The following is a 72,089-nucleotide window of genomic DNA, read 5'->3' as shown; positions in this document are numbered from 1 at the left end:
GACTGCAGGGCCAGGTTTGATATAGTCCAGGGAGGTGATTAATGAAATGAGCAACCTGCAGGTGGTGATCAGTGAGAGTGGTGGCAGGTGGTCAGACTGGTGAGAGGTGTGGCCATGGGAGGTGACAGGAGGCAGGGGGAGGAGGACACAATGGGAAAACAATGACAAACAGACAGGGGAATGACAGCACACATGAGGAGAGGTGATTGGGGACAAAATAGAGGGAGACACACCAGGGTCAGACAGGGATCCTGACAAAACCCTGATCTCAGTGTTGTGGTGTCAGCCTCGGATTACATGAAGAAACAAAAGACAGAGATAAAATCCACAGAAGTGCTGGAGAAAGTTTGCCAAGATGCTCGGAACAACATTCCGACCAAATGCCTTGAAAAACTGTGATGGTATACCGCAGAGAACTGGTGCTGTGTTTGTCAAATGTACAGTCTTTTTGAATGCATCCGCATTTTAATGTTTAACAAACTTTTGCTCAATGCTGTTAATTTCTCTTTGAAATCAATTAAATCAAATCATATAGCAAAACATACACATTTAAGGACAAGTAAGAAATTCATGAACTCTCATGAGTAGAAACTCCATTTAACTGTTCAAATGGTTTCTCCAAAGGCTGTGAGGACTGGACTGTGGTATTTATGTCTATCGTGTATTTCATTTGAGTGTGTATAAAAAAACAGTCAGTCCCACTCCTGTTTGCTCATACACACCTGATATACATCAGTATCACTGACTTGGTAGCTGATTACTTGATTGGATCCAGCTGCAACTGTCCATCAGGCTACACTGACAGAATGCACCAACATACAGTAACCATGAAGCATTTGCAATCAACAAGCATTCAAATGCAGATAAAATGATGCTGTGTAACTGAAGACAAAAAAAATAACTTGAAATTCCTATATTTTAGACTTTTATGGTGTTTTATTTGCAGTTTAGATAGCCATAAAAATATATTCAATGGTTGTTGTTGTTTTTCATATTAAGATTGTTTCATTGATCTCCGTCCAAAAATGAAGAAAGAGACAATTTAGTCACAAAGCAGTGCACAAATGTGGAAAAAATGTGACAGAGATGAATGATAGTTTATTTTGAACATTTAGTATTAAGCACAGTAGCTCAACCCAACCCAACTATGCATGTGGTTTTAAGTACCAAAACAATCACTTTATTCTTACATCTACTCTCTCCAACTTACCTCTGGAGCTCAACCAAGAACATGCAACCGCATGTTGTATGTGTGTGTCAATTTTTGGGAGTGTATTTAGGTGGGGCCAACTTGTTTGGTAATCTGGTGAACACAACAGTGTCGTCCAGGGTTTTGGCAGCATTGAGGTCAACATGATCAGTTTGTAGAACATACAGAAGACCGGTAGGTGGGATTTTGGATACATCTGCAAATGTGTGCTCTTTCCTGTAAGCCATGAAAATAGCCCTCAGTTGGTTGTGCAGCACTTAGACCTGGTTTAAATTGGCATAAAAGCAAGTGTAATTTTTACCTAAAAAAATAACACCAAGCATATCTTTACTGACACACCCTTTGTTGCACCGCTCCACCCATGTCAGCACAGCTGGGTTCATGTAGAACCAAGAAAATCAATGCAACCATGGAAATAAGTCCCTTGCGCTGTTCCAAATTGCAAATACACTTGGATCCCTACTTACCCCATTTCTGTACTGGTACGAAAATAGGGCCATTTGTCTTTAAGGCACATTGATATCATTGAGTCTCTCTTCTGATTGGCTCACTCATCTCTGAATGACCCAAGCGAAACACAGGTTCTCCTCAGTCTTGCCAGCTCTGCGACAGAATGACGACTTGGTATGTTCTAATGCACAAAGGAAGGGACACTGGGTCATGTTGATGAACATGACATATATCATGAACATGAGCTTTTGACATCACAAACTTATGTCATTCTAAATGGTGCCATTGCTGAATAAGGGCTGCTTGCCTCTCTCCATGGACTGAGCGTTTTGACACTTTCACAGTATGTATTTAGCACCTCAAACCTTATAATCTAAACTAAATGGAAATCAGAATTTTATAAAAGACCAAAGATAAGGACTTAAAGGGCTAAGTAGCAAGGATTAACAAAATACAGTTTTCTGAATGAAAGAATACAATATCCTTACACTGCTCCCCAGTCAACGAAAATATCTTGTGAATCGCCTGTCATTTTTATTTAAACTGACGAAATCAGCTTTAAGTAGAAACACAAACCTAGATTGTCCATGTGTCTCTGCGTTGTTTTAAAGTAACACTACCACGCTGGTGTCAAAGTCCTGGAGGTGATATCAGGGCCAAACTAAGGCTGCTGTCAGTGGGCAAAACTGGGGGCACATTAGATATTTGCAAGAAAAATGAACCCCATGACAAGTAAAAATTCAGGTCAGTACTGGAACTGTGTCACGGGATTTCAGGACATGACCCAATAGCAACCACAAGACAGGAATCAGGTACAGAATAGACTTCATTTTGGACACCGGATTAGTTCGGGCAGGCTCGTCCAAGCTGGGTGCGTGTCCCAACGCTCCATACCGGGTTGCGTGGGTTCAGAGTGAACCGCAAGCCGGAGGACCAGTCAACGTGTCTGTCAGCAGTGTGGCCCCGTGGACCGACACCGGAAGGAAGGCAGGATCAACTGTGTGGTTCCCTCGGTCCGACACAGGATGGCAGGAAGGATCAATGGTGTGGTTTCACGTGGACCGACACTAGACAGCAGGCAAGATCGACTGTGTGGTTCACTTGGTCTGACACAGGATAGCAGGCTTACGTCAACTGGGTGATCTCCGTGGAACAACACAGGACGGCTGGATATGGGATCTCTGAGGAATCTTCTGGGATTTGGTCCTGAAAGGGATATCCTTGGTGGAGAGCCAGAGCCTTTGACTGATTTGGTAATGTGGAGCAGATGATGTATGGGAGTTGTGAGCACATTCCAGCCAGGACAGATGAGTACTCCAGGTGGAAGGGTTTGATGCTGCCACGCAGCGGAGGGAGGTCTCCAACTCCTGGTTAAGTCTCTCTGGCTGCCCGTTAGATTGTGGGTGGAAGCCGGAGGACAGACTGATGTTCGCACCGAGGGCCCGGCCGAAGGCTCTCCAGACCTGGGATATGAATTGCGGACCGCGGTCTGAAGCGATGTCCACTGGGATCCCATGTAGACGGAACACCTGGCTGACCATAATGTCAGGGGTCTCCTGAGCTGAGGGAAGCTTGGGCAGAGCGATGAAGTGAGCCGCCTTGGAGAAGCGGTCGACGACTGTAATGATGACCTTGTTCCTCTGAGAGGGCGGCAGACATCAGACCTGTGACAAAGTCCAGGGCGTTATGGGACCAGGGACAATGTGGCACCGGAAGGTGTTGTAGCAAGCTGGCGGGAGGTTGGTGTAAAGCCTTATTGCGGTCAGAGGTTGAGCAGGCGAGGAAAAACGCTCTAGTGTCTGCTTCCAGCGATTTCCACCAAAAGGTCCTCTGAAGCAGGTTGATGGTACGTCTGTGTGGTGGTGGGGCATGGTTTGGCTCGGCTCAGCTGCAGGAGGGACTGATTGGGGGAGTGGTTCAGGGAACGGTGCCTGGAAGGGGCTTGATTAGCTCCAGTTGAAATGGATCAGTGATTGACTCTCTCTTGCCCTTAAAAACCTAAGCAGCAGGACACCAGGGGCTCACTCCGGAGGACACAGAACAGCAGGCTGGCTGCGGACGGTGCATGGGGCAAGTGCTCAAATGACTGAGAGGAGAACACAACGAAGGTGTGATATTGGCTGTGTGGAATAAAACACATTAACACACTATACTTTGGCTGGTTGTTGTGCGTTCGGGCTGGAAGAACCCTTGGTGACGCCAAGATGTCTGTCACAGTCTGATGCCAGGGTGGCAGGAGAACCGGGAGGTGTGCGGCCACTGGAGCGTGCAGACAGGGGAACATACAGGCGGCCGGAAGGCCCGCCTCCGGGGTCTGGCTGGTTCCGGAGAGCGTCCCGCATCACTGATTTGATTTCCCAGGTGAGAGAGGTTGCTGGGACAATGGTGTCTCGGGGCTGAACTGGCGAGGGAAAGCGTTGGGTTTGGTATTCTTGTGGCCTGGACAGTACGAGATGGAAAAGTTTAAACGTCCGAAGAACAGGGACCACCGAGCCTGGCGAGAGTTTAATCTTTTGGCAGTCTGGATGTACTCCAGGTTTTTATGGTCCGTCCAGACCACGAATAGATGAACGACCCCCTCTAGCCAGTGTCTCCATTCCTCGAGAGCCAGTTTGATTGCCAGCAATTCTCTGTTTCCAACGTCATAATTTCTCTCTGCCGGGGTCAACCGGCGAGAATAGTAAGTACAGGGGCGGAGCTTAGAGTCAGAGTCTGAATGTTGTGAAAGGATGGCTCTGACGCCTGTGTCAGAGGCGTCTACTCCGACGACGAACTGTCGGGTGTCATCGGGCTGAGTCAGGATGGAGGCAGATGAGAACCGCTCCTTGAGGAGTTGGAACACCTGGCCAGCTTCTGGTGTCCATACAAACGTGGTTTTGGAGGAGGTTAGTCTAGTGAGGGGGGCTGCTACCTTGCTGTAGTTCCGGATGAATCGGCGGTAGAAGTTGGCAAACCCCAGTAATTGGAATGTTTCCAATAGGAGGGGGTCGGCCATTGAGTCACTTCCTTAATCTGCTTTTAAGGCAGCTCTCCGTATGCTATAACCGGAGGAGGTAAAAATATTTGAAAGAAAATTCTAAATAATACAAATATGGATTGCATTATATTGTATGGGTGCAGCAGGTAAAAGTGACTGGGGACTGTATATTACTGCCTCTTTAAAATTTAACATTGACAGCTGGAATAAAAGATAAAACAAATCATCAGGATCCAAGTTGAAACAGACCAAAATTTAATTTGACAATTTATTAAAGCAAATATTGAATAAATGTTGGATTAGAAAGGCACATTTAATTGACTGGATGGCTGAATTTCTAGCAATTATATGCCACCAAACTCTCAACTCCAGTCCGCTTTCTTCTTAGATGCAGTTAAATGTATTTGAAATATTATATTTACCCTTTAAAAAAGTTTAATTCAGTGAACACCACCCTCATACACACGTGCACCCCAGACAAGATCGAAGGCAGGTGGGAGTAAGAAACTCCAAACTCATTTCTACAGTGAGTCAGCAGGTAATAAACAAAAACCAGACTCACCATACTTTGAACAAAGCACTAACTTTCTAATGACATGTCATGTTTCTATTACTCATAGCCTCCGATGTGGATACTAAAACGTTGCTGAAGTAATAGAGTTATAGGCATTAAAAAGAACAGTCTCTGCTGTGTGAAAAAACAAATGGGTGCCATATATTTTTAACAGTGCTGTCACAGACACAAGCACTGTTGCATTTGGCAGAGACCTGCAAAGCAACAATGGAAAAGTCAGCCCAACTGCTCCTGTCTATTCATTTAGATCTTGACATCGTCATAATTCCCAACGGCTGTAACACAAAGGTGATACTCTGCATTTGTGAGCTGTTTCCAAAAAGCATGAAATTGTATTTTGTGCTGGCATAATGTTTAATAATTTGGTCTCTCCATTTAAGCACCATTTATTCATTTATCACTCTCAAATCAATTTAAGGCATAACGTTTTATGTCTGCCTTCCTTGTGTAAAAAAAAGATCAGGATTTGTACTCCTTTGAGGATCAGAAATGTCTGCACAGTTTTTTTTGTGTAGTACCTTTTGTACCCTTACTCTGGATGCCAAATCTGGTTCAATTTGTGCACCAACTATGAAGAAAAACAACTATTTGTTTTCAAGGAATAGGCTGAAGGCTCTTTTCCTTCCCAGTGTACATTTTATATTAACTATGTACTGCAGTTTCTAACACTAATGACTCTTGTTGTTCTGTTACGTAATACAAAAAAATATTTGTATGAGTTTACATAAATACCCACAAACGTCAACACAATAAATGATACAGTATGGAATAATACATGTAACATAAAGTTTATGTACTGCACTCTGTCGTAGTAGTACTAGTAAGAAGACAGCACTCTAGAAATAATATAGTTATCTTTCTGTGACCTCTTGTTGCAAAGAATCACAGTAAATACTGAAGCATTTGCCAAATACAAGAGACAATTTTGGACATCCAGATTATCATGTTGCAGAGACCTAACAGGCCCATTTTACCGTCACACTGGGTACAAAGTGTTTGGTTCTTCATCTGAACAATTACAACCTGCAGAGGGCTGTGATTTTCTAAGCACTACCGTTAGAATAAATGCTGTGGCATGCCACATGTCAACAGCTGTCAGTGAACAATCACCACAATTATAGACTGTCAAGACCTCAAGTGAATGTCCCTCCTGCAATCTATGCACTGTTTGAAGCCAGTGAATGTCTCCTTCAGTATTGATACTGAACTTTAATAGAGTTCTCTTACAATTCTGTTTTCACAGTTGATAACAAGACAACTAGAACAAACACTGCATGTCTATAAATTATATCAAACATACAAACAACCACTGCCCCTGCTGTTTACAGAGGGATACATTTTAGCATTTGGTGTTGGATAAAAAAGTGTATTAAGGAGCACAAATATATTGCATACTACGAGCTCTTTGCAATGGTGGATCAAAAAGGGCCACTGTGTGAACAGTTTGAAAATGTTTTCCTTCAGACACATAAGAACGTCACAGTCGAACTCGAGGTTGACAGTCTCACCCTTGGGGCCAACCTCTTGAATGTCAAAGAAAACCTGCCTGGTTGTGCTCCTGACCTGATGTGCCTTTTTCAGTCTTGGACGGTGTTGTTCTGGATGTGGATGTGTTGGCTTCTAATTCTTGTCAGATGCTCAAATGATGACATTTGCTATTTACCAATGAACACAAAGTGGAGCTGAGGCTAATGGAAATTATATAAATATGGCTTGTGTTTGATCCTAAAGTAAAATACTAGATGAAATTGAATCTTGTCCTTGTGGTGTTGGTAGAGGAAACGTCAGGGACTCACTCAGTTGATGACAGTTCATCCTGTGGAAAACATGGATCTCTGTACCAAATTGAACGGAAATCAATCCAACCGTTCTTAAAAAAAATAATATTTAAAATCAAACATAACCCCTTACCCAGCAGATCAACTTTGCCACCCATAGACCAATGCCATTGGCTTCCTTGTGTCAGGAGTCCTGTTTTCCTCTGTTTTGCCCCCGATCCCCTCTCCTCCTGTGTCCCCTCAGTCTCCTGTCTGCTTGTCCTGTGTCCTCCTCTCCTCACCTCCCGTGGCCACGCCACTCACCAGTCCCAGCAGATGCAGCCACTCACCCCAGATCACCACCTGCAGGTGTGCTGCATCTCCCTGATCACCTCCCCGGACTATATGTACCCTGCCCCTGCACAATTCTGGTTGTCGGTTCATTTTGTTAGTCACCCGTCTGTCCTCCGTCTGTTCTCTGTCCGTCCCTTTCCCCCCGTTCCTGTTCCTCCGGCTTCTGTTCCTCCTGCGGAGCTACCTGTTGGAGTCACCAGTCGGCGGAGTTGCCCTCCCGACTCGGAGGATTATTGATTATTATTCTTCCAGCGGTCCTGTCTGCTGGTCTGCCGGCTGCCCTGCCAGCCGTGTCTCCCCGGATCTGTCAGTTGAGTTGCCCTCCCGACTGGAAGCAAGTGGGCACGATAATGCCACCTGTTGGTTTATTTGTTTGTTTGTTTGTTTTTGTGTTGATTGGAATAAAGACTGTATTTTGGAACCGATACCCAAGTCTGTGAGTCCTGGTAAAACACCACCTCATAACACCTTGTAGCTCAGTAGTATATGTTGCTGCCCACATAAAAGCATTATCTTTGTCTCGGAGCTCATATGAAGTTTGAGACCTAAACCACAGGGTTACCATTCATTGTATATGATTCAAATTTTATAAACATCTTCTACATTCGATGTACCTTTGGAGGTGTTTCATGCTCATAGTCAGCTATGGTGGTCTGGCAATTGGTCAGAGAAAAACATTCGAACCATTTCTAAAAGCTGAACGGAAATCTGTGTTGTACTGACAAAAGGAGTAATGGCCAATGAGTAGACACTCGCATGCTCATATAGTTTGGTTTGATTCTTCTCTGCAGTTTACTCTCTATATGTACAATGCAGCAACCCTTCGGTGATTGATCAAGCAATCTGTTAAGCAGACGCCAATTCAAGCAAGGCATATCAATATCAAACGTAACCCTTTCACCTGTGGTTCGGCACAGCTCTCCACACACTGGGAGACAAATATAGGACAAGGTTAATTGCCCAGATGGCACACTCTTGGCTCGGTCTGCCCTTTCGACCCATCCAGATGTCACTTACGGAACAATGCTGACTTGTCTGGCACCACCTAATCAATGCATCACTAGTATAAAGACCTGGCAGTGTAGCAATGGTCGTAGTCCTAACAGGTGACAGTTTTTGACGTATATGAATGCCCACTTAGCCAGAATTAGAGGTAAAAGAAGTACCCTGATGACCCAATGACATTACAAGTTTACCAAGATGTCTTTTCGGTCGTCCACCAGTGACTTTGGTAAGGTTCTAAAAGTTTATTGTTGTACTGACCACTTATGCAGTTGATTGTCAAAAATATTTATTCAAGCAAGTACCCTTCAATCTATATTTAATACTCTGCCAGTACTTTTGTGACACAGCTGAAATAATAGCTTTTCGCATTCAATGTTCTGTAGTACTTTTTTTTTTCCCTTTCTAGAGCTCAGGATTATAAAGTATGGCCATATTCCATCTAAACTAGTTGCTGTATCGTAAAAAAAAACTTTGCAACTCGTTAATATACGTACATGTAAACACGTTTACATACCAACACAAACCCTTCCAACGTCAGATTTGTTGTTTTATTTCTGAAAATAATCTCTACTGCTGGCTTTCCCCTCTTTTGAGTGTAGCCATTCTGACCATCTATTAACACTTCTTCCAAAAGGTCAAACACACTTTGCATTTAGTTGTTGTATTTTAGATTAACCCTTATAATTGTACAATTGGTCAAAATGGTCAATACAATGCATTGAAGTACCAATGCTCACCAAAGTTGACCTCTACATGAGAGCTTATGAATGTTTACTAGGGAGTGAAACCACCATTAACTGGAATTCCTCTAAAATAAATTGATTCTGTTGGTCAGGCATATTGCTATTTTGAAGCACCAGAAAGCTATTGCGTGATTAAAACTTGAGTCTGAAGTGAATGGTGCAATATTTTACTCTTATTTTATGGGTGCATAGACTAATATATGTCTTGTCGGCAGACTATTAATGAGTACGTCAATCTGCTCAAGCTGCACACAACCTGATATATTTCCTATAAAGAGAAGTGATGTTTCCTATGCTACAATTTTGCTTTTTTATAATAGCAATCCGCCAAGGTGCCAGTACGATAGGCTTTTTAAGGAAATGGGAGATGACACCCTGATTGGTTAATGTCATGTTATGCCCAAAACACTCAGGATTAATTACAGGCATTTTAAACTGTTACTTTACGCTCCGATTATTTACAATTAAACTAGCAAAAGTGGATTTGGACACACCCTAAAATGCCATTACCCTATGCTCCTTAGATTGTGCACTTATACCATAAAATACAGGCCTAAGAGTGGTGATTAAAGACACATTCCTGGATATGGGCTAGTGTATGACCTTCCCGACACGTAATGACTAATTAAGATGCTAGTGCACACAGTTTGCTAAAAGCAGAAAACAGGGTTGCGCAAATTTGGTCTTTGACCTTTTTGTTTTTGAAATTCCAAGACGCAAAGAGCAGAGAGATATCCGAAAGGAAATTAGAAATAGAATGAATGACAAGCAACATGGTCCCTCTCACTTGAACCACATATTCAGTTATGGTTTCCTTAGATAACCTGAGTTTCAGCTTAAGACAATTCATATTTTTACAAATGCAATATATCTGAACATAGTATTTCTCTATTATTTAGTATAAGCCCTGGTGATAATGTCTTTTTTACCTACACTTGCATGTACCTGAATAGTAATGTGATGAAATAGAAACAAAATTTATCGTGCTCAATAGTGACTGATAAATCAAGCAGATACTCCTCAGTATGCCTGGACTGATTCATACTGAAGAACTAGTGAGACAGTGTCACTGGCAGGCTCAGCTATCTACGAACCCTTCGAGGTCACCTCTATTATGTGTTCTGTTTTGGTACATTTATGCCTGGATGAACTCCAGATTCTCTTCAGCCACAAATTGTACCACCACAGCAGCAGAGGATTTTTGGCCAGCTTTATATCATCCAGTGTGGTTGTATGAGGGTTATTACTGGGGCCACAGGGGTGGTGAAGTTGACATGAATGAAAAATGAACCAAACCAGCAACAGTAACTAAACAAGCTGTGGAAAGGCTGCCCAGCTGTCTTCAATTTACAACAACAGAAATCCCAACAGAACCCCTTTTGCCTTAAACCAGACTACTGGCACCGTTATAACATGGCTGCTTTCTTGCTCGAGTGCATTTTACATTGCTGAGTTGGATTATTTCAGAGGAAACTCCAATAGTTTCTGGTTTCTCATTAAACTCAGTTAACTTTCAAATAGCCAACCAATCAACTTCACCAATGTTTTGATCAATACTGGTCATAATAATGTTAACAGATTTTTTTTTAAAGAAGACATCATATCGGCAACTCGTGCATTTTGACCACAAAAAGTCAAAGTTCATCCAAAGATATAGTGAGAGAGATGGCAGAAGTGGGTTACAAAATTATACCAAAAAAGATATGAAAATATGAGTTAATCCACCACTGTTTGAAAAAGAATGGATCAAAAATGGAATCTTATGATGTGTACAGTATTATCTCCTCGGAAAAGAAATTGAGTCAGAAAAAGAGAAAACAAAACATTGTCATATACTTTATCAAACATCTCCTCAATCTTGAATGATCACAGATTTGGTTTTAAAATTTAAGCACAAACGTTAACTATGCCTCAACGATGAACTGATTAGATTTTGGTGGTCAAAGGTCAAGATCATTGTGACCTCACATCTTTCCCATTCTTCTGAACACAATATTTCTGTAACACGTTTAGATATTTTCTTCAAATTTGGCACAAATTTTAGCCTTAAAGATTAGTGTTTTATTTTATTTTTTTGTACGTCAGTATGACCTCAGCACAAAAGATTTATACTATCAACGCAGTTTCTAGATGAACAGAAGTAGTGTCTGCGTTGATAGTATACATCTTCTGTGCTGTTTGGAGTGAAGATGTGTGTGTGTGTGAAGCATCCAGGTTTTAGAATCCATTGCTTCCTTGCAGCAACATCAATATATGTGTGTGCAGTTGTAAACTACAACTGCAGTTGTTAGCAGAGGCATAACTTGCAAGATATTCATTCTAGTTTCCTGTTGTCATTACCCTCCGTGATTACTAGTTTTTGTTATTTTCTTTTATTTATTCATTGAAATTTACAATCTTTAGGTATTATACTTTATTGCACTGTATGTACATATGTTCTGCTGTGGTTAATTACTCAATGTTCCTAGTCAATAGCCTTTGAGACTGAGCACCTGTTGCTTGTAGTTGATTTTGAATATAGTAAAATCTGTGATGTTTTTGAAAATGTTCTGTGCTTTATGAAGATTTAATTGCACAGCAATCATGAATAAAATACTTTCAAATCAAAGAATGGTGTTGTATATTTGAACAGGTTGATTTGAGGTAGAGTATATTTTGCCATTTGAACTGAAATACTAAAAAGCCAACGTGTTCCGTCTGTGTACCACACAGCACACTGACGGATGATGCACTCATTCATCACATGTAATTACTCATTTTAAGGGTAAGAGACCTCACAGTTTTGTATGATGCAAAATACACTGCCAAATGAATGCCTGCTGGAACATCTGCCACAGTTTGGCAAACTCTCACATGGCTGAAGCTGCAGCCCGTGCATGCAGCCGCCACTCTCCAATTACCAAGATTAAACACGGTGATCAATGAGCATCTGAAAAGATCAACATTCAGGCTTAATACCATGAAAAGCCCCAGTTTAAATATCACTGAAGATTTAGAGTGATTTCTCTTGGATCTGTTTGTGTGTGTTTGTATCACTCACTTGCTTTGAGTGTTCCTTTAAAATTGTTGGTTTCTTTGTGATATAATGTTTTTCAGGCTTAGGTCCATATATTATCAGAGATCTTACTAAAAGATTTTAAAAAAATTTTAAAAAAAAACTTTTCCTTTTAGTTACATTTCCTTTGACTTGGTTCCTACCACACACAGCATGACATCATCACTGTCAGTGTTTAGAAAAGAGGAAGTCATCCACGAGCAAGGATGGAAATCTTTCCTCCTTTCTCATTTTCCAACGACAAGAGTTTGCCTTCAAAACAAAACAACTTGCCCATAAGTGTACATAACAGTTATTATTTACTCCAAATGTTTGTTTCACTGTCCATAACACTGGAATTCACAACAATAACCTTTACAATGACTATAATAGAAGTTTACAAAGTAAAACATTTACAAACTACATGTTAACATTAACATGTATAAAGTGAACAGTTAATCCAAGCACTGACCTAATAATCCATCTATTATTAAATTAAACATGCACAAATACTGGCGAACACTGACTGTTTAAAGTTAACATATTAAAGTTAACATTAATATGACATCAGTCAATCTTCCATCACGTCCTCGGGATCAGGAAGCTTAATCACGGTCTCCTTTGGTGGGATTGTTGGAGATGGACCACGTTGTTCTGGGTGGATGTTGGTGGATTTGACCTCCATCTGAACACTGGGTCGACACTGAACACTAAATACACACACACACACACACATTGTTGATGAATTATGACTGTTGTTGTCATGGCGTCTTAAATAATCCTGTAAACCTGCAAGTGAGTGAGGGTGGAGGCGTGGAGGAGAGACATAAATAAAGGCCTGGATGAGGAGTAATTGTTTACTTCTAAATTCAGACAAACCCAAAGTTTTTGTACCTGGCCTTAAACACCTGAGAAACTGCATATTCAAACATATAGTTCTTCCAGAAGACATTGCCTTGGCCTCCAGCATTCATGATCAGGATATAACCTTCAACACTCCCGTTAAACGAGTCGATGACAGGAGAGATTGAAGGTTTACTTTGTGGTGTGATACACACAGCACAACTTCTACTGGGGATTCTTTTTTTTTTTTTTTTTTTGCACAAAAACGGCAGGAACTCTGCAAAATTGCGAGCACCCGCAAATATTGCAGGGATTGCTTGAACTTGGGTGAATTATTGTGATCACAAGATTGCGACTGGCTGTATAAATTGGCATATTATTATCTCCTCAGACAGAAGATATGATTGATATAACCAGCAGACACCACAACATTAATAACCATTTGGAGTCATCTTTGTGTTCACTTGATGAATCCAATATTCACTCTCCCTTTTGGATCTGCACCAGCTCATGATATAAATATCTGACCCATTAGCTTCTGGGCATCATGTTCACCAGCAGGCTGTCAGCTGTTTGCTGCTGAGCGGATAGTGTACAGCGAGTTTTTCATGATTAGCAACAAGCAAGTCAAGACCAAGTTCAGTTTCAGTGTTTATTGACTCAATTTTAAATGAGCAGATTGGTGATCATTTAGAACATCCTGTTCCTCGAAACTGACAAATAAAAAAAAAAGCAAAGCCTGCAGAATACCTATTAAAGCTTTTATTCAATTCAATTCTGTACAACATTATTGAGAAGAATCCAACAAATCCCACATGAGCAAGCTCTTGGCGACAATGGGAAGGAAAAATTCCCTTTTAACTGGAAGAAACCTCCGACAGAACCAGACTCAGAGGTGGGCGGCCGTCTGCCTCGACCGGTTGGAAGTGAGAGGAGAGCAGAAAGAGACAAGAACAGCATAGAGATCCAAAACATGAACTGTTGGTGGAGCCGACAATCACAGAGCAGAGACATGCAGCTCCATGACGGGACATCTGGAAAACAAGAACAGAAACTACGCGAGCGAGGGAACTGAATGGAGAGACAACAGACAAAAGCTCAAATTGGAGAAAGATAAGAACAGAATTTCAAACTCCTGAGATTTTTGGGTCATTCTACCTCCTATTTATCTTGATAGAAATGTTGTAATTGCTAGTTTTACAGAACACAAAGTACTTCCATGCTGTACACGGCCACCAGCACCATTCCTGTTCTGCCAAATCCAAAGACTGCTCTGGTGAAACACCTGATCCTGATATGCAGAGATTACTCCTTCACTAGGTTACCTGTCTTTCTTTTTTAGTTGCCTTCCTCCGTTGCTTCTTTAGCTGCCTCCTTTCCTTTACTAACCTCTGTTTCTTGCTGTCTTCTGGTTTGACTACCTCTTTACCTTCTGCTTACCTTTTCATCAATACTCCAAATCTATCAACACCATACTGGTGGATAACGTCTCCTAGTTTCTCTAATTTAGCCTCCGCTGTTCCTTTCAATCTCTAACAATCCTACTAAATCTGTATTCACTGACTGCCACACCTTACTCCTATCTGCTTTGGGCCACCTAACTCCAGGTGTACAATCACAACTCCTCTCACTACCCCACTGGGCCTCATTCACACCCCTCTCTTCAGTACCATTTGACTGTTGAATTTTTTTACAATTTAGAATTGACAATTAACCTAATGGGGAGGGGTTTTTTTTGGACTGTGGGAAAAACCGGAGTGCCCGGAGAAAACCCAGAGATGAACATTGAAACTGGACACAGAAAGGCCCCAGTCGACCAGCAGGTCCATACCAGGTACCTTCTCGCTGTACCCTGACCTACCACACCCTAAAGACAAAATGCCTTGGATGCCTTATACTTCTTACTTACCCTACATAACAATAACGTACAGGACCAAACTGAAATACGTGACCCGAAAACCAAATTACAAACCTAAAAAGTGCAAGTGGACTGTGCACTTTTTACAATATAGTGTTGCCAATTAACCTAATGTTTTGTTTTTTTGTACTGGGAAAACCGGAGCTCCCGGAGAAAACCGATGCAGACACTAGGAGAGCACGCCTACTAAACTAAACTAAAATATATAACCCTAAAAATATATCAAACTAATTCTACATTTTGTGACCCGTCTAGTTGTCGCGGGTCGAGGGACAGCTGAAGGTTTTCTTCATCCAAGAGAAGAAGCGTTTGAAGCAGTTCTTCTTCTTCTTCTTCTTCTCTACCTTCTCAGTCTCCTTCTCAAGTACCTCCTCTTCCTCCTCCTCTTCCTCCTCCTCCTCCTCCTTTACCTCCTCCACCTCCTCCTCCTCCTCCTTTACCTTCTTCTTCTTCTTCTCCTCCTCCTTTTACCTTCTCCTCCTCCTCTTGCTGTACCTTCTTCTTCTTCTGCCCCTTCACCTCCTTACCCTTCCTTACCTTTTCTTTTTCCTTCCCTTTCTCCATCTTCTTGGTCCCCTTTTTGCCTGAGAATAAAAAGACATTAAAACATAAAGCATCTTTCAAAGAACAACAAAAGACATAAAGAAATGAACAATAAAAGTGGACTTTCGGTTTCTTACCTTTTGTGCTGGACTCATCAGAAATCAAATCTCCGTAGTCGTTTTCAGTGACTTCCACTGAGGACTTGTTGATCAGCTCAGCCTGTAAACTAAACACACAAACATGTTTGTTTATTAAGACTGTTGTTGCCATGAAAACTAAAAACAATCCTGTAAACTTCACACAGAGAGGAACACATAATCCCAAAGCTGTTCTCCTGCAGCCAAACTCAACTATCTCTTCATCTGTCTGAGAAACGAGTCATGACCAAGAACGTCATCTTACCTGACTGCCGTCTCCTCATCTTCCATCATGTCGTCGGGGTCAGAAAGCTCAATAACGATCTCCTTTGGTGGGATTGTTGGAGATGGTCTATGAGGTTTTTGTGGGATGACCTCCATCCAAGCACTGCCTCCATTTTGAAAACTGAACACAGAAACACACGGTCGGTGTATTAAGACTTTTGTTGCCATTAAATCTTAAAAGGATCCTGTGAACTTCACACAGAGAGGAACACATCCTCTCAAAGCTGCTTCCACTGCAACAGAACTAAACTATCTCCTCATCTGTCTGAGGAACAAGTCATGAGAACATCATCTTACCTGACTGGTTTCCTCTCATTTTCCAACCACGGCGTGTTTGTAGGAGCAGCAGGTGCCACCATGAAAACACCTCTTTGGATGGTTGGAGTTGGAATATGTTGTTCCTGGTGGATGTTGGTGGTGTCACCTTTTATCCAAGCAGTGGTCTTGTGATGAAAACTAAACACACACACATACATAGTTTGTGTATTATGAGTGTTGTTGTCATGACATCTTAAAAGAGTCCTGTAATTGTGACCCAGACAGGAACACATCCTCCCTCCCTCCTTCCATTGCTGCCAAACTCTACCATTTCCTCATCTGTCTGAGAGAGAAGTCATGACTGAGTAGGTCATCTTACCGGACTGGTTTCCTCTTATTTTCCAACCACGGCGTGTTCGTAGGAGCAGCAGGAGCAACCATGAAAACACCTCTTTGGATGGTTGGAGTTGGAATATGTTGTTCCTGGTGGATGTTGGTGGTGTCACCTTTCATCCAAGCAGTGGGCTGAAAACTAAACACACACATACACACATATAGTTGGTGTATTATGACTGTTGTTGTCATGAAATCTTCAAAGAATCCTGTAATTGTGACCCAGTGAGGAACACATCCTCCCAAAGCTGCTCTCACTGCAGCTAAACTCAACCGTTGCTTCATCTGTCTGAGAAACGAGTCATGATGAGAACATCATCTTACCCGACTGGTTCCTCGTCTTCCAGCAGCACCGTGTTCCTGACGTCACTTTCCACGTTGTATGTCTGCGGGCTGTCGACGGCCGATACAGGATCCAGTATGATCACACTGGAGAGCAGCTGGGTGGAAGTTGGACTGACACTTCCATTTGTCTCTCGAACTGTCTTTTTCTTTTTAAACGTATTATTTTTCTTGTCCTCCTTGTTGTTGCTACTGAAAGAGAAAATCTTACGGTTACACTGATGGCCAGGAAACACCAGTCACTAACGCATCAAGCAAAGTATGAAAATCAATCGCTGATCAAATTCTAAATTGATCCTGACTGTTGTCTGGTAACTTGTGCTCGAAGCGCACTTACTGACAACGGAGGGAAGTAACTAGTAAGTTCTAGTAGTCGACCGATCACCGGAGACGATATTTAGCATTTTTACATTACTTGAGTTGAAAACAACTACACTCGTTACGTGACTGTAAAGAAAAGTGCAATAAAAGCCCAAAGTTAAGATATCAATGGAGAAACCACAAGAACATCTTAAAATAATGTATCAAACATTCTGCTGGTGATTCAATAAAGGATTTCTTTGTTTTTACAATAAATACCCCAAATTGAAACATGCGCTCATAATAAGATTACAGTGACGGCATTTATTTATTTAAAGTCCTTTGAATTAAGTTTTTGTTTGGATTTGTTATTCCAAATTTTGACAAAGATTTGTATTATTACTGTAAGTGTATCAGTTTCACATATCTGTTTATCGGTGATCTTGATCACCAATAATCGGCCCTGAAAAAGTCATATCGGTCGACCCCGAGTAAGTTCTTCACTGAAGAGCATTTTCAAGGAGTATTTATTTTTTGTGCTACTTCATATTTGTATTTAAATACATTTCAGAGGGACTTACTGTACATTCAACACTATTACCTTTATTTGAAAGATTGAAAAACGATTGGACACAGTGGATAATAGAACTATCCGGCGAATGAGATTTAAGACAAAACAAAACTATCTGATTAAGATTAAAACTCGATTTTCACAACAGGGAGTTTTTATGGGATACATGTGGTCAACTTTATAATAAGGGTCGCAAAGAGCATTAATAAAAGCTCCAATTATGGTTAAATAATGCCTACATGATATCCACAACATTTTAAAGAATAGAAGTGAAGGAACGTCTGCGTGAAGTTAAAGAAACAAGCAAACCTAACGGAGTGTGACCACTGATTTAAAACTTGAAGCCAAACTGAACTCCTGATTTGGAGGATGGACCGCTACAATCATCATCCTCAAACAAACATTCATAAGAAAACAACAAAGTTTTCTCGACATGAAATGACACAGTTATGAACATCAAAGCATCCATGTTATTGAACATCTTTAACAGCCATGTACTAATATCAGTTCTTACCCAAATCAACATGAAGACCCTTAATACATGTTAACAAGATGCATGTTAACGGTTACTTAATTATTATTACTCTATTAATTAACTGTTATTTAAGAGCATCTTCATACACATGAAATAAAGTATGAATTAAAACCTTAGTTACTGTAACATGAACACCATTAGTAAATGATTATTAAACATGAATTCATTGTTAATTAATACTTATTACTCCCTTAACTAATACTATTTATTGCATCCTTTTTGAAAAGTGTTTGTGGTGCTTTGATTGAACACTTCTTCCACCTCTACTTACTGAGAGCGGTGGAAGTCCTCCGTGATGAACGGGTGAGTGAGGACTTGACTGGGACTGATCCTCTCGGTCACGTCTACTCTCAGCGTGGCCTTCAGGAGCTCGATGCATCGTTCGGCATCTTCAGACACGACGTCTTCTTCCTTCTCCAGACACACCTAGTTTAGGAAGAAATCACCATCGGTTAAGTCACCCTTATGAGTCCTGAGAAAACAGTCATAAATAATAACAATGAAAGTGAGAGGAAGAAACCTGCGTGCTTACCTTTTTCAGATCATCCAGAGTTTGAAAGCGGCTTCTCTCCTCTACATTTGTAAATCCCCAATAATCCACATGGGTCTAAAACAAGATTCAAGTTACTCTTTATATACATGAATGATCAACTGTTAAATGTTGGGGAGTGGCGTCTCCGTTATTAGAGACACTGGTAAAGATGAAAAGATAGAGGTTTATCGTGCCGTACCTTGAGCCTCCAGGTTTTGGACTTAATCCTGTTGAAATAATTCTTTGTGTGCTTCCCTTTGTCCAGAACGTGGTCGGCTGGCTGCCCCAGGAGTTCAACGATCTCTCGTAGCTGCAGATGAAACAAAGCCATGCAACTTTAACCTTTTTGTCTGTCTGATAATGCCAATCGGTCCTGTTGCTGCCAACATACAAAGTTATTTACGCCTGTAAACATCATGTGGAAGACAACAAAGTGGACAAAGAGTCCAACTGGAGTAAATGACTTACTGCAAGATATTCATGGTCATCTTCTTGAAAGAGTAGACAGCCAAGGATCATGGCGGCCATGACACAGCCCAGTGAAAACATATCAATGGCCTCAGAAAAGGGCAGGCCCAGGAGGATTTCTGGAGATCTGATTGTGAAAGAAAACATCACAGAGTGAGGGACATTGTCATATTTTAAGTATTCAAAGTGCATCAGTGTTCCTGTAGACCTTACCTAAAACCAAGTGTTTGCAGAGTCCTGCCCTTGGTAGCTTTAGATGTGGGAATGGCCTGGCCAAAGTTTGTGAGTTTCACTTTGAAGGGCCGTCTTTGATGACGCACCAGCATGATGTTTTCCGTATTTACATCGGTGTGGATCACGTCGATGCTCTTCAGCGCCTCTAATGCTGCGGCCATCTGCAAGAACCAGATCGTAAATACAACTCAGAGACTGCAGGGTGGTTTAAAAGTGTTCGTTGCTCGGCTTTCTGTCGGATGGTGCTGTATTCATACCTGCTGGACGATGGTCCTGATGTCACCCAGGAGCAGAGGGCCACCGCTGGGCATCGCCAGGAACTTGTGGAGGCTGATATCCAGCGCCTCGAACACCAGCACTATCCCACAAGTCAAGTTTAAAACACCATAAAACTTGACTATATTATGCTGGTCGAGGTTGTGGCGCTTCAAGACTTTCATCATAGAAATCTGGAGACATGGTAAGTTTGACAGAATTAGATTTTTACTGATAATTCACATGGTCAGGGTCGGACAGTATTGAAAGAAAGACTGTTACACTGTGCTTCAGACTCACTACAGAAATCTTTACATTTCTAATTTTATATATATATATATATACACACACACACACACACACATATATATACACACACATATATATATATATTTTAATAGTTTAAAAAAAAGAATGTCTTGTCTAATAGCTAACTAATGAGATTTGCCTTTTTGCACTCGTGTTATTATATATAACTAACTCCATTCTCGCCACTTACTGCCCCTCTGACTAAACAATATCTTTCACACCCTGACATCAAAATGAACAGAGTCCTACCTCTTCTCTGGTGTTGTCGTCCTCCCAGCTGGGGACCTTCAGGTCCTCGTTGCGTTCGGTGATCTTGTTCCAACACTTCATCACCTTTCCAAAGTCTCCTTCATACACAGTCTGCAGCAACTCGTATTCGGGGGGGAGTCCGATGGGGGTCTCTTCATCGTCGGAGAACGAGCGTGACTTGTATTTGCTGGTGGTCATGTTTGTTTCTGTTTCCGAAAAAGAAAAGAGAAGAACAATGTTAAAATATTGTTCTCTATCCAAATGTGTACACAGCAGTGAGCAGATTCTTCACAGGACTGATGACTTCTGTGACATCATAGTTCCGGAGCGCTCTGATGTCACAACTGATGGTTCCACTCAGTTCAAAAGGCAACATTCTCTCACCGGTGTTGATATTTGAATAAAGGTCATTGAAGAATAGACTCTGAAGCATTCAGCAATAACTGCTTTCACTTTAATTCAATTGTATGAGGCTCCACACTAAAAGGGTGTGAGCATACAGATTTATAAAACCACGTGCAGTCACACCTGCTTCAATGGTTGCTATGTAACACAGTCCACCTGCAAACTGCATATTTACTGACTTAGTGTGTTCATGTCATTTATTTATAACTACTAAATCCTTCTGTGCGTGCTGTATTCATTACAACGTGGTGCAACAGACATGCATTGGTTCAGTGGGAGCTTGTGCATTTTACTCTGGTCCCGGGAAGACATCCGACTCTAGTCCCGGGAAGACATCCGACTCTGGTCCCGGGAAGACATCCGACTCTGGTCCCGGGAAGACATCCGACTCTGGCCCCGGGAAGACATCCGACTCTGGCCCCGGGAAGACATCCGACTCTGGTCCCGGGAAGACATCCGACTCTAGTCCCGGGAAGACATCCGACTCTGGCCCCGGAAAGACATCCGACTCTGGCCCTGGGAAGACATCCGACTCTGGCCCCGGGAAGACATCCGACTCTGGCCCCGGGAAGACATCTGACTCTGGTCCCGGGAAGACATCTGACCCTGGCCTCTAGAGCACTAACTACACTACATTTATTACAGGTAACATTATCATTAAGAGAGGCAGGGTCGTAACTAAACATGCAGGAAACTAAGCAGGAAAAACCAGAAGAGGTGGAGGGAGAGAGGGAAGACATTGCTAACTGCTAAGCTAGCAGTACCAAAACACCAAGTTAGTGAACGTTGGTCAAAGATTTAACAGTAGAATTGTTCAAGAGCAAGCGTGAGTTTTAACATGAGATTAGAAGAAGTGTAGAGAGAGTTAAGATATGTGTAATTCAGGAAGAGAAGCTGAAATAGCAGAGAGAAGTAACACTAGTCACAAGTGATGCAATACGCTCACCGTGACGTCAGACGAGAGGTCTCCTCTCAGGACCACTGTCTCAGTACCATTATAGAGCCATCAGGTGATGAAGGAGAGAGTTTACATATATAGAGGGAATACAAGATTCCAGGACCTTTTCTCTCACTTGTGTTTTTACTTTCACATTGTTTTTCAAAAAATAACAGTGAATACAGAGAGTTGTTTGACATGTTTGAACTCAAATCAAAGAACTCCATAACATTTGCAGGAGCTATCAATCTTTCAAATTTGAAGCTGTGCTAAAAGTATTACGGCTTTATAAACAAAAAATAACTCCTCATTTCCAATTAGAAAGTCTCTGCTCCTGTTTTCTTATCACCAAATCAAACTCTGTTCACTGGAGGAAACCAGAACAAGCGGATAGGATTTGTGGGAAATGTGGTATTCACAATAAAAGTTTTGAATTAAATGATGTGATGACATAGTACTGTCTGTTAAATTATTTGTATAAACATGTCAAGTTGTCAGAGACGTCACTTTGTTTGTGTGCATACAGTAGGTCCATGTTGTTTCTACATTATAGTCACGAATGTGTCGTATCTTTCTAGAACAGACAGCCTATGAGCTGCATTGTAATGTTTAACAATGGTTTTTCAATAAATCAATTTCAATCAATCAATAAAAAAAGATTACAACTAAAGTATTCCTGCAATTTTTTTAAATTTCGAAATATTATGAAAAAAACTCACTTAAAACGCAGCGTAATTTTTAAGAAAATCCACCACAAAATCAAGCATTTTTGATCATAACAATCACACCTGACTGCCTGATACCAAAAGGAACGCCTTCCCAAATAAAATTGGCTCAGGACCAACAAGTTTAAAAAGGATGGCTTCAAAGGAAGGAAATTCATTACAAGGCAGCTGAACGCATTTAAGGCGGGTACTAAAAACACTCACCAGGCCACCACCTCTGCCACAATTCCTAGGTTTGCTAAAACACTTATAGTGAGGGGGGCACTGTTCAACAAGCTGGCAGTGATTCTAAAAGTTTAACCAAGACTCAGTTAAAAGCATAAAATCTAAATTGTTTGAAAATATAAAATCATTTCGAATAAAGGTTTTGTTATTAAGAGACCTGACAATAAAAAGAGCCATTTTAAGTACAGTGGCTGGATGCAGGAGTTGGAGCAGAGGCAGTGTTTTTTAGTGGGACAGAGGTACACTTTATGTCGTGGAGATTGCTTGTATTTACTTGCTTGAATGTGTACAGTGGACAAATTGCTCTGTTGGTTATTATGGTTCGGATGGGAAGCTGAGGGGGTGAAAGCGATGGGGAGATGGCGGGATAGTAGGATGTGGTAGCCCCAAGATTGCTTGATTCAGGTGGAACCAAAGAAGCGGAGGGCGTTTCCATTGGACCTGAAAGAGAGGTGGACGGTCAGTCTTGCGGATGAGACCACACGGTGTACTGTATATTGGCAGCCAGCATGCTCCAGGCAAGCTTGTTTAGATGGATCGTCTTTTTAAAAAAGTGGACAACGATTCCAGAACAAGTTCAAATTGTCAATAAAAGCCAGGTGGTGAGTTGTGCAGGCAGACTGTAGCCAGGTGTTGTGACTGCGGAGTCTGCTAAAACGACCGTCACCGCGACCTACTGTGGGAAGAGGACCGGAAATGAAAACAGACTTTCCACAGTGTTTTAATGAGTTAAAAGATAGTTCAAATCAGCTTTGGGAGGCTCGGACTGATGGAGAGCTGTGTCGTTTGTTCCTACGTGGACGATTATTCTGCTAATGGTGGACGGGAGCGATGGGAGTAAGACCTGCAGCTCATTAAAAACATCTGAGGCTGTGGCACCGGGGAAACAGCGGGTGACCGTAATGAAAAGGTGCACGTCTCTGATGATAGAGTCCCCGACAATCACCTTCGAAGGGGAGAAGAGCGGCCGAGGGGCTGCAGGCTGGGCTCTGCCAGGAGAAGACAGAACACCATCAGCATCCACCCCGGGCGACGCATTCACCACCTGAGGGTTGCCGCTCTTGGCCGGTGACTGTCGCCGCAAGGAGGTGCCCTCCATCTCCGTAGGCGGGTTTCCTCCGGAGCTTCTCTTGATCACGGCCTCCTTCAGCAACCTGCGGCGAGTGGATGATGACTTTATTGCTGGAGCTGGTTGTTTGCTCTGGTTGCCTTTGCTCAACAAATGGGTCCGCTGGGAATCATCCCGTGCCGGAATTGCTAATGCTAAATTACTTCGTGAGGATTAAATTTTGCTCATTATTAGAAGGGGCACCAGTCCACTATTGGGCAAAAATATGAACTCAACATTAATGGGAAATCAGTCAATCATAATCTGAATTTATGAATTCTCGTATCGGAACTCAAATTCTTTGAAGACATTCAGAAACAACACTTTAACACACTTGGGTCTAATTCAAAAGGATTTATTGTATAACTTCTCACAATAAATTACTAAATGACAGATGTATTTATATGAATGAGAATGCACAATTACTTCTGATTACTGGTGGTGAAATGAAAGAGGGAATTGTTACCGGCTAAAGGAGAAGGAGCTGAATAAATGAAATGTAGGTCTTATGTTAAATTTGAATTTGCCACCCTGAAGGAATGAACCAGCCTACTTTTGAGATGTGTGGTCCACGGGCCGAAAGCGGGTCCAGATGGTGTCGATCAGAGATCCGGTAGATGGAAGTCGAATAACGGGGTTTTCCTCCCGTCCTCAGCTTCCAGATCATTCATCTGATAAGTGCTGTCCCTGAGGTCCCGTGGCAAAGCAGGCAAAAACGTCTCGGAGGTGGGCGACGTCTGGTCGTCACCACTAGTACTGATGAACGCTTTTGAGCTGGCCTTGCTCGCGGCGTTACCAAAGTTACTGAGTGATGCAGGCTCGTCAAATGGGTTGAATTGAGTACTTAATCGGCAAAGCTGCTGATCATACTCTGAGACTTTGATTATTATGTGCACTAAAGCTTAACAAAAAGGTAAAAAAAAAAAAGGTAAATATAAAAATGACTAAATCAAAACTTAATGAAACTCAAAATAACAAATCTGTACTGAATCTTTTCAATTCTTGGTGAATCTTGGATGGAAAGCGAATCATTAGAAATTTGGAGCGAATCTTTACCGAATCTGGAACAAATCATAATGGTCAGCTTGGGTCTGTCTCAATTTTTTTTTAATGTAAAATACTTTCTTTTAAATAGTTTTCTTTTGCATGAACTAATGTTTTGATGATTTCAGCAATGCAATAATGAAATGTCAGCACTGTATCCAGGACATAACTGAGTAAAACACTTTGCCTGATGTTTCCAAAGATGACCAGTCAGTCAGTCAAAGCAGAAACTAAGACAGACACCAATGAAGGAAAAATAAATAGACACTAAGAACATATAAATGGCCTTGTTCAAAGGCAGAAAGGTATTTTAATAGTCAGCAGTGAGGGAAGTGAAAGAGGAGCCATTTTCACATTGTGGGAATATTATTTGGCTTAATTAAAAACAAAAGTAATGATTTACTCAATGGTTGCTCCTCTATGAGTTTCATGTTTTTGATTGAAGTCAGTTTTTCATCTCCAAAAGAACCTGATGAAATTTTGTTTTATTACATTTTCATCTGACTCTCAGCATGCTGAAAGTAATGACTGCTGTAGAAGCATTGGTCACCTCTAAAAATCTAGACATTTTCATTAGAAGTTTAAAAATTATGCACATCAATTATGTCAGTATTTTAGTGTTTAACCTAAACCAAGTGCACAAAACACCAGGCTGAAAGCGTGATTACAAGACCTGAAAAGCATCATGATAAATGGTTAAACACAGGCATGGATTACGCAACAAACAAACATAGGTAATATTGCTTTGGTCCAAGTCATTATTTTGTCATGATCTGATTTTCAAATGCAAAGCAAAATTCATACAAACATTAAAAATAAGTTTCTCTATATTTTATACTAAGACAGCAATAACTCAGTTATTTTTAGTACAACATCCTTTATGCAGTATGTTGAAATGTTGGAGACCTGTAATAACACTATCTTTCTGTGCGTGTGTGTGTGTATGTGTGTGTGTGTGTGTGTGTGCGTGCGTGCGTGCGTGCATGCGTGTGTGTGTGTGTGTGTGTGTTTCCTTGTAGGAAGAGTGGTTCATGGCAAAAAGTGAAAAAAATGAGTTAAGAGATAGAAGGCTGGGCAGAATTGTTGATGTAGTTTCTAATGTTGACTATATCCAATGTTAATATTTTGACACACACACATATGATTTAGAACAATGCCATATGTCCTTTAGCTATTTACGAACCTCATTTTTCATGAGTCCAAACAGAGGATGAAGCCTCATCACGATCAGACCTTTCAACTTCCAACATGCTGCTAAGTAGATAGCGAACATACTGTTGTATAGAGTCAGACGAAGAAGTAAAGTTGAATGAACGTTTACTGTTTGTTTTCCTCTTCTCGTGTACAACAATCTTTTTTGTAAAACTGAAATAAGGACAAAATAAATCACTCAATCAGTATGTATGTCAAAATAAAATGACATATCTTTTCTGATGTACCACACAGAATAAACACTGTGCTAAATCCCCTTCCTTTTCAACAAACAAGGCATGGCTTGATAATTAACATTTTTGCTGAGTCATCACAATGCTTTACCTTAATTTAGATGCTAAAAAATACTAGCTCCATAAAAACGTCCCTCTTTATGTTAAAGTTCTATGTAAACATTCACTAAGCAGTACAATTCAGCACACCTGATATGTTGGTACTCACAAGCATTGCTGCTCAAGGCACTCAACCTAAGAAAGGCAGAGGATCAGCTGCTCACATGTGATCCCTCACCTCTGCTGTGCGCTGGAATCATTGCTCTGGCCACGTCATGTGACCCTATTGGCCAATGAATGAAGAGAAGACTTCTACTGCTAAACTAACTGCAATAACACATGCAACCACCAGGGGATCAATTAAAATAATCTAAACATCAACCCAATAGACAGAACAGTTAAACATGCTGCTAAGTGTTAAACATGCTGCTAAATGTTAAACATGCTGCTAAGTGTTAAACATGCCGTGTTTGTTGCCTCCTAAAGTTTTTCAGCACCGTTATTGTTGCTGAATTGCAATGCAAGCATCCTCCAAGATAGCTAGAAATGACTGTGAAAGGTGTGCAGCTATAGTGAGATTATACTGAGTTTGAGATGTGGCTGTTTGTAACTAAATAATTCAATAGTTGTGTGCAACCTTTCATCACCAAACGATCTTCAGTCTTGAAGCTTGCTTGCTTGCTCTGTCGTGATGCAACATAAAGCTCCACGACTGCACTGCGTTTTCCTAAACAGAAAAGGTTGGACGGTGGGCTGTGCTGAGGAGAGTTTGTGACATCACAAACCTACTGCAGGCTGAACATCTTGTCCAAATGTTACAGTTGCTGAATCTGGCTGTGCATTTCTGTATGGACGGAGTGTTTTCGCCTTACATTTTTGATATAGTCCCTACATCTGTTGTATAATCAATAAAGAAATATAAATCAGAATTTATTCAGAATGAGACCTTTAACAATGATTCTGTAAAATATCCAGTGGAATTAACCTCTGGCCTTCTATTAACCTGAGCAGTTAACACAACTCTGACAGTGCTTCACATAGCAGAGCCCTAACTCTAACCCTGAGCAGCGTACAGAGGTTAATTCAGTTGCACCGGGCTTCAAGGAGGGCTCCTAGACTATTTAAGATTTTCACTCCTGGTTTATGTTGCTTGCACATAATTAGCTATAAACTTTGTGTAAATGTCATGTTCAGCTAACCAAAGAACACCTTGAACAGATCTCCAATGTGTCTGATGGATCAGAAGCTTCTGTACGGTCCATTGAAAGCAGTCACAATGAATATATTCCATGAAAGCGGTTCAGACGATTACGTAAGCACATCTGCATAGATATACCAGTGCAAAACAACATCCACGGACAAGTCGTCATTTCAAGTTAATAACCACAGGTCATCAGATACAGCTGAATCAGGGACATCTGATATTGAGGAAAGGGTTTAATTTGAAACTGCCATTGCTACTGACTGTGATTCCTCTTTTGTGGCATAAACATATTCATCAAATACAACTTACAGCCTTACTGTACATCAGAGGTGCTGATGGATGTTGATCAGGAAAACTTGGAATACTCCCTGATGAAATGTACAGCTTCCTTGTACTCCATGTGCATCATCACTGTGCTTTGATCTGTTTGTGGACAGTAGAAGCTTTGTGTTCATTCCTCGTAAACACACATCAGGTTGGGTTCTAAAAAAATGTGGTAATCTTGCTGGGTTTAAAAAAAAAAGGCTTAGACTTGATGTCACAATATCAGCTTTGGTGACAATGTTCGATACAATTATACATTTGGTCAAATTAATGATAGGAGGATGATTGTTCACAGAATAATCTTGTAAAATTGCTCATTTACACTTTTGACTCCCTGTCTCTTTCTGATGAGACTGATAAGAGTGATGTCAATAAATGATCAAGGTGGCTTTTTTTCCCCCACTAGCCTGAAAGATAGTCATTTTAATTAAACTGACTTAAATAAATAATTTAGACAAGCTGGACAATGAGGTATCAATAATCAATGACATATGTGGAACAAAGGAGCTCATAATCACTCTTAGAATCTTGATATAAGATGCAGGAATAGTTTCTAAAGAAAAATACTTTCCTCTCATCTACAAAAAGAGTAATGGCTTGTAAACAGCAAAGTACTGCAACGCGTTGAGGGAGGACACAGAGGACGGGAGCAGCAGGGAAATCTGCAGCCTGATATTCTCCACTTCCTTCACTAAATCATTCAGGCACTGCTCATATTTTTCAGGGCAACAGTCGTCTTTGTTATGGCTTCAGGGGAGCTGATGACAGAATCAATTACATTAAAAAGGACCCCAGAAATGTGGCAGAACAAAATGAGATGATCTTACTTCCTTGACATTGTAAAGCAGAGTTGGTGTTTAGCAATAGACTGTTTAGGTGTACTGAATATACTTTTGTTATCGAATACACCTCAATAAATCGTTCTCACATCAATAAAAAAAAAGCCAAAAAAACAATGCTAAAACACAGGATAGAACATGACTAAATTACACAGTCAGTTCTTTACAAACTGTTTCCAGATCATTTGAATGTAATTTCTTCTTCTGTGAATGTGGTTCCACAAAGATTCAGAGGTGCAGCTTATTGGATGGTGTGCAGCCATTGTCTCATTGTTACAGGATTTGGTGAATGGATCCATCTTTGAACAATGAAAGGGCTTCCCTGCAGTTTTTTTTTTTTTTTTTTTTTTTAAGGCCAAATGAGTCTGACTTTTTCCCCCCTCTTGCCTCCATTTCTTTGAGCTCCATCCATTCACCTCAAGCTCTGTCAGTATCTGGACTGGATTGCACCACATTGTTTGTAAACCTCTCACTTAGTTTCTAAGAATTTATGTAGGCCCCAAAGCAATAAACTATTAGCTTGTTTTAAACTAACCAGTTATTAAATTGGGTTGCAATTGTGAGTGGGCGTGTCAAACCAGATACTCGGCCTGCACTGCAGAGGAGAGGAAGGACCTACAGCGAGTAGTAAAGACGGCTCGAGTGGATAACCCTCCCACACCCAGGACATCACCTGTTCACCACCTTCCCCTCAGGCCGGCTCAGGGTCATACAGGCGAGGAAAAAAAAAAAAAAAAAAATTCACCTGAGAGCAGCGTTTTCCTAGAGAGCTGTGGGCGAGCTGCTGAAGCCATAATTACACCCTTCCTCCCCAGGGAAACAAACAATGACTGAATTGCTGCTGCAATAACCGTGTCTTAACCTGGAGGCAGACAGTGCTTAGACTGGAAGTGTGTGGGAACTAACCGGAATTTGTTCATTTCAGCCTGAAATTGACTTTGGTTGATCAGACATTTATAAATGTATTACTTATTACAAAACGTTATGTAGAACAGCCACAGAATTGAGCTTCAGAACAATGTTTTTGATCACAATAGTAAGAGAACTACTACAAGTTTTTTTTTAATTTATACAAAAGTATAAATATATATCAAGCAGGCTTTTTTACTAATTAACATTGGTGGCAGCCTCCAGTCACAAAGCATTCAACAGTGTAAACAAAGACATTAACTACAGCATCATGCCTCAGCAAAACTGACAAGCTCTTACAAGATTGCAGCCAATGAATTACACTGCTCACAGCAGAACTGACAGCCGTCAGAAATTTCCATGTGACCGCAAAGATGATATTCATGCAGCCTGTCGTATATCACTGCTGATGGCCAAGACACTGTTCATTTCTAATTAGCTTATATGGACATCCAAACAAGCCATTCATTTATTTTCAATTATTTTAGAAGGAAAATTGTTTGGCTGGTTATCAGCCATCGCCTCGCATTATACATGCATCTGGAATGCTTTTTGATGACCTGCGGTCTGATTTGATGCATCCACTCACAAAGTGCTCTATCCTAATTAGTGATGTAAAAAATAAAGTGACACTTTATGACAATATGTATCATATTCAATTTATTTCCTTTTTACATAATAAAGTGACCTGTTTTCTTTGAGTTTTTGCTAATTGGTCCATATTTCAAGAGAACACATTCAACAATGTATATGTATTGTATATGCATTACTGTTGTTGTGCTTGTTGTGGCTGTATTTCGTATAAAGTAAAAATAATCAAATTTTGGTACCAGAAATGTTCATTTAATTTGTCTTTGAGCCATATAATTGAATTATTTTTTGTTTCAGTGATGATTCATATTAACATCATTGTTAACTGACAAAGTTGACCACATTGGATCGGATCTATTTGGGTCAGGTCTGGTTGGTTGTGCTCTGGTTCCCCTCAATTGGGTCTATTTCTTAAATGTATTTAATAACCTGAATTTATGCACTTTGGGTTCAGGTTGGGTTTTCACAGGTCTGTTTTGGATTGGGTCCAAAAACTAGATCTCACATGTTTTCTGACTGCAGTTTTCTGAGTGGAGGTTTATAGGCTTATTGCCTTCACTGTGCTGCTTCACTCCAGCTTCTTCAGGAACTGGAAAAGTGCCAACTCAGCATACAGCTCATCTCACAGTCTGAAGTAAAGATGACTCCGTCTTGGCTTCTTTTTCACCCTCCTCTGTTGACTGTTCCCTCCGCCTCTGAACTTCCTGAATGAGGGTCTGTCCTTGCTTGTCACCCTCTGCATCTCCTCCTCTTTCACCCCCCCCTCCTCCTTCTTCTCCTCCTCCTCTTTGTCTTTTCTCTCCTTCACTCCTTGACAAGCTGCCCATCAAACAAGGTAACTCTCTCTCTCTTCCTCCCCTCATTGCTCTCTCTCTCTCTCCAGCAGCTGTACTTGAGAGTCTCTCAGCCGTGTCTCTCTGGCAGAACTGAATGCTTCATTACCTGGATTGCATGGCCTAACATTGGCATTCCCCTCACTCTCGCTCCCTCTTTCTCTCTCTGTCTGTCGTCCCTCTACGTCTCTCTCCCACTTCTGTCTCAGTTCAGCAGCTGTGCCTTGTCAGTGCCAGCCCGGCACATCACTCTTCAATGTCTCACTTGCGCGAGCCATCTTTGTGTCTGTCCTCACTCACCCTCCCAGCTTTATTTCACACATCCTCCACTCGTTCCTCTGTTCCATCTTCCTCCAATTGTTTCATCCTTTCTTCTCCCAACTCTCCACTTTTGTTTTTCTTTCTTCCTACCTGAGCCTTACCTTGGCAGCATTCAGCACTATCTCTTCCCACAGAGACTGGTCTGCTGAGGAGAAGAACAAAGATGGGAAGAGAGAGAAGTGAGAGAAGAAAAGGAAGGAGTGAGAGAGACTCGTCCTGTTGGCTTGATTTCAGCCCAGCTAATTGATTTATACAACAGCCTTTCCGGTATTGCCCGGTTCACTCTGCGTTCATCTGATGCGTGTATGCGCAGTCAACCATGAGTGTAACAAGGTGTGCATTTGGTTGGTGGGGCCATCAAACATGTGTGTGTCATGTATTTGAGGTCCTGAATCTGTTCGATCTCTGTTTTCCAGCCATCTCTTCTTGTGTGGTTGTGTGTGTGTGTGTGTGTGTGTGTGTGTGTGTGTGTGTGTGTGTGTGTGTGTGTGTGTGTGTGTGTGTGTGGGAAAGGAGCCAAAGAAACATAAGAAAGAGATCTGCAAAAGAAAAAAGAGGAAGTGGGAGAAAAAGAAAGCCAGTGGAAAAAAAAAAAAAAAAAAAAATCAGAATTTGAGTTAACTGAGGGAGAAGTAAAAAGCTGCAAGCGGCTAAATGCAATTTACAGGTTCAGACGGGCGAATGTAGGAAAAACATGTGAGGGTGGCTGAAAATAGTAAGTGGTAGACCTCAATGACCAGAGTTCAGAGGGAAAGAAAAGACAAAAAAACAGCAATCGTGTTTGATTTGAACAGGAGCTGTCAGTTTTGTGTGCGTCGCTTAGCTATACTCCCTCCAAGCCACATTAAGAAAGTCGAAATGTGTGCTGTTGGACTACCACATCCTTGTAACATAATCCCTTCTCTTCTAATCTCTTGCATCAGTCTTTATTATTATACAGTATGTAGTAAAGCAGACAAATAAACCAGACATGCCACAGTTATTCCTAAACAAAGACAGCTGGTTCACACTTGAGAGCTGAAACTCTTGGAACTTAACGCCAGTTTTTACTCCAGGTTGCTTCTTGATAGTCAAACTGCAGATGCTTGCTCATAATCAATTATTGTTGTTCCACCAGAGGAGTTTTGAGCGCACCAAAAAGACAGCTTGTTAGGAAATGACAAATTCAGTTGGATTTTCTAATGGAACATATGAAATTTTAAATAGTATGTAAAAATCCATTAAGACCATCAGCAGATGTTTGGCGTAGACACTGAACTGGAGACATCGACACAGTGGAACCCCGGCTCCCAAAACAGATCAACTGATTTGTACACGATGCTTCAAAAACCTTTGCTGCAGGGCTGCAACTAAATGTTAGTAAATTATAAAATGCAAGGAAATAGTGAACAATGAACAATATATATTTTGTAAAGTACATTTTTAGGATTTTATTTTTATTTTTGTTATTTTGTTGAACCAACATTCCAAAAATATGCAGTTTATTATTATAGAAGACTAAGAAAACAAACCAATATCCACGTATACAACCACACTTGAAGATGTAGCCACAATTTCCCCAATATTATTTATTACAAATGACCTTAAACCCATTAATCTGTTTTTAGTTTATCAACCAATCATTTCAGCTCTAGTCTGCGGTCCATATTTCATATGTCTCCACTTCAGGCAACTCAAACAAGGTTTTGATGGGTTGGAATGTTCAAACTGGATGGATTGCCGTAATATTTGGTTTGACACTGAGGATGATTCTTCTGATCTCGGTGACATTTCATCTGGAGCCACCATAAAAGCAACATTTGTATTTTAAGTCCAATGACTGGGCAACTACTAGTTGGGATACCAGAAAATATTGCAAAGACATTCACGGTCCCAAATGGAAAATAAAATAACTCAACATCTACTTGAAGAACTGCCACCACATTTGGTAAATAGCGTTGTGGTCTTCAGACGATGTATTCCAGTAGCTTTGGTCATCTTCTACTTTTCCAGTAACATAAAATGCAAGTTCAACTTTTTTGGACCTGATTGAAATATTAACATGTTTGCCATGAAATGGAGCAGATATCACAAATTCTCATTACTTTGGAAAAAACGTTGATTCATCAATCAGTGTTTATGCTGTATGTACTTCACAGCTTGGTGCTAAAAGCTAACCTGTTCAAGTTAGATGGTGACATTAAAGTCCAGGCGTAGGTACAAAAGAGCCATCCAAAACTCAGAGACAATGAAGCAGTCCAATAATCAAAAGCACAGATCAGTCAAACCAGGAAGAGGTACCAGAGGGGGTGAGGCAGAGGTACCAGAGGGGGTGAGGCAGAGGTACCAGCGGGGGTAAGGCAGAGGTACCAGAGGGGGTGAGGCAGAGGTACCAGAGGGGGTAAGGCAGAGGTACCAGAGGGGGTGAGGCAGAGGTACCAGCGGGGGTGAGGCAGAGGTAACAGAGGGGGTGAGACAGAGGTACCAGAGGGGGTGAGGCAGAGGTACCAGCGGGGGTAAGGCAGAGGTACCAGAGGGGGTGAGGCAGAGGTACCAGAGGGGGTAAGGCAGAGGTACCAGAGGGGGTGAGGCAGAGGTACCAGCGGGGGTGAGGCAGAGGTAACAGAGGGGGTGAGACAGAGGTACCAGAGGGGGTGAGGCAGAGGTACCAGCAGGGGGTGAGGCAGAGGTACCAGAGGGGGTGAGGCAGAGGCACATCCAGAAACACAGAAACATCAGGTCATACACTAGAAATTCACTGACAACAAAACGCTGGGATGAAGAGCTGTGAACTACAATGAACTGGCACAGAACCAAATGTAACGAGGAAGACACGGACTATATACATATCAGGGCGGGAAAACAATTGGACGCAGGTGGAAACAATCAGGGTGGTGCAGAAAATCACAAAGGCGGGAGAACACGTGGAACCAGAAGTGAAGTAACACAAAAGGAGATGAGAGGTGAGAATGAAAATAAAACAGGAAATGGAAGACAAAATATTGCAAAATAAGAGAAAAGAACTTAACGGGCAGGAATGCCCAGTTTGACAGAGGTTAAGTCTTATAAAGTATTGTGCACAAGTGCAAAGCACCAACCATTACACACAATGCAAGTGCTTCAAGTCCAGCCAGGGATATGGGTTGCATCATGTCCCTCCTTACATTTCATGTCATGTCTCAACTGTCAGGTTTCTAAATAAATGACATAAAATTGCACAAAAGTACCTTCAAAACTTACCTTCTCAATGTCAGCATGATAACACTGTGATGTTAGTGTTTTTCTCACATACAAACCAGCAGAGCTGTTAGTGTGGCTCCAGATTATTTGTTTTTACTCGTGTGACTCAATATTAAGAAAGTAAATTCTGGTTGAAGCAGCAGACATCGTTGACTTTTCAGTATATAACAAAAAAACAACCTCTTCCTCCATCTTAAATAGCCTAGACCTAAAATCTTACCCTGAAGAAGGGCAAAGAAGGGGCATGAACCAAAAACATTGGTCTTTGGAGTTCTAGTCCTGTATGACCACTGACCTCCCCAGACCTTCTTTCTCTTGACTTTTGCACAGTATGAAAATGAAAAAAATAAATAAAACACTGCCAGTGAAGGTTATCAAGCATGGATGAAAACATGTCCCATAGTGTTGTTATATATTTTATAATTTGGTTGTCAATTGTTAAACATGAAGGGATTTTGTTGATTGCAGTGTCGTACTGTGAAATGCTGATTTCCTACAATGTATTTAATAACTCACATCAAGATTTTAACAATTCTAACATTACACACATTTTCTTGCATGGTGGAAGGGTCATGTAAAACTGTACACAAAGCAAAGGTTAACAGCTGTCACTTATCGTCCGCTGCCAACTGGGAGAGAAACCTGAAGGTTAAAGAGAGGACACTGCTCATGGGAAGGTTGCATTCCGGGTTTGAACCTCAATCCAGCTTTGCAAGTCCGGAAAAATAGAACAATCCCGACACCAACCTTCCAGGTGCCCTTGAGCAACCCTTTCAGCTCATTACTCCAGTAGAGTAATGGGGACCTGCTAGCTAGCTCCCAGTGGAAGCTGACTGGTTGTACTGGGAAACTATCAAAAGCTTAACATAGATGTAAATCTGGATGCTCCTTTTCCATGGAAAAATAAGCCCGAACAGACATATGTGACAAGGTTTGTCAAAAAAGGACAATCAGTTGAGAAAGAAAACGACACTGAACTGGTTTGAGGACGAGTGTGTGATGCAAATCAGTATGATTGAGCTTCAGCAAAGCTGTTTTAATGAAGCTGAAAAGTCCACCGGCAGTAAATTAAGACAAGAGAACTATGTTCATCTAAAACCTGGCATGGGATTTTCCCACATAGGTGATAAGCTGCCTTCCCTTAAACAGCGTTCTGGGGAACCATTATAATTTGAAATCAGCCTTCACGAGAAAGCCAGATTTATGCAGCGCGAACACGCACACACACATCTTTGTCATCGCATGCACATAATTGACAATGTCATAATTCACACCTGCATCACATAACTCAGTGCTGTTGTCTGAGTGCCGAGGGATTCATGCCCTTCAGGGTGTGTGTGCATGTTTGGGAGTGGAAGAAGAAGGAGTGTGAAAGAAACAGAGAGAAGAGAGAGATTAAGATGACAAATTTCATGGCAGAAAAAAGGATTTGATTGCATGTGAGCTGACAGTCAAGCTGCAAATTGTGCCACCGAGGAAGTAACGCATGGACGTGTGTGCCAACTAGAATTACACACATTAGCATCACATACATTTACAAAGGTGACTTTCAGAGAAATGTTTTGCACAACACACACACACACACACACACACACACACACACACACACACACACACACACACACACACACACACACACACACACACACACATGCGACATATTGTGCACATGAACAGGTGTGGATCAGACAGAACAGGATTAGATTTCCTCACACAAAAGATCAGGAGTGAAGCTGTGAAGGTAAATGTTAGACATTCAGAGGAGGCTGTCTATCCTGTCACTGACAGCTTTGTTTGTTTAATTTACGGCCTTCCATCAGCCTACTCAGGGATCACATTAATACATATATTTATGTTTAGTAGCTCAATTTAAAATTTGAAATTTAAAATTTAAAAACATCTACTTTACTTGACATGTATTAAAGCATTTTTATTTTAATGATTTATTTCAAGTTTCAAGATTAAAAACAAAAACATGACTAACCATTGGGCAGGTCATGTTTGTCTGTTCCACTCATGGATGAAGGCTATTAAATGTAGTGCAGATATTCATGCTCTCCTTCAGGGTTATTTCGAATGACTTTGGTGAGCTTCTACCTTTGCATATGGCACCAGTAGGTCATTTTTTTTTTATTTTTATATCAACCAAGTGCAGCAATACGTGAGCATGTATGTTAAATATATAAAAAGAACTGGATTGACTAAAAAAAAAAAAAAAAAAAAAAACTTAAATAAGTGTTGACAAGTCAAAGACGGAGACGTGAATTCATTTTTTTCTTTTTCTTGTTGTTCTAAAACAAAAAGTAAAGTTACTTCTGTCATTTTCCCACTTATGGGAGGGGATGTGAAATAAATGTTACAGTGTAAACATAGCAGGGCCTCAAACTAACTTCAACATTTATGGAGCAGATGTTTCACAAAAAAACAAAAATGTTGAATTTGAAGAACTTAAAATAATGTCAAGGATTATGACAAGTCAAACATCTCCTTGAACTTACATTGAGAATCCATGCTCAGTTAGGTGCAATGCTTTCATTATTTTAAATAAAGCAGCAGTTGGGAATTAATTAAAGACACAGCAACTTGTCAGGACGCCACCTAAGCCTTCAGCCCTCAGCTATAATTTGATATTTCCACCTGAAAAAAAAGCATCTTTAAATCTAGTCAGCAACAGAATCACACCAGTAAAAGTGGACAACCTTGGACTTTATGGGAAATTTGGAACATTTTAAAACACAATACATCTCTGTGTCATCATCACCAGGCCACGGGGAGATTTGAAAGATTCCATGATGTATATTTCTGCCTAATCAAAACTGTAAATCAGTGAGTAAATAATCTTGTTGCAATGATTCAGTCACACTGATGTGCTTGAATCTGTTCTACATGTTCTCAACTATAACTCTACCAAATGTAATGCAACAGGCAGGAAGCACAGGAATGCTACATCCATTTCAGTCTTAGCAGTATGAGGTGGCCTCCTCATTGAATGTGCCACCCTTTGAAAAACCTAAAAATGGCGGTGGGTCGAGTTTTCATTTCAGATGCAGCTTGGTATCGGTGCAGAGACCTCTAGCTTCCACCCGGAGCTTTGGGGTACCAAGCTACATAAAAATAGGATAACCAGCCTGATTGGGTAAGAAATATGGCCACCATTAACTGAAAGACTTGACAAAGAGTGTGGCCGAGCCGAAGTGGCATGTTTTAATTGTTTTTTTGTGAATGTGCCCACATGAGTGTTTTGCAAACTCAGGCTCTTCTCAATCTCCACTGTTTTAGTTCTTGATAAGAAAATACACTGAATCAAAGTCCCAGTTTGAAATCAGCTGGACTGCTCCTTTAATATTAAATGGTTTTCTTTTTATGTCTAACTGCTAAGAAGAGCATATTTAACACTGTTCAGTTAACAGATTCACACGTGAATGCAACCCTGCACAGCACAGTGAGGATAAATACTGCTGAATGTTTTCATACAGCGCACAAGGTGATGCACTAATTGGAAATATGAGAGGAAGGTTGATATTTATTTTAGCAACTGAGAACACGTTGTTATTCAAGTCATCACCACCCCAGACACACCTCAACACTGTATTCATCACTTAGTTATCCATACAAAACACACACAGAGCAGCATGTGAAGATCACACATGAACTGAAATACAGCTGCAGCTTCAGGAATATGAAGGATGTATTAATTTATTTAGCTGTGGAACAATTTATCGTGCAAAGATCTATCTCCTGTTTTGTGGAGGCTGACAGTATAGTATGTACAGGCTTAATGGAAAAGACTGTCAGGATTCCTGTCTTTTCCTCTGTTTTACCCCCGATCACCTCTCCTCCTGTGTCCCCTCATTCCCCTGTCTGCTTGTTATTGTCCTCCCATGTGTTCTGTGTCCTCCTCTCCTCTCCTCACCTCCCGTGGCCACGCCCCTCACCGGTCCCGGCAGCTGCAGCCACTCACCCCGGATCACCACCCGCAGGTGTGCTGCATCTCCTTGATCACCTCCCCGGACTATATGTACCCTGCCCCTGCACTCTTCTGGTGGTTGGTGCATACAACTTACTGCGTTACTGCGAGTGCCTGCTAATCACCGCAAGGAATGCCAGTCACCCGTCCGTCCCCCATCCGTCCCGTTCCCCCTGCTCCTGTTCCTGCTGCAGAGCCACCAGACTCTGTTCTACCCGCTGTCCCGCCAGCTTCGTCTCCCTGGATCAGTCGGTTGAGTTGCCCTCCCAACTCGGGAGGAAATAGACGCTGTAGGTACCACCTTTTGTTTGTTTGAATAAAGACTGTTTTTGAACCGATACCCGAGTCTGTGTGCCTGCATTTGGGTCCTGTTATACACCTCCACATCATCACAGACTGAATACATTCATATAAATGCAGTGTGAAAAGACAAGTGGTGAGTCACGTCTGAGTCACAACAAGTGAGTAAGAAAATGGTGTTGAAATTAAATGTTACAGTTCAGGTCTCCTGGATGAAGTGTCACACTGTTGGTACCACGGAGTCTCTCAGGTGGTGGTGCCAGAGTTGGTGGCATTGGCTCTGTTCTATGGTGTAAAAGAAAACAAATATGTATTATATACAGTACGATAAACTGCAACACAGTTCAATGGGGAGCAAAAAGCTAAACCCATATCATTGAGAGATGGTGACAGGTACAGAACAGACAGGAAACATACCCCCGGGTGAAAATTAAAATGCAGAATAACAGTTTATCAGTCGCTCATTATTCTTTTCTTCCGATTTTAATTTAGTAAAAGGCATCTCCTCGTTAGCGTTGCAATATTTCAAGTTGATCTCGAGGTGCAGCTTCACATTCTTACTTGCCAGCCCAGCGTCTCTTGATGTTAAAAGCTGGTGGGTGGAGGAGCTGCTTTTAGGCGATGCAAGATTCCCTGCAGAGTTTGTTTAGGCTTTTCTCCGTAGAACCAAACTGTGTTTCAGCACAAACAAGCAGTTTGACTGCTGTACGACTACCCTGCTGTATCCTTTTCATTGGTGAGGGAAGCCTTCAGGAATCAGTCAGCTTGGCCAGAGAAAGTCTCACATGAAATTACTGAAATGGAGATGGAAGTTAATGCACACATTCTATGGACACAAAGATGCAGATGCATGGACGTACGGGGAAAAAAAGCATACATGCTGCAAAGTGGTTGTATTGCCAATAAATGTTCCATGAACTGTGTAAGGCACATCACAAAATGAATATGAAGTTCCAATAAAGTTATGAAGACTGAGGTACGAATGAAGTCCACATCATATATTATTTACAGGTTTTTCAGTGTAAATGCATGGTCTTTTGAAACGGAATCCATCTATATCACTTACAGTCCCGGCTGTTATCAGTAAATGCAGGTGTGGTTTCCAGCTTCTTGTGAACACTGATAAGCCGTGTGCTATTGATTAGAAGTGAACCATGGCATTTCAATTGGTTTTCTATCTGCAAAGACCATGACTTATACCCTTAATTATAGGATTTGCTAAACAGGAAGGATTACAATGCATTTCGACGAACATTGTTTTTTCCTGTGACGTATGGTTGTATGAACAAGCCACCCCAAACCACGCCTGAGAATCAGGAACAGTGGTCAAAAAGAAAAAAAAAAGTGTATGCTCCTACACTGAGGACTGAGCTCCATTACATGTTACTGAAGTATTTTCTCTTTTGATTATGCACAATATACCTTTGTACATACCTGTCAACCAAGAATAGTAATGCATTGTAGTATGTAACAGGGTAGTTACTAAATAAAGCACATATTATTGATTCATTAATATTTAACTTTCTTACCCATTTGGAACGTGTATTATATGTTTTTTTGATAATTTTTATTACCAAATACAATGTATAATTTTGACTGGGGACAGAATAGTCCCATTTTAATGAATAATTCTGTTTCAGAAGCTTGAGCAGCAATCTTTTAATGTTGCATGTTTATTACTCAGAGAAGAAAGAGCACCATTTTATTTTATGAGACATTTACGAATCCAAAACATTTATTGAATTGACAAAATCTAAATTTATCAGACAGGCCCAACTCTTGCACCATGATCTGTGAAAAGAAATCTTGTCTCTTTATTTTTGTACTAGTGGAACTCATGATGTAAACTTGGCTTTCTGCAGGCTTCACACAAAATTGAATTAGCCTCCATGACATCACCCATAGGTTACCTGAATTGAACAGCAGTTTTAATATTCTGTTCTGGGTAAATCTGACCTTCACCATTTTAGCAGTGCTTGACTCTGCCCATTTTTGGATTAAGCTGGATATTTTAAAATACCATATATGATTAATTTTGTAATGTGTTGTATTTTGGTATTAGGGACATGATGAGTGGTCCCCACCATTTATTCAATTCAGTTCCTACTGACAAATGTACGTAGATAAGTCTTGATTCCCATAAATGTCCTTGATTTGATCACAGAGAAAAAAGGGATTGGACCATGAGGAAGCAGTCAGGAAGTAAGAGCAGTGTGGAAGGAAACAACTGTTCTGTATTCTATATTCCCTACAGTCACTGACATAATGGGGATACTTGTAGTCTCTGCACAAGTGTGTGCTTTGGCACGTCACTGTTTTATGTACTTCTGTCTTGGTTGACGAGCACAAGACGTCTACTGTCATGCACAATAGACCGAGAGATAACAGTACTACAGCCACAAGCTGCATTCCACTTCAGAGACCACCTCCTTCAGACATCTACATGTCAAGAGTGAATACATGACAACAAGTTCCTCCAAATGCAGGAAGAAATATATCCTCATCTTGCTCAACACTGCTGTTTTACTTTTCAAATAAACAGTTAAAAACTGAGACGGAGTTCAGTTGATTCCAGTATTTTTAGCAATGTAGTGGTTGGGTCCTATAGATGGTAATGTCATCTTGTTGGTCAGTCCAAAAAAAACATATAATTTGTATAGAACGCCGAAGTGCCTTAAGCTGTGATACCACTGAGTGCCACCAGAGGTTGGTTCCATATAACCTCCAGCTCCACAGACTCCCATTCAACTTGTCTCATGAAATGTGAAGTCAATACATTTGTTCCACAAGTTATTAAAAATAATACTGTCATTCATTAGGAAATAGGCCTCAAAAAGACGTGTTTATTTTGGAGGATTGTCTGTTTGATTGACAGGCCTTTAGTGCAGTCAGATTTCCGCTATCCGTGTGGTCGTCCAAACATGGTCACCTCTGGCTCCAAACCTCTCCGAACTAGCAAGATAGTAACGGCCAAATTCCAAACCAATTGGTTGGTGTTTGGGAGAGGCCAAAGGTGCTGCAGAAAACCACACGGCTTATCGGACTGACAATTATAATATTAATCATTATTAGAATTGTTGTCATTGTTGTTATTATAATTTTCAGGAATCAATTATTCATCAATTATAATGATCAATAATGTACTTTACAGGTGTTGCAGTTGACAGATTAGCTCCTTGTTGCTTTTATCCGGTGTTGCAAAGATAGGAAAGTTGAATGTAGTGTAGTAATCTGTTTCCACTCTCACAAAAAACGTTTTTATCTACCATGTGACCAATGGACCTCGCCATTGGTCACTAGAATCCAGCTTTGATCTTTCCAAGCCTTGAAAATGTGTTGTTATTGGGTGTCCCAATGAATTACCCTCTCTTGAAAGTAGAGTGGCTTCACTGACCTTTTCTACACTTTAAGTATAATGATTGTTGTTCTGTTGGTTTATTATGTGTTCCCTCTACTTATGTTATTTAATTGTCTGTAGATTTAATTTATATTATTATTGTATTATTTTTCATAAGTAAAAAAAATCAAATGGCTGTTATAAATACTGTGAAAGATATGATCATACAGTTTAAATATAACAGACCTGTTACATCAAATTAAAAAAAGAACATGCGCATAAATCTTTTTCTATTCTATAAATATCATTAACATAAACTACACGTAGCATCACTCCAAAATGTTTCCATTTTGTTAATAAAATTGTGAAAACTGCTACATGTCCCCCCCTGATAAATTGACCGCACTGTTTAAGTGCTTAAATGCATTTGCAAAGGTATGGCTTACATTTTTCAGGATGCGCACAAGTAATACTCTGAACCACTGAAACAGCGGCACAGCACTGAATGTGTTTCTATAAAAGCCAAGAAAACGTGCTGTCTAATATTGCCTTTATGCGACGTCTCTGCTCTGTTTTCCTTCCATCAGCACCAACAACACAACCTAGTGACCGACTGATCATTGCTCTCACTTTCATCCTTATGCTCTCTAGCAAGATTTATGTGTAGACAAATCGATTTTTATGTAGTTTGACCTTAGAGCTATATCCCTAAGGTGTTATTGATGAGAATATGCTTAGCCTATAAAGGCTGTAATCATTTTTTTTCTGTGGGTCCAGTGTTTTTGGTCCAGAAAAGAGCTTTGGTTCAAGGACTGCAGAAAAAAAAACTTTGATGAAGTGTATCAAACCAATACTCTTATGGCACTGTCCCTGAATGCAGCTGCCAACTTCAAACTGCTTCCACTGAGAGAAATGAGCACCTAAGATCTGGTTATCGGTACATTGATTTGCTCATGAGATTTTTGTGCTGATGTTTTGAGGCACTCAGGAATCAAATGAGATGTTGAAGTGCTACTGTTTTAAAGTGGGCCTGAGGTAGTTTGAAGCAGGCTGTGAACATGACACATGACTAACATGTGAATGTATGACTGATAGGATCAGTCTTTTCATGTAGTCAGCAGCTTGTTTACATGATGGTAAATAAGTCGAGACAGTCTGAAAGTCCTTCAACCAACAAGGACTGTATCCTTTTCTCCACGCTGCATGAATATTAAAATGGTGAAGTTATTTCCGGTCAGTGTAGAACGGCAGTGTGTGATTTGAAACAACACTACCCTGTCAACATTTTAACACAGGTTTTTAATTCCTCTGAGAATTAGTCGGACACCAGTGAGCGAGCCAATCACAGAAACTCAAAAATGTTTTTTTTTTAACTACTCCCCTACAAAATATGAGAAATTGAGAAAGGCACTTTGGTTCAGTTACTAACATTTAAGATTGAGACAAAAGGAGCTAGAAAGCTGGCATGCAGTGAAAAGAATACAAACTGAAAAATACTAATTTAAAATAAAAACCTAAAATAAAAAACTCGACTGGTGTGAGGATGAGAAAACAAAAAAAAAAAAAACGTAAAGCTTAGTGGGTCTGGTGTCTCGAGTGAGCTCATCATAAATAGTTTACTTCGTTATATAATAGTATAGTCCTGTTTGCTTTCATCCCATTCACGCACACACTTGCCAGTCTTGTTTAACATGAGCTGATGCAGTGCAGCACAGAAGGGCCTGTGTGACTTCACTGTCACCGGCTCATTAATACTGTACATGAGTGTGTGTGTATAATGCGAGTCATGTGTGCTCCACTGATTACAGCCCTGAACTAAGACTAAACAAAGTTCCTCCATTACAACACTTTGTTCGTGCTGACATTTGGGTGGAACATGTTGCCTGCTATTTGTCTTGATCTCAGCTGAATATTGTGCGGTCTGTGACTTTAGGTTAGGTTAGGTAGTTACTTTATTAATCCCCGAGGGGAATTTTTTTTCACTACAGCAGCATACAGAAGCAATACGATAATAATAGAATAATAGAAAAGCAATAAAATAGCAGTAAAAAATATAAAATGCACAGTATATACAGTACAGTATATATCTATATATATTATATACAAACAACCAAACACAGTCAACAGTGTTATTGTTATGTGATGGATTTTGCCAGAGGTGAGATATTGTGCAGTCTTATTGCGGTCGGCAGGAATTATCTCCTGTATCAGGAATGATCTCCTGTATCAGGAATGATCTCCTGTATCAGGAATGATCTCCTGTATCTGGAATGATCTCCTGTATCAGGAATGATCTCCTGTATCTGGAATGATCTCCTGTATCAGGAATGATCTCCTGTATCAGGAATGATCTCCTGTATCTGGAATGATCTCCTGTATCAGGAATGATCTCCTGTATCAGGAATGATCTCCTGTATCTGGAATGATCTCCTGTATCTGGAATGATCTCCTGTATATGGAATGATCTCCTGTATCAGGAATGATCTCCTGTATCAGGAATGATCTCCTGTATCTGGAATGATCTCCTGTATCTGTCCTTGTGACAGCGGAGCTGGAGGAGTCTTTTGGAGAAAGTGCTCCGCTGTCCCTGCAGCAGGTGGTGAAGAGGGTGGTCAGGATTATGTCATCTTTGTCTTCCAAGATTTTCAGACGACACGTCATGCTCAAGTCGTTCAGGGGTACTCGGCACGCTACACGGCAGCACTGGTGGAGAGTCCGATATGATTGGCTGTTCAGAACATGACAGGTGGATTTCTTCATTTATGAAATTTGCTTGTTTCTTTTTGCTTTTTGCATTCAGGCGACATTTTTCAATGATGCACACAAAAATGTTAGTTGTTGCTCAGGAAGAAATGCGGAGAGTATCTGAGCAGCGCAAAATAGTAACACCTTCCATAATTAGTTCAACTACAGTGACACATCATTCCATGTAGTTTATAAGTTGTGAATCCATACATACAGCTTAATGCTCTAATCGTTAAGGTAATCAAACTGGTATGTAGTCTGTTTGTTAGATATATTTTCAAAGAGTCAGTATTTTAAACGCTACAGAATACAACATGAACCTATTAATAGGCTATTTATAGCTATAGTCTGCACACACAGAAATTAACAAAATACAACATCAACAAAACTTGCTAAATATTGACATGCCTACCAGAAACACAGTGCATGTAAACATTTTTTTTTCATAAATACTTTATCCAGGTTTCAATTTCATTTTAGATTATTCAGCAGGTCTAGATTCAATATAACTACTGTGAAAATGTCCAAAATGGTCCACAAAGACATACACAAAAAACATTCACCAACTGGGCTGTTTCCATGGACTTCTATAAGTTTGTGATGCCACACATTTATATCCACCCACAGCCCAGTCCAACCTTTTATGTGGAAGTAAAAACAAAGTGGTCATTTGGTTGTAGAGCTCAAAAGCCAGAGGACCAAAGAAAACCTGGGGTTGGCTGGTGTGTGTGTCACTCAGAATAAAGTCAACCAATCAGATGAGAGGGGGATTGATAGTATTTGCCTTAAAGGCAAAGAAAACAAAAATACAATAATAATAATAATAATAATAATAATAATAATAATAATAATAATAATAATAATAATATATACGTAGTGGTATGTAGAGCGCACTCTGTAGTCGACCACAGGTTTTTTTTCCACACAGCACAAACTTGTCTTAAGTTATAAATTGCAGCTGAGCTAATGACAGCACAGCCATCCACTCTTTGTGTTGGCAGACATTTTTACTTAGTCATTGTAGGAAGAGCACGCAACGGATTCATTCCATTTGTTTGTCCAGGTAAGTCAGTGGGTCAGAATGTCCAGGACCCTGGAGCTGATTCAGCTGATTGGAACGTGTTAATGCTGTTAAATACAACAGTGTTTACCTGTCATAACATGTTAAAATGTTTGCTGTGACAAAATATTTCATACATTTACTTTTAGCACTGTTTACAGATTGGACCCGTGACGATAATAAAAGATAAGGAACTGCCTGTGTATGATCCATGCCTGATATTAATATCATAAAACTGTATCACAGCAAAACATAATGCTGTTCTTTTTAAATGTTCTTTTTACACCCAGGACTTCCTGGGAAGCCGTATTGAGACTCAACTGATCCATTTATCCATTTGAAACCAAATGGCATTTAAGATACACTAGTGTGCAAACAAAACTCAATTACCTGAGCACAGGACTCAGGCATTATCTACTGCAAAATAAAGCAGCAGCTCTCCTTCAAATTGGCTCATTTATACAATTTTGTTTCTCAATTGGCTTATTTAACAAATAAAATTTCCTCGTGCACAAGAAATAAGACAGCGTGACATTTGTTATATATTGTTGCATTAGCATGTTATGAAGAAAGTAGAAGACAGTGGTAAATAAATACAGTAGGGATGTATAGATAACATGGTAATTAACTTCCAGTAATCTATAGTCAACCTAATAACTGTAGTTCCATTCTTTCTAATGCATGCATCCATGATGTAGGAAAGAGACACAAGATTAAAATGCGACACACTTGCCTGCCCATATCTCAGTTGTGTTTTCAATAATTCATGTAGATCATATACTGTAGATCTGGTGTTGTTCATGAGAGCTGCCAAACAGAAAAACTGCAGGAATGATTGTTTGTGGAACTGTGATTGCGTGGGTTCTCTCCGGGTTCTCCGGCTTCCTCCCATCATCCAAAAACATGCACCTCAGGTCAGGTTACCTGGCGCCGCGCAAGTGGCAGCCTGCTGCAGCAGCTCCCCCCTGAGAGCCCCCCTGCTGTAGTGAAACATTTCCCCTCGGGGATTAGTAAAGTGTATAAAATCAAATAAAAATAAAAATAAAAATGTACCATTTCATATTATCACAGCCCTATGCTTATTTGAATTTAACTGAACTTAACATTTATTTAGGTAACTTTCCTTAGAAAGCGTATGGATTTATACCTTTATTATATCCCTGCTTTACTTTGAAGGTGTTCACCTACACAAATGGTTGTAGGGCTGAGCCGCGGGCAGATAGATTCAGTCAGCCTGCTTCTTTCATTGCTCCATACCACAACCCAAAGAGTGCACAGATCAGTTCAGCTGGACTCATGGGAACGGCGATGTATTACTGCCACCAGAATAAAAAAATATTTTGTCGTTATAACAAGAAACTGCCTTGTTTTAACAAGGACGTCTTCTCATTATAACGATATACTTTTTTCGTTATATTATGCAAGCTATGCAGCACGTTGCTGCATTGTGTGCTCCAGAGCATGAAGAAATGATGACATTAACTGCAGATGAACCTGATGTTGTGAATAATGACAGACAGGTAGGAGCAGGAAGACAAAGAGAAGCTTCTATTGTATTGTTCCTGGGCAATAACACCTGTGTGCTCATGTTTCACTCACTGTTAATGACGGACTGTTAACATACGAGGACTGACACTAACACAGCAGAACAGTGTTTGCACTGCTTTTCTCCCCTTGTCATGTGCTGGTGTGCATGTGTGTTACCAGGGTTACACATGTACAGAATGCTAATGAGTGGTATAGCATAAGGTGAAACATATCTAGTTAAAACAGGAAACCTTTTTCCTGAAAACATGAAAATGACCTCGTTATAAGAAGAAGACTTCCTCTCCAGCGGTGCATTTGACACATATCACTCTCACAACAGCCATCATGGCTGATGTGGGTCACATAGCTTATGGATTTGCATTGGCTGTCAATCATAGAAATCCCTCCTTCATGCTCAGTTCACCACCAAAGTTAAGTTTCAGGACCAATTATCACTGTTAAATTGTTTTGTTTTTCCAAATCCAAACTGATTTCAATATTTTTCTATTATTTCTCACAGAGTGTTTTTTGTATAGGCTGTGTTAATTCCACATAAAAACAAGAAGAAAACAAAAATTGTTATCAAAAATCTAAAAGTTATTTAAATTTGTGAACATTCCCACCCCCAGCCTTCAAACTGACAAGCTGAAGAGTGCACATGCAACATTAATGACTTGTTTTATGCATTTGTTTTCTGCTAAAGCATTCCGTGTATGTTTGCACTGTAATGGTGCGTTCATAAGCATCTGGGATTTTGGACAGTTCTGACTGCCGAGTGGAAAAAAATCTCCTAAACGCCTGTGGAACTGGGAGAAAAACGATATGTAGTGTACAAACAATACTTGATGTTGTCCCTGGGATGGTCTACGTGGGTGATGACGAGGTTGTCTGTTTCTTTTCTGTATTCAGACAGCAGATTTTCTGTGGGCTGCCATGTTGCCTTTTTGGTGTTGTCATATGAACACTCTCAACAAGGGAAGTCGGAGATTACCAAATCGGAACTTTCACGCTTTCCAGCTGTCTGAACCGTAGGGCCCATTTACTTTTACTCTCCATTAAGAAATCATCAACATCCCGAGTTGATCTTCTCCTCCTTGATCCTTCAGACTGAATTTAAAAGCTCACTAGCTCACTTTGACCTCTCTAGGACACAAGCTGCATCGCTGGCTAACTCCCGGAGTTATATACTTCATGACAAACTGCGGCTCCCGCTGCACTGCTGCGTTCAGGTTTCGGTGTTAACCCGGCTCTGACCCGATCACAACACCTCTCTGTCTGCACCGCCACATCCCCGCTCGTCCACTTACTCACATCCCGAGTTTAGACAGTTTGCTACGCATGCAGATTAAAAATTCAACAAAAATAACAATCACAGTGTGCTTTTTGCTCTCCAACAGAACTGCGCACACAAAGCATTGTCCTGAGTTAGTGACCTGAAGCTGTTGTTGTTTGAACTGCCTCTCCTCGTCACTGACATGCACACACTGACAAGTTCCCTCCAGCCCAGTGTTGACAGACCCAAATTCTCTGCGTGAATATATGGGTCTGGCTACGCTCCACGGGGAGTCGTTGCATAATTCTCAGACCTCAGGTTAGTTTAGAAACTATTGGAGCAGACTTTAACCAATTTACATTGACTGCTTGTAAACTGCATGTTGTACGCAGAAACGACCTGCAGCTACATTTAGAATAAAACATTTGACATCAACACCATCACATGGCACAGTCTCGGATACTAATGTATTAAATTATGTTTTGAGTGTGTGTCATATCAGTATTTATTAATCGGAAATTAAGGGATTTGTGGCTTCATAATACCTTAATTTAGTTGTAAGGAGTTTTGTCTAGTTTCAAGGGTAGATTAAGGACTAATTAATGGCATTTTATTGACTTATTCAGGAAACCTTAGAGAATAACTTGCAAGTTAAATTCCTTCCAAAATTTGTACACTTTATATTTATTGGGAACATTTTTTTAGAAATGTTTTTAAATGGTTTATGTTTTAGATGAAACAAAGTTCTTTAACATTGGGCTCGTTTGGGACGTGCATACATTTTTGTTTGGCGGTGACTCTGCACAAGTGATGCTCCAGAACGGTCTGAACAAGCATGACACAGAACAAACCCTCCCGCCAGAGCTTGAAATTCACAACTTTGAATGGATGGACCCAATAAACAGAGAACCATTAGTGAGTGAGGGAGGAGGCTGTGGAGGTGGAGGAGATTTGCGGCGGTTTCATAGTTGTTGTTGAAGAGTGATGTGCAGAGCGCAGAGCGGGCGGACTGAATGAACGGTGCACGGATTTAAAGCGCACAAATTGGAAAGGGTGTACTGAAGCTTTTGTATGATTGGACGGGGAAGGGACCCGTGATGATTCTGTGCCTGCCTGAACTACTGCAAAGCTCCATTTATGTGTTAATGAAAATACATAAGAGCCCAGTTTCTAAAAGCTAAATCAATTATACAAGCAAAGGATGCTAAACTAATGACATGACATGGACATATTAATAAATGATGAACCCCAAGTTTAAAGCTGAGGTTGCTTTTACACATCACTACTACCAATATGCCATACAGGACTTTTCCAGTGATGCTAAAAGGTTCTGGTAAAAGCAAATATGTTATTAAATTATATTCTCATACTATAAACATATACTCCATTATTTTATATATATGTGTATTGCTACATATCTGACTTTTATATAAGTGCATATTCCATAAAATTTGATTTAACCAACATTGAATAAACATTTCAACCTTAATATTAGAAAACACATTAACACACAAGATCAATTTACAAAAACTACCAGATAATTATAACTAATGGAAATTGTATACACATTTTCCTTTTGTTTTACTTTTATTGGGACTAAGTGTTTCTAAAAAGCTAAATGTAGCCCTGATTGAGGCCTGAATAGCGATATCATCTATGCTGTACTTGGTTCAGGCCTCGTATGCAGCTTTTTGCTGGCTCTCTGAATGAGTTTTGATTTGAAGGCCTCGGGCAGTTGTGTGCACCTGCCCTAATGCAACTCTTTAAGGGATGTCAGCATGTGCAGCTGGCTTAAATAGCCCACAGTGTTACATAAACTGTTTTTACAGTTATTTGTCTGACATAGCGTCGTGTACGTAGTCTGCTTTCAGATATTGAAGAACTCGTATATAGAAGTGTAATAAATATTTTTACACGGAGCCGAACAACTGAATCCGACTTTAACATGTAAATACAAATACAGTTAAATTATATATGGAGCTGAAGGGAGGCTCCTTTGGCAGGATGCTGGTTTGAACCCTTTGTTATATCCCCTCACTCATTCTTACTGTGTAAAGTCTAATTAGGCAGCTTTCTGCAAAGCATTCACCTTGCAACTGCATACTCGGTGTCTCACTGTAGACAGCGTCTGGAGCAAAGACGACTAATTATGGTATCTTACGTTAGCGAACAGAGTGTGTGTATCCCAACAGCTGCCGTGATGTTTAGCACGTATGCCATAATAGCTCCTGCTGTTACTAATGGAGATGAGTGTCAACAGGCTTCATCCTGGAGATGCAGGTAATTATTGTTCTCTGGTAGCAACTCTATTACACATAGATAGACTGACAGATACTGGTAGTTTGTTTGCAGGCATACTTTAATACATTCACAGACACGCTGTTGCAAGGAAACGGGAACATGGATGGCGTCTATATTTAACATTTCAGATTGAAATTAGGTATTTTGGTCACGCAAAAATTGAAAGAATTTAGCCCAGGATTTAAGGGTTGAATAATAACACCTCAATCTACTGCCGAATGCCTCTTACAATGTTGGCAAATTCAGGGAGGGGGGGGGGGGCATTTAAGTACACTTACAAATAGGAGGTGATCCAAAACTTTATCCACAAAACAGCAGAACAGCCTGTAGAAACATAAAAAAGGTGCAAAAAAAAAAAAAAGGGCTGAATGGTGCATATTGGGGTTACACTCCTTTCTACACATTTTCTATCAGAGTTAAGTGGACAGTCATTGCATGTGTTTGTAAAACTGTATATAATGTAGCTTTTTTGATAACTCCATGATTCAGTATCCAGCAGGCAGTTCCAGTTACGTCAGAGTTGCTCCAGTTCTGGCTACTGCCACCACTCGGATATAGATTAGGCAATTAAAAACTTTTTGGGTTAGGTTAAGTTTTGTTCAAAAGGAAAAAGATTTGATAAAATATTATATCATGTATCTAATAAATTCTTGTTTCCTGTTCCATCTGCTGTCACTCTCTCTCCCCACCCCTTTATTCTCACAGGATTTCATCCTCATTCATCTCATTTTTATATATTTATGTGAAATGTCTTTGATGTTTCTATTCATCTGCACTGCTCTGAAATCTGCTCACTCAAACCATTCCTGTCCTTGTATATCACAAAGGAGGGACAGAGTGAGACGGTAAAAGACGTGTCAACTAAAGGATGCAGTAGAATTATTACAAGTGAGAGGGAAGCGCGAGAGAAAAATCAAAATGAAAGGGAGGAAGAAGGTAGAGGCTGCAAGCTCCTGCCCTCAGAGTACACCTTTACAATTACACCCAGATAACTGTTCCTTTGTTGGATGTGGGGTACAAGTTTTACTAATTTAATGATTTTGACAGAGTTAAAGGCAGATACATTTGGAAGCGATAACGGGCAATGTGGTAATCCTCAAAAAATAAAAATGTACCTCAATTAACCACAATTTTCTACCGAGCACCTCAAGCAGGTCGAATTTGATCCAATATCTAATACTTTGTTTTTTGACTGGACACCTGCTATTCATTAGATGATAGCATGCCACCACACCGTAACAAGATGAACAATACCAATATAAAGGCTAACTGAAATTAGTGTTTAGCTATTTTAGCATGATGTCTCTGAGACTATGTTCAGACCACCAGCCCAAATTTGATCTTTGTCATATCCAGATTGAATCCAGATTGATTTTTGAACATCTGAAGAGCAATGAATCCCAAAATGGTTGGGGACCGCTGTTGTACAGGACAACGAAAACAACACTCCACGGACAGAAGCTGCCAATTCCATGTCAGCAGCATCCGTTTTACAAATCTGTGTCACCAGCATAGCTACGTATACATGGTTACCACAGCAACCCATGCAGATATGGTGGCGGTGTATGGACTCACCAAATCCGATGTTAACTTGCAATTAACAGTGCGGACGTCACTTGTCACTCAAAATCCAATTCTCTTTCAAAGTCAGAATGGCATTATCTGTATCTGTATGTTAAACCAACGAAATTATCTGTACCTGTATCCATACTCAGATGGGGCGGGGCTTAATATACTTTGTAGTTTGTTCAGCAAATAATGTGTGTGTCTGTCCAGCTGTCTGTCTGTGTGTGTGTGTGGGGGGGGGGGGGGGGGGTTAAGCCTGGTTTTAATGTTCTATTAAATAAACTGATGGTGGGTAATTCATGCAGACAGTCCACACTGAGAGCGGTCAGCTGAGTGAAGATGTCTTAACGAGGAAGGAGCGAGCAGATCTATATCTGTGTAGAAAATCTAATAAAGGACCATATTAGTATTTTTCTACATCCTAGCACCTGATAAAGAGCAGAGAGCAAGCAGACAGAGAAGAAACAGGGAGAAGATTGGATCCTTTGCTCAGCTCCATTACAATGGTAATTAACAATAGATAAGCCGTCTGATGGAACAAGCTCTGTCCGATTACACATGGTAATGGCCTCGTCTCCCATGTTGCTTCACTTATTATTATTTTTGTATTATTTTTTATCTCCCAAACAAAATGATAAAGAAACCTAATTTATGATTTTTTTTTTTTTTTACAGTTTTCTGTGTCTGGAAAATGTATTTATCATTTAGGTAAAAGCCATAAAAATGTAAAGGGTTGCTTCCCACCTACAAAGCCATTCACTGTGGAGAATGGGGAATGAATGGAAAGTGAGACGAGTGCTGTCTGAGGCCTTCTGGACAAAGCTGGTGACAGGCAAACAAAAGGACAAACAAAGACTCAGTGTGCATAAATGTATTACTGGATTGTGTTTCAAAAGCACAGTAGTGGTTTTCTGCAACCCTGAAGTCATTAAATGGAGCTATAAAGACCTGCAAATGTGTTAATCTGAAAAGCTTCTGATAGACTTGATATGATATCTTCTTCTGGCTAGATAGTTTTGTTACTTTTCATTTGGAATTGCTGCATCATTTTTAATACATTTTTTAAACAGTCATAGTTTTGAATGTATACTTTTCTACATCTCAATTTTCATCATCATCTTCATTAACATATCAATATTAAGTGGTCCAGTTTATATAAAACAAGTGTGGGAACCATACCAGTGCAGGGAAATATTGATTTCAATTGTATTGTTTATTTAACAGAGATAGTGTTCACTGATCAACAAAGTGGCGGCACATGTACAAGTACATACAGTGTCTCAGCACTCCTCTTATCAATGCTCCTTGATTGGAGATTTTGTTGTATGCTAACAATGACAATAAATAAATTACATTCTATTCTAAACAAAAATAAGAACCCTAAATCAGCCTGAAAGACTCTTTTTTTTTTTTTTTTTTTTGCCCCAGACTAGTTGTTAAAAATGAAACCTAAACTTGAGGGTTAGGGTTAAACTAACCCTCAACTAACCTCAACTAACCCTTAAATTAACCCAGGGGTTAAACTAACCCTAACCTAACCTAAACAAACAAAAAAAAAGACAAAATAGATCTAGACACTATACACTCATAGATCTATAATCTTCTGTTTATTTTGGGAAAAAACACAAACCTAAAATTACAATTACAATAAAGGGTCAAGGTCCCCCCTCCTGTCCCGCCAAAATGTGAGCACCCACGACTTGATCTTTATGTATTCCAGCGGCTGCAATCTTTACCGTTAGACTGTCATTGATGCTTGCTGTAAGCCTGTTAAAAGTAAATAGTAATTGAAGTGAAGATTGAGGGGCAACCAGAAGTAATGACTAAGGATGAGACAAGTACTCAGCTGAAACGAGTATCCAGTACAGATCGTGTACTTTTGACAAGTGTGAGTATCATAAAGACCTCAACACCACGTTGGTTACTTCAGTGCAGAGTCTGATTACAAAGGATGCAACATTTCTTAGATATTTTGGCTTCATTTCAGAGGAACTGTCATGTTTTACCCATAAGCTCCCATGTGCAGTCTAAGAAAAAAAAACTTCAATGAACCAACAAGCCCACCTCCCTCACAACCCTATATTACAGCATGTGTTTTTGTAAAAACAACAAATCCATCAATTAGACTGAAAATCATTCCATGGTACTTAACAGTTTGTGCTGCCTTACTATATATTGAAGAACTATCAAAATCAATGGTGACTTTGATGCTCAATATAGTGGCATACAACACAATATAAATAACATCAGTTTGACCTTTCAATAACTCACCAAACAACAAAGATCTCAGCAGTAGAAATCCTAACCGGTTGCTTATAATGGTTTCTGTAGTGTTTTTAATCCAGTGATTTCCCCCCTGCTCTTGTTTGATGAGGTACAGTTAGGAGGGCTTTTGGTCTTCAAAGTGTGTGTGGGTGTGTATTCGTGTGATTACACTGAGCTGCTGCTGAAATAGAGGACAAAGGTGCTTGACATCACATCCTGCAATCAGGAAAAACACACACATAACAAGTCATTCAGCAGTGTGACTGATGGAGGATTACACACAAAACTGGCCTGAACACACACAAACACACACACACACACACACACACACACACACACACACACACACACACACACACACACACACACACACACATAGGTAAGATAATAGATTATGTGACATTTGGTGTAGATTAAATGTCCATACATGCACACACACATAAAAACGCACACACACGTTCAAACAAAAACAGAAACTATCCAATTATGATTTATGGAGCAATTATCAACTTACAGATATTTGTATCTCGGTCACAGCTATCAAGGTAACCTGTGTGCTTCTGTTCTGCTACTGTCTCTTCACATACCCTCTGATTTCTGCAAAAACACTGACATCTTCAAATTGACAAATGGACCCTCCTCCATTTCCAGTTAAAAAAGTTGTAATTTCCATGAGCAGGACAAAACATTAACATAGCTGTCACAGTAGATCACAGAATGTCACGCTCACTCAGGACACAGACACTTTACTGGTGATGGCAAGGAAGCAGGCAGTCAGACCAACGTTAGCCCGCAGCACTTGAACTCACCGCAGCAGCGAACAGTCAGCTGAACCTCATTCACCCGCTGACTGTGACGCAGCGGGACTGACTTTGGAATAAAAAATCTTGAAACGCCCTGAAGTCGTCAAACTGATCAAAAATACAGATGACAGAAGGCGGCCTTAGCAATTCATCACCATTTAATGTCATTTACAACTAGGCCATCACCATGGTAACTAAGCAAAGGTCAAACGATGTGGTTGACAGCTGGGGAAAAATACAAGGGGCAATCAAAAAGTTCTGAGAGTGTCCCTGAGCACAGCACGGTGATGTGCCTGAGGCAGAAGGGAAGGCAAAACTTTTATGGGTAATTATTTTAAGTTATGTCGCTTTATCGTCATCTATACATTACATGTAAATAAGGGGATAACAGTTTTTTTTATTTTTTTCTACTTCAAGCACAGATCATAAATGTGATTTAAAATGAATAAAATGACATCATTCTATATTCAGTAACCCATAAAAAAAAAAAAAAAAAAGGTAAAAGCTTTTCTCTGGACTTCTTTGCAAATTCATGAAAAATTAAAAAGGGAAATATCTCCTGTTAGATAGGTAGGTAGGTAGGTATTTACTTTATTAATCCCCGAGGGGAATTTTTTTTTTAGTTAATGTTAATGTTCTTATTTTTACTGGACGGGTCATGTTAATCAGGAACTGTATCCTCCACTGCTCAGAATGTCTGTTGCTTTCTTTTAATAGGAAGCATCCAGTTTTCAGTAATTTGTGTCTGTCAGTATGATGGAACTAACTTTAAGAAACTAAGATATGCATCAAATCCATCTCCAATCCATTTTATTTGACTAAAATAGCAAACAGCAAAACAAAATTAACACCACACATACAGTGGACAATGCAGAGGAGACTATTGGATTTTTTTTTCAGTTCATTAAACACATTTAGAGAAGACATTCTCTTTGTATGTGCACACTGCAATCTGTGCATTAATGTAAGCCCTCAGTGCAGCACGAGGCTCTCAAAGCTGTCAGAGCCAATTAAGAGATGAAGGGAATCAGTGCAGAGTATTGAGCGCAAGACTCAGACAGTTAAATAAAAGTAAGAAGCTTTTTGTTGTTGATAATGGCAGCTCAGAGGTAAGCATGAAGGCATATTTAGTAGATATAAAATGAAGGGCGAGGGTGTGGTTGTACTTGTCTAAGTGTGTGAGGAAAGAAAGATGAAGTGTTAATATCTGATTAGGCCTCACTTTGAAAAAACTCACTGCAGTAAGTAATTATTATTATATTTAAGAAACATAGCTAAACAACCCCGATTATAATAATTGTTTACGTAACCCTGTAAATGTTTGGACTACATTATTGTTGTATCATTTATTAGTGTGGAGCCAGTGGAGAACTAAAGGAAAACCATATTTTTATATTAGTTGTAACCCACAGAAGACAACCAAACAAGTGTGCACTATGTTCCACACATATGTCACTGTCCACAAATGTTTATTTTCTAATTTGTATTGTACAAAGTTATTCACACAAAAACACAGTGCTCTGCAAATAGGCGTTAATTGTTCTAAACATTTACACATGCGTGGATCCATTTGTAGATGTGAAATGGGTTTTGAATAATTGTAGATCAACTCCTGTCAGTTTGTTGACCACGCAACATTTGTGAGTTCCCTCTTACTTGTTTGGATTATTTTGTCCAATTTGTACAACAGCTGATCTCTAGTAAAAACAAAGTGAAATGTAGTTAGTACCTTCACCAACAGGTGGCAACATTAATCTCACAAGTTTATGGAACGACAGTCCGTGTTGAAATAGGCTAAAACAAGAGTATGTCTTTGGAGACGAGTTTCCAAAAAACAGCTGTTCATTTGTGAAAGAGTATGTAAATCATTGTATGTTTTCATACAACATTTGCAAGTTAGCACTAAAAACACAGTAAAAGCTGAGGCTAATGCAAAAATCTTCAGTTTTGTACGTATTTAGACACAAAAACCGGAAATTTGTATCTGATGATGGCACTACAAAGAAAGCAAATCACCAAAACTATTGTGTGCCACATTCTCTGGCAATCTAACCATCTGCTGTAGAGAAATGTATACTTGAAACCAAAAACTCAAAAGAAGTCATATGATCACCAAAGATGGTAAATGGTCTACACTTATACAGCACTTTATCACCTTAGCGATGACAAAGAGGGTTATACAGTTTCCTATTCATCCATTCACTCACTAATGTCGCTGCCATGAAAGATGCTCGCCATCAGGAATACATTCACACACACATTCACAAACCAATGGTGCCAAGCTGCCACGCAAGGTGCTTGTCTGCCATCAGGAGCACTTCGGGGGTTCAGTATCTTGCCCAAGGACACTTTGAAAGGCTGGCGGTTCAATTCCCGGTTCATCCCATCCACATGCCGATTAGGGGGCAACCCGCTCTGCTGTCTGAGCCACAGCTGCCCACGAAAGACGACATATTATCACCAAAGTAGTTATGATTCATCCTCTCGGAACTGTGAATATCTGTGTGAATGGATGGGTTGTTGTTTGGTTCTGTTTCTGATGGGTCTATTTCCAGTGGCTGGATCATCTGGATCTGGAACGGTTTGGTCCTCAGTTGTTCTGCCAAATATTTTGTAAACAATAACTTGCAACCCCGATGCATATGTGCAATATAGGCTTAGATTATTCCCCACTAAGATGAACCCAGGTCTTCTAGTCAATGTTGCCTCTTGTTTTGCTGGCATTAAAGGAAAAGTCGCTCATCCTCTGGGGATCCTGAATGCTTGTACAGCATTTCATGGTGATTCACCCACTAGCTGTTGGTGTATTTCATTTTGGACCAAAGTGGCGAACAGTCTGACCAACTCTTGAAAATATTGATGTTTACTAAACACAAATACTACGTGCACCCATCTTTTCTTTGTCAATTTATTTACACACTCACATGCAAAATGTATCTTGCCCACCACGCTGCAGCCAGTCTGACTTTTCAAAGACGTGATGTAACTGTGTGAAACACTCTCGTGTCCAATCATCTTTTGAAAGGACCACCTCCAGCAAAAAATGCATGTCATACGAGGCCCATCTACATCAATGTGATTTGAGACGAATAAAACAGGACAACACAGAGAAGATTAGAGAAATGAAATGAGAGACAAGATGAGACGAGGACTAGAAAGGCCCGAGAAAATTGCAAATACAGTGCAGGCAGAAAAGATGCCAATGATGAAAGGAGGATTTGAAGGAGGGGAGGAGGAAGGAAGGAAGATGGTGTACGGAAGGAAACAGAGTAATGAGAGGGTAGAAATAAGATGGGTGGTGAGATCAGGAGCGGAACAACAATCAAGAGTAAATTTTATTTAATGCTGCCTTCACCAAATTTGGCAATATTCTTTTAGCAAGATTATAAATGACTGAGAAATAATCTAATAAAAAGGATTATTAAAGCTGGTTTGTTGTAAACAGATATTCTGCCACTACTTCTGTCTCTTACAAACAAGGAAATGAGATTACAATTCCACAGTTAATGGGTTGCCAAGTCTGGGCTTTAGTTACGATTGGAGGTCTCCGACATTTGTGCATACTCAGTTTAGAAAGTGTTGGAAAATATGAGCAGGTAAACAAGGGTAAGCAGTAAAGATAAAAGATACACATTTTCTTGTTGCCATATTTATGCTGAATTGGCTTGAGGCATCTTTGCATTGAGATGCCAGTTTTATATTGTAGGAAAAAGGTAAGGATCATTCACCTGAGCATCCTAAGCAAGATTGTTAGATGATGATTAAGGTCCACTCCCACCTGCCATGCTGTTGGTGCCTTGACTACAGGCAAAACAGATCTGACCTGCCAAGACATGGACCCTGCAAGACTTCTAAAGGTGCTTTTTGGACCAGATTTGTTCCACCAATGCCCTTTTGCTAGTTCATGGTTTGTCCCGCCTATCAGTAGGTACTCATTGCAGATGCTCTGCTGTCTCTGAGCTGCTCTAACCCAGTCGTATGCCCATATTGATTTGGCCCCTGTCAAAATCATTCAGTTCTTTGTGCCTGCCCATTTCTCCTGTATCCAAAACGTTGACAACAAGAACCATCTACTCTATCTCAGATCTTGACTTTCACCGGTGTTGCTAGCTACTAAACATTATTCAGTTAATTTAGGAAAGATTAGACCGGGCTTAACGGTGTGCATGGCAAATAACCAGGCATCGCAGCCATAGATTGGTGAAATGAAGGTGTGCTATATGCAAGTGCTACTGATGCATTCAGGGCACTCATTTCACACCAACTGTGACCAAGTGTATGGCATCTCTGTCTTCCGTCAGCAGCACAGAGGAGCTGAAAGCAGCAGTCAGACGAACTGTCTTCACCAGGCGGACCGATAACAGAAATTTCAAAGTTCAAAATAGTTTTCATGTAGGCTCAAGCAATGTTTTCTATGACTTTATATTATGGTTAAAAAAAAAGTGAAAACAAACAACAACAGCAATGACAACACGAACAAAAATAATAGGGATTCCTTGGGAGCCTAGGTCAGTGTGGATCAATACGATTTATAAAACAGAATCGTTACCATGACAGAACCGTTCCATGAGACATAACCAACCGCCAACCAACAATGACGTTACCCATTGGTTCGTGAACAGCCTCGAGTTTGGTATTTTGGCTAAACCCGCCCACCCCAGGCCTGTCAATCAAATAGAAACACCTCCAAACATACCGCTTTTGAGGCCTAATATCTAATCCATGATAGAATTATTTGCAGACCAGAAAACAAATAAGAAGTACTGACTTCAGTGAATGACACCATAATGACTTATGGGAAAAAACAAATGTATTTGTATTAAATGGGAGTCAATGGAGCCACCGCCTTTTTGGAGCCAAACCCTGGCGGTCATTGATGGTATCACACTTTAGGGCACTTCCGTTTTGGCCTCACTTTTACATCAACTTTTAAATACAGTCTGTGGACGTGACTGGCGAGTGACTGACATCTATAGCGCTTGCCAAAACTCTACGTAGATTGACCTTGAGATCGGTTTTTAATTTAGCTTCTAGCCCAGTGGCGGCTCATGATAGTTTACATGTCAGGGGCTCCAGGCAATAAGCGTTTCTACGTATACACAAATTAAGTTATTATCTAGCCTGGTGAACTAAGATTTATGTCAACTATTTGCAGACTGTTACATAACTGTAGCTAACCTGACCCCAACACAACAAAACAAAGTTACGTAAGAAACACATTTTATGATGCATTTCATTTGGTAAATAAGAGAAGGAGAATGCAGGAGAGATCAATGCTGCAAATATAGGAAGAGACTAAATGAGAAAGACATGACGAGGCAAGAGCAAAGACAGCCGTTAATTGAGGGCAGGAGAGAAGAAGAAAATATTGAGCATGCAGGGAGAGAGAGAAGGTGAAGATTTGGGATGAATCACAGTAATTAAATGTGTGAACCCATTTCCATCAGCATTCTGGCTACATCTAACATCTGCTGTTTTTATTGAAAGGTTTGTGCTCAAGTGCTCACAGATGGATCCTTTCTTTAGATGATGCATAATGACATGGTATAATAATGACACTTCATGTGGTAATGATGGTAATTTGGACTTTACTCCAGTACCAGCCCTGAATGTAACATCATTCTGATTGAAGGACAGAAAACTTTCTGCCCAGATTTAACAATTTGACTGCCTTTTAAACATTTTTCTCTGCATTCAATTGCAATCTAATAGCGAAAGCAGTTATATTATGTAAAGCTATCTAATTGCTGTATCTTACAGTAAAACCTTGTGAAATTCCTTAATTTCAAATCTTCAGAGACACTTGCTGTGTTTTAAAAAGTGTACATGTGCACTAACACTCACTGTTTGGAGTGGATGAGTGCGTTCACACTTTCAAGTACAGAAATATGCAGTGCACTACAAGTAGCAGGATGAAGCAATCAGGATGGTCCAAAAAAATGAGTGTAAGACATTTTTAACCTTTAACGGTCACCATCTTGGCTACATAGATGAAGGGGCGGGAACACCGAGGTAAAGAGTTATACAAGTATGGCCATACTGCTGCTGGACAGGACCCATCAGTGTGTTTACTATGTATTAAACAGATGGCACAAAAGCATGTTCATTCCTGGGTAAAAAAAAATTAAAGCTGCAGATATGTTGGTGGGTGATGTATTCACATGCAGTGCAGTGTTCAAGACAACACTACCCTGTCGAGATTCAACTACTACACAAGTAAGAATCTTAACATGCAAGAGTACTACTTGTTAGTGTACTAAAGGAAGTACACAGTTTGGGTGACAGCAACTATCTTCTCGTTACGTATCTTACGTTTGTTTTGTGTACAGCATTGCTATTGCAAGTCAAAGGAAGATGGCCAAATAGGAAAATCACTAAAAATACACAAAATGCACAGAACATTTTGTCAATTAATGGTCACAAATAACTCTTACACTTACAGGACGAGCAAAGTCAGTTGAAAACCTGATGGCCGGAGTGTTAAGAACACTTTCCAGAATTTATTTTAATAAATAATAGCTATATTGCAGATAATATAGTTTCTTCTTTTCTCTAATTCTTCTAAGTCAGGAGCTAATGTTGTTATTTCTCTGTTGAAGATGTTCTTTATTTACGCTTCCATCCCCACGGACTGGTGTTTCACAACCGGTGCGGTACAGCCTTCCAAGGGGTGTTCAGGGACACAAGGGAAGCAAGGAAGTAATCATTTTGAAAGAGCACATTTTCTAAATAAGTTCATCATTAGTTTTACTTTTCCCTCTATCATCTGAAGCGTTTTATGAGCGAGGATTTCCCTTCTAACAACAGCTTTTCTTTTGAATAGCTGGTATGCAGATATCCATTATTTTCAATGGAATTGTGAGCTCCTGTGCTTCAGCATTGCTCCTCTGACCAAGAGTGTGCCAAAATTCTTAAAATTCTTGCTTTTTGTGTGGGTCCCATGTTGAAAAACAGAGAGCAACAGTGCCCTCTTGACAGATAGAGTTGGGGAATCCTCTGAAGAAGAGACAGACATGGCTTAAAGATTGCGGCTGCTTCTGCCTCACTTCTTTTTGCATAGCAAAAGACCCCATCTATCGGTCGGTGGTATACAGATATTTACATCCCCCTTCAGGGTTGCCAAAATCCGTTTTCCGTATCTGTCTTACACTGATATGCAGCTCAAAAAGTTTCACACTAAATAACAGGAAGCCTGCAAGCTTCCTTTATGAAAATATTGTTTTTTTTCTGCATATCTTACAAAGTCTGAACATCTGGCTTTCTCCACATTTCAGTCCATAAACATTGCAATGAACGCAGAAGACATGCTTGAGTTGCTGGAGGCACACACAACAACCTGTTTCTTAGAGGTTATTAATTGAGTCATCAATAATGAATGTAATCCGGGTTTTTACCAAAAGTTACGATGAACCGCACTTCCATTTGTTGCTTCCAGCTGTTGTGTTTTTGCTCTGAGTTTATTAAATACCAGCAGCTTCATATAGCAGAAGGATCCATATCTCCAAAGAGAGAGAGAAAAAAACCGATTAATTATTCCTGACACAGACTCAGGATTGGACAAAATCTAACGGTAAATTCTGATCTGGGCTTCTCTGCACTTCAGACGCAGTCACAGTTTTACAGGTATATTATTTGATATGCAGCGGCTGTCTTCTGGTCGAGTCCTGAGCTCCATCACAGCTGTCATGGAATTTTTCTTTTAATGTATATATACATATATGGACAATATACACAATATAGACTGTAGGACGTGGCCTTTCTAAATCATTAAAATAACACATGTATTGTTCTATCAGCTGCTGTAGTTAAAAAAGGTATGACTACACATGAATAGTCTATTCAGTGTTTTATGAAATCATAAATAAATACAAGGTTTGGCAAAGTTTGGCTGATAAGTATTAACATATTATTTGGGGTATTATTGTGATATGGGACCTTAAGGTTAATGGAGGGAAAACATTTTTCCCAACAAATACACAATGTCACCTCTCTTTTGCAAAAAGCATCAACTTGACCGTTCTCCTGACATTCAAATAAACACGTGATGGTATTTATTTTCTGACAAACATTCTTTGAGCTTCATGTAACCTCAGAGCTGATTACCATTTTGTCTGGTCTTTGATGGAAATATTTGGAGTGACTCATTATTAGAATAACAAATATATTGTCCACAGTTTAGAGTGTGTATATAAATCCATGGCATTAACAGCATCCTTCACCTCTCTCCACTCACCTCTTCTGTGCATTTTTTCTGACAACTTATGGGTGCCATTAAAGTGCACACACTCTCTCGGTCCCTCACAAACACACCTCGAATGCAGGAAGGGTATATGTGCCATTAAATTGGATGGGCCAGTTGCCTTGATCCAAGGACAAACCTGCTGGCCTTTCTACAGCTCTATATGTACCAGTCACTCAAGTGTGAGGGTGTATAATCACTGCCATCTCTGCTCTCATCACATCTGCTGATATAAACCAGGGCACAAGGAGCACTGGGTGCAGCCAAGGTTGCTATAAGCATATTTTAATGTTCTCAGGAAAAACTGTTACATGGTTGACATTTGACAGAAACGACAGCCCATAAAAATGTAAAGTCGAGTGAGGAGCGTTTGGTTTAACAAGTGGAGATCAGCACAAGAAACACGTAATTAAATAGAAGGAACTAATGTTTTTTTTTTTTAAATGTGTAAAGTAACTGTTTTATCTATCAGGTATTTGTCAAGCTCTAAAAAGCTTTGCAAAATCTGCCTTGCTAATTAAGGTCCAGACGCATCCCTCCATCATAGCGAAGGTTTACAGATACAGCTGGCCACCCTTATATGCATGCATGAACTCATGTGGCCGCCCACTCTGCTTCTCCCACACACACACACACACACACACACACACACACACACACACACACACACACACACACACACACACACACACACACACACACACACACACACACACACACACACACACACACACACACAGGCTGATCTTTCATCAGTCTACGTAATTATGTTAGTCTGGGTTAATGCAGATGAATGGAGCCAAACTGTTGTCTGAAAACAAACAACTGAGTCACTGGTGTGCACATTTGTTTACACAGAACAAATGTAATCATTAGAAAAAAAATTATATTTTAAACAATATTAAATTGCAATGAAATGGGCCTGTGTTGTAGCAATAAAGTCTCCTTCCACTCTCATTATATTTCATTGATCTTTTATATTTGTGCAGTATTTACAACTTCCCTCTCTCAGTTTTGTTGGTACAGTTTCACTATGACACCTTCTGAGTGGAACACCGTTGCTGCTGTTTTATGATCTACATAACCTCTTTCCTGAAATATGAACTCATCCACAGCTTCAATGTGCAAATTATTCCTGAACAAGTCACCTAAGGGAGGGGTCTGCTGTCTCAGCGTGGGGTCTGTCTAATCTCTGGCAGGCACCGGAGTGATGATGTCTTCAGTTAATGCTGTTTAATAGTTCATCAATTCGATTTATCTTTAGTGTGGCAGTTTAACAAACTTGGTGAGCGTAGTGAAGGAGGATAGGACGATCGTTGGGTCCCCGATTGGGAGCGAGAAATTATCTGAACGTCTTTGGTGGTTATTTGAGATACAGGCTTGTTTGAGTACGGCATCCCAAGAGTGTAGGTTAGCATTGAGCAGTCTGGAACTAGTGATGTTTGAATGAACCCCATCCGGCTTGAAGTGATCTTTACAATTGCAAAAGACATTCAAATGATCAATATTTATCCCATAAGTGAGGCACATGTATTCGGGCTAAGGCGTATGCTGAAAGAATTAATTAACCTCAACCCTAATCCTCCTAGGTTTTCGTTGGCCTTAATACTTAATATACTTTTTTTTATAGCTACATTATCCTCTCAATCAACGCTCACACATGTAGATGCAGCTTTTACGTTGTCTTTTGATGATCTGTGAAGTTTTGTATGCTAGATAAGGTTAGCAGCTAAGTGTGTTGCAGGGCTCTGAGAACTTTCCCGAGTGAACTTTTGTTCCATTCTGCAGTGCCACTATAAACATTTTTATTGGTGCTAAGGAAAACGAAGCAAAAGGCCTACAAATGAAAATATATCTGGCAGGCCCCACAGGTACCTTTAAAGGCCAGTACATTTTGTATACAGTACATACCAATGTCCTGTTTGAAACTTTTGTTGATCCCTCACGTATTTGCAATAAAATCGACTCATGAAATAGTCTGCCAGAGAGCAGCTGACAGGTGTGTGCACGATAAATGTAGGTGGGTTTGTGTGTTTTGATGGAAGTCATTACCCAACACAAAAAGTTTATTCTCATTCTTTTCCCACCCTCAACTTGCCAATTTATATGAATAGCAGCCATTATTCAGCTTCCTGTTCAAATATTCAATTATCATTAACCTCCATTTTCCATGAGCTGGCAAGGAGGTCAACTCTTCTCTCAGAGGTCTTTAAGGTCTTCCAGTTTTCGAATAACAATAAAAAAAATCTCAGCTAGTCGTTATTATTCTAATGACTTCTCTGCCAGTGTTTTTCTGTGGGCAACGCACGGTTAAAACAGCAGGAGAAAGTTCATTCAATTGGAGTCAAGTATTTAAATGAAGTTTAGGAGGAGGAACGCAGTTGAGCAAAATCCTACCTGATGCCTTGTGTTAAATGTTATTTCAAACTTTATTTGAAAACAGTTAGAACTTGAAGTCCAGACAGAGGAGTTCACTTGAACGCAAATGTACTTGTTGTAATTACTTCTAGATTGTATTCATGGGAAATATTAGCTATTAGCATAAAGAGTGTGAGGAATGTGGCATGATTATTACAGTCCAATACTGGAGTATATTAATATAAAGTGTACGGTTTAGGGTAGAACGTGGACATTGTTTATGAGTTTAACATGACCTTACCAAGCCATGCATCCTTTTACAAGATGCCAGCCTTGTTAACAGGCCACCTTCATCTAAATTTATAGAACTTCAGGCATAATTAATCGTAAAACAATTGTTGCATGCAAATTATACCTGTCTATGATATTACATGTCATAAAATGCTCACAAAAAAACTTTTAAAATACTGCATTAAGTGCAAGACATAACTTATAGGCCTTTGGTTACAGATGTGTACACAACTGATGGATTGCTCTGTCACACACCTTTGATAACTATGTATGCAGTATGATACAAACACAAAACACGTATTTGTTGACCTGCATATGTGGTACCAGGATTTACACAAATGTTGCAGTTGCTATAAGCCCCTTCTCAGTAAGTCGTATTCCAGTTGTTTGGTTTGATAAAGAGCAGCCTGGTTTGGCTTGGTTTTAAAACTGTCAACTGAACTCTGGTGCCAAACTGGTCAGGTGGAAAGACACTAAATTCATCAGATAGTTTATACATTTAGCTGTATACTGTTTAAACATGAAAAAAGATCCCTCAAATTCAGTCAGTATAAGTTCCTCAACAAGGTCAAAATGAAGAACTTTGAACTCAATGGTTAAGGACACCTAGTATAATTTTGAAATACAGTAAGTGTCACCACCAGACTAAAGTGAGATTTGAAAAAATATTGGCAAAGATGTACATTATACTTCCATCAAATACATACATTTAAAAAACTGTAACATGAAGAGTAAATAGCAGCATTATGGCAATGAGTTGGTGACACTGATGTTAAGAGATGTGTAACTCTCCCAAATGTTATGCAACAAAATCAAGCACCACAATGTTTGATTTTAGTCATTATAGTACCAAACAACCTTTAAAAAAAATCTAAACAAGTTGTTTTTGTGTCAACATTTACTATAGCATTGCAACATCATAACATCATTAGTTATTTGTTTTTTCCATTGATTTCTGTTCATTTTTAACAGACAATCTTGAGAACAGCTGCCAGTATACTCCCATTGGTAATAAAAGAGAGTAGGGACAAACAACATATACGGTCATCTAGTTTAGCAGACTAGTTGAAAAATTCATTAAAAATAGCTCTAGGCTACACTGTAGGTGGACATTTTACTTTTAATACTCCCACATTTTTTGCTGCTAGTACTTCCATACATTTATTTAGTTGTAGTCCTTCCTTCAGGCATTGGTTTTGTTTTGATTGGAGATATATCTGAGACATCTGCCTGTAACTCAATGCCAAATGATTTACACTGTCAAATAAAAAACATCAGGAATGCAATACAGGACACCGGTGTGTACCACGGACAACCTCATGAAAGTTTTAATGTTTTCTACCTGCATTAGAAAATAACAAAATTAATAATAAGATCTGTTGTGACCTGAACTTCTGTGTGCTTGCATATTTAGTCTTCACTGTTTTACTAAACACATAGATGAAAGGTAACTTCAGTTTCAATGAGACATATTTTCTTTCTTTCATTGACTTTCTCTATTGTTCTGTTTCCTAGCTGCAGATCACACCACCAAGTGTGTCAACATTTACTTTTTATCTTTGAATACTTAATGCAATTCAAAACCTACAATGTGTGGACCCATACAGTAGCTCCAGTATGTTACACATCTCACTTGGCTTCATTATTCAGTTTGCAAATTGCCACAACTGGAGTAAACATTATTCTTAATGACGCTGACATGCGGAGGCGATAGATCAAGCTGAACCAAGCAGAGTCTTGGCTTGTAGAAGAATAAGAGATCCTGTATTCTCCTGTGGCCGGGGGTGTTTTTGGCAGGCCAAAAGCCAGCACAACACTCCCAGTAATTGAAAGCAGTTACAATCCAAGCTAAGTCAACCAATGTCTACCTTGTGTCTCATCAGTGAGTCCGATTGTGCTGTTTTTGATGCCTTACAGCAAGCCTCCTCCTGTATGGGGTCTCTGTGACTTCCCACTGTATCTCTGTGTCCCATTTCTCTTTGACACATAACTAGTTAGTTCTATTGTACACTCCAGTGAGTTCAATCTCCAGGCTTGCGCTTCCATAGCTATCGTTGCTCTCATACAGCTTACAAGGATATAGGCAAATAGGTTTTGTCAATATCAGAAAGCTAATTTGGCCTAAATAGCTACTAAGCAATTTGCCTGTCAGCTGATGCTTGGGGAAAATACCTTGAAGAAGCAACAGAGACAATGTATTTTTGAAACTGCTTTGGTAACTGGAATATTGTGGTGAGTGTGTACTTGTATGTCTGTTTTTGTAAGGACTGGCTTTGGTTTCATTGGACGTGAGGATACTTTGTCTGGTCCTTACCTTCAAACATCCGTCTGAGGGTTTGGACTTTTAAGGTTCAGGTCAGATTTAGGACAAGATTCCTTGTTGGGCAAGTTTGGGGCTAGGAAATCAGTTGTGATGGTTAAGGTTAGCCTGGGGACAGGGACATGAGTATATCTAATAGGTATAAAATTTAGGTCATATTAGATCCAATAATTTATTGAATAGAGCATCTCTGGCTGACTTTTGAACTTTAACAGCTTTGCACTAACTTGCCAGGCTTACGAGCCTCACATAGAGCTTTTCCAACAGTCTTGAAGGGGTTCCCATATATGCTGAGCACCTGTTGACTGCTTTACCTTCACTTTGAAGTAAAACTCATCCCAAACCATCGCCAGTGAGTTTAGGTCAGGTGATTGGGGTGGTCAGGTCTTCTGATGAAGCACTCCATCACTGTGCCTCTTGATTAAATAGCTTGACGGGGCCTGGAGGTGGGTTTTGGCTCATGGATATTCCCACGTGGCTCAAACCTCCTGGATTGTTGTGCCACTACAATTCTATAACAGCAAAGGCCTTCCATGCCATTAGAGATCCGTTTCCATGATTCATGGAGGGAACCATATGTGCAGATACCATCTGTTCACCTTCTCTGAGTTTCACAAAAACGCAGCAGTTCACAACATAGGTTATTTCATGGCTCTTAACACATTAAAGTCCTTACAGCAAGACTTACAATATTATACAGAGAAACCCAACAATTCAACAATTCCCACATAAGGTAGGAGGGAAAAAACTCCTCTTTAAAGGAGAAAAACCTCCAACACAGGAAAGAAAAAAACTCCCTTTTAACAGGAAGAAACCTCCGACAGAACCAGGCTCAGAGGTGGGCGGCCATCTGCCTCGACCGGTTGGGGTGAGAGGAGAGCAGAGAGAGAAAAGGACAGCATAGAGATAGAAGAGAAGAACTGTTGGTGGAGACGACAAGCCAGGGCAGGGCAGAGACATGCAGCTCCATGACGGGACATCTGCAAAAGAAAGAAGAGAAACTACGCGAGCGAAGGAACTGAATGGAGACAACAGACAATAAGAATAAACTATGGGAGAGAAAAATATGGTGAGGTATGAATCAGTTAAAGAGTAGGAGGAAAGAAAAGAAGCTCAGCATGTAACGAGGTCCCCCAGCAGCCTCGGCCTATAACAGCATAACTAAGGGTTGGTTCAGGTCTACCTGAGCCAGACCTAAATATAGGCTTTATCAAAAAGGAACGTTTTGAGTCTAATCTTAAAGCTAGAGAGGGTTTCTGCCCCTCCAACACAAACTGGGAGCTGGTTCCACAGGGGAGGAGCCTGAAAACTGAAGCTCCGCCTCCTATTCTACTTCTGTAAACTCTAGGAACCACAAGTAGACCAGCGTACTGAGAGCAAAGTGCTCTGCTAGGATTATATGGTTCTATAAGATCTCTAAGATATCATGGAGCCTGGTCATGTAGGGCTTTGTAAGTCATCAAGATCATTTTAAATGCTATTATTGATTTCACAGGAAGCCAGTGAAGAGAAGCTAAAACTGGAGAAATACGATCTCTTTTGCTAAATCCCGTCAGTACTCTTACTGCAACATTTTGGATCAGATGCAAGGTTTTTAATGAGTAATTTGGACATCCTAACAACAAGGAATTACAATAATCTAGCCTAGAAGTAACAAACGCATTAATGAGTTTTTCTGCATCACACTGAGGAAGGATTTTCCTGATTTTATTAATATTACGTAGATGAAAGAAGGCAGTTCTGGAGATTTGCTTTATATGGTGGCTAAAGGACAAATCCTCATCAAATAGGACTCTAAGGTTCAGCTGATTATATGGATGAGGATACATTTTTTTGTGTTTTGGCTGATCCAGATATTCGACCCTATTTACCTGAGCCAGAGTAGTGAAACAGCTGAAGAAATATAGCAGAGAGACGCTGCTGCAGCTGCATTAGCTGTGCAAGAAGACATGGCCAGCATGAACCAGGACTCTCAGTGACCAGAAAAAAGAACACCTCATCAAGCTCCTGGCATTCATTAAAAACAATTTAAAGAATACGCTGAGCTCAGGAAAAAAAACACTTTTGTGGTCAAGGGCCAGAGGTACTTGCATCGGTGCCAGAATGCTGGCCCATTTTGATGCATGCTTATTGGTTAAAATTACCCTGATATCTAGGCCCAGCAGGGTAGAACGACTGTGAACAATTCCCTACAGGGCATGGCTGCACCAACATATTCACGCAGTACATTTTGGGTGTGGCTAGGCAACAGGGGGAGGAACTTGACAAAGGGAACTGGGTTTTGAAATTATTTTGGGGTTAGGTTATGTAGGCACTGATGCACTGAAAAAAAGTTTTACTTCAACTGAACATTTACTGTTGTCGTAAGTTTACATCCACATAAAAACGGGCAAAATTTCCCTTTAAGAAAATTTAGAAATGTTTTCTTGGCTGTGCTTGCATGCACTTATTAGATAGTCTCTAACTTCAGGTATTTTGGATAAATGTGCCTGAATGTCAGAATACTGAATATAAAACTGCAAACCTGTGTTTTAACAGAAATGATCAAATATTTTTGCTTGTATTTACTTTGCCATTACTGCTATCAAAAACTTGCTCACAGGGTAAATATTAATACCTGTAATGCAGATTAAAGCATTTATGTATGCACTGTATGTAAACAAATGCATGTACATTCATGTATGTATCTGTATATCTGCTCACGTATGTGTGTGTGCTTCTACAGGTGAAAATGCAGACATGCAAATATGAACATCTGTGCTGTTTCCACAGGTTGTCTGCGCACAGATGTGCACTTGGACATGTGCCACATGTATTTGCTTTTATAGAGTGTATATGCAGATGTTTGGGCCCTAATGAGATTTTCTAAGCTCTGACATCTGATATCCTTCTGGAGGATGTCGGGATCACACAGAATAATAAGATGAAAATGTCAAACTGTGTTGCACTGTTCTGTGCAAACACCTACTCACAGGTAGCAATCGGAATGCAGCCTGTAAAGGTGACACAAGTTACAGGACGTAGCTGGCAAGCAGACACGAGCCGCTGTTGCCATGCTACCATACAACAAGCATGATACAGTTGGGGTTCAAGGGTTCAGCCTGCAACCTTGTTGGGTGTTTCTTTCCAACTGAGAAATTGGAAAATATTGAAGGGCTAAAGTGGTGTTGCAAGTGAGATGGCTTGGATAGCGCATCCTCTTGTCCAATCATCATCTGTGTAGACTCAAATCACCTGTAAAATAAATGCTACATGGGTGAAATATAAGTTTATAAAATGGTTTTAAGTGAACA

The 72,089-nt window shown here is 40.2% G+C and overlaps 1 protein-coding gene across 1 annotated transcript; it reads right to left on the bottom strand.

Moving 5' to 3' along the window:
* Positions 1–18,470: 18,470 nt before the first annotated feature.
* On the bottom strand, positions 18,471–19,774 carry LOC138626192 (homeodomain-interacting protein kinase 2-like). Its single transcript, XM_069707682.1, has 6 exons — positions 19,721–19,774; positions 19,443–19,624; positions 19,230–19,356; positions 18,961–19,071; positions 18,762–18,836; positions 18,471–18,655 (listed from the first exon to the last, which is right to left on the bottom strand). The coding sequence occupies exons 1-6, from the start codon at positions 19,772–19,774 to the stop codon at positions 18,497–18,499; spliced, it is 708 nt and encodes a 235-aa protein (XP_069563783.1). The 3' UTR covers positions 18,471–18,496.
* Positions 19,775–72,089: the final 52,315 nt, after the last annotated feature.

Source organism: Brachyistius frenatus, unplaced genomic scaffold (genome assembly GCF_029030835.1).
Source record: "Brachyistius frenatus isolate BFR_SWC_R1_liver_20210118 unplaced genomic scaffold, ASM2903083v1 Contig_71, whole genome shotgun sequence".
In the NCBI taxonomy this organism is placed as follows: Eukaryota; Metazoa; Chordata; class Actinopteri; family Embiotocidae; genus Brachyistius; species Brachyistius frenatus.
Note: the sequence above shows the minus strand (reverse complement) of the source record. Positions and strands in the feature narration are given on the sequence as shown.

Coding starts and splice junctions, on each gene's coding strand:
- LOC138626192 (XM_069707682.1), bottom strand. CDS start 19,774: ATGCCCAGCGGTGGCCCTCTGCTCCTGGGTGACATCAGGACCATCGTC. Junction 19,357..19,442: donor CTGCAAACACTTGGTTTTAG/GTAAGGTCTACA, acceptor TTTCACAATCAG/ATCTCCAGAAATCCTCCTGG. Junction 18,837..18,960: donor CCAAAACCTGGAGGCTCAAG/GTACGGCACGAT, acceptor ATCTTGTTTTAG/ACCCATGTGGATTATTGGGG.